The 72,089-nt window shown below is 37.7% G+C and overlaps 1 protein-coding gene across 4 annotated transcripts; it reads left to right on the top strand.

The window, feature by feature from the left end:
* Window positions 1-19,890: 19,890 nt before the first annotated feature.
* Window positions 19,891-70,045, top strand: CNOT6 (CCR4-NOT transcription complex subunit 6; the record flags this gene model as incomplete). 4 transcript variants are annotated; one of them, XM_079703332.1, is made up of 11 exons in its annotated part: window positions 19,891-20,002; window positions 43,912-44,098; window positions 46,073-46,158; window positions 60,251-60,340; window positions 60,438-60,506; window positions 61,494-61,651; window positions 62,439-62,593; window positions 63,335-63,489; window positions 64,403-64,633; window positions 67,637-67,839; window positions 69,833-70,045. In XM_079703332.1, the coding sequence occupies 11 exons, from the start codon at window positions 19,891-19,893 to the stop codon at window positions 70,043-70,045; spliced, it is 1,659 nt and encodes a 552-aa protein (XP_079559458.1). The 4 variants fall into 4 exon arrangements, with proteins under 4 accessions (XP_079559458.1, XP_079559457.1, XP_079559456.1 ...); XM_079703331.1 differs by having other exon boundaries at window positions 61,479-61,651; XM_079703330.1 differs by having other exon boundaries at window positions 60,251-60,355.
* Between the last annotated feature and the right edge of the window lie 2,044 nt (window positions 70,046-72,089).

Below are 72,089 nucleotides of genomic sequence, written 5' to 3'. Positions count from 1 at the left end.
GTGAAAATGATATTTCTAGATATACCTAACATTTTCTTTTAGGATGAAACTGTTTTAGAAATAGAGAGAGGTATGGTTGCACAACATTGTGAATGTAGTAAATATTACTGAATTGTGCACTTTAAAATGGTTAATTTTAAGTTATGTAAATTTTACCTCAATTAAAAAAAGAAAAAATGGGGCTTCCCTGGTGGCACAGTGGTTGAGAGTCCGCCTGCCGATTCAGGGTACGCAGGTTCGTGCCCCAGTCCGGGAAGATCCCACATGCCGCGGAGCGGCTGGGCCCGTGAGCCATGGCCGCTGAGCCTGCGCGTCCGGAGCCTGTGCTCTGCAATGGGAGAGGCCACAACAGTGAGAGGCCCGTGTACCGCAAAAAAAAAAAAAAAAAAAAAGAAGAAGAAAAAATGAAATTGGAAAAGATCTCTATTGTACAACTGTGAGAGGATATGAAAATATCAGGCTGAGGTTTATCATTGGTTATAGTCACATCCTACTGTGGTTTGTTATTTAGACTCAAAATGGCAGGAAAAGCTAAACTTGACCCATCTGGGTTTGCTGCACCCCTCTCTGACTTCTATCCACAGATCTCTTGGGGGTACATGGACCCCAGAATAAGAACCCCTGTCCTAGGGGATGACAGAGCCGTAAGAGGAAAGGGTTTAGGCCCCTGAGTCACTACTAGGAAGAAAAATCACCTGATGAATGGTTACATGAGCAAGAAATTTTGTATCTGTTTATTAGAGAAGCTAGTATTTTCCTGAGCCAATACACTCCTATTTCTGCTTAAATTACTTCAAGTCAGGTTTCCAACACCCCATATCCCATAATAAGCAGCAAAGTAACAAAATGTTTTTTGCCCAGGGCAGTATCAACGATTAATCTGCCTGTAGGCCTTAAATCAAACTACCCTAAAGGCTGCCCGACATTTGGACTTTCAGTGATGGGAGTCAGTAAATATCCTTATTCGGTAAGCATGTTTGAGAAGGTTTTGGTTTGTTTATTTTATTTTGTTATTTAAGGCCAAAGCCTTGTAAACAATTCAAATCTTTGAGGAGTGTGGCTGGAGTCGGGCCAGGGATGAGACCTCGACTTTCTTATTCATGCCTTTCTGTAATTTAGTCTTTTTTTTTTTTAAACCATGACCACAAATTATTTTTATCACAATGAATAAGGTGGTTTAATCTTAGGGAAAAAAACTATATATGGGCAAACTTCAGAGATATTGTGGGTTCAGTTCCAAACCACTGCACTAAAGCAAATATCACGTTAAAGTGAGTCACACAAATTTTTTGGTTTCCCAGTGCATATAAAAGTTATGTTTATACTGTAGTGTATTTAGTGCGCAATAGCATTATGTCTAAAAAAATGTACATACCTTAATTAAGAAATACCTTACTGCTGGGACTTCCCTGGCTGTCCAGCGGTTAAGACTTCACCTTCCAATGAAGAGGGTACGGGTTCAATCCCTGGTCGGGGAGCTAAGATCCCACATGCCTCGCGGCCAAAAAACCAAAACATAAAACAGAAGCAATATTGTAACAAATTCAATAAAGACTTAAAAAAACAAACAAACAAAAGAAATGCCTTACTGCTAAAAATTGCTAACCATCTGAGCCTTCAGCAAGTGATAATCATTTTTAAAAAAAATAATTAATTTATTTTTTATTTTTGGCTGCGTTGGGTCTTTGTTGTGGTGCGTGAGCTTCTCATTGCAGTGGTTTCTCTTGTTGCGGAGCACGGGCTCTAGGCGCATGGGCTTCAGTAGTTGTGGCTTGTGGGCTCTAGAGTGCAGGCTCAGAAGTTGTGGCACACGGGCTTAGTTGCTCCGAGGCATGTGGGATCTTCCCGGACCAGGGCTGGAACCCGTGTCCCCTGCATTGGCAGGTGGATTCTCAACCACTGCGCCACCAAGGAAAGCCCAAGTCATAATCTTCTTGTTGGTGGAGGGTCTTGTCTTGATGTTTATGGCTGCTGACTGATCAGGGTGGTGATTGCTGAAGGCTAGGATGGCTGTGGCAATTTCTTAAAATAAGACAATAATGAAGTTTGCCATATTGATTGACTTCCTTTCATGAATCATTTCTCTGTAGCATGCAATGCCATGTGATAGTGTTTTACCCAAAGAAAAGCTTCTCTCAAAATTGGAGTCAATCCTCTCAAATACTCTTGCTGCCTTATCAACTAAGTTTATGTAATATTCTAAATCCTTTGTTGTCATTTCAAGAATCTTCACCAGGCGTAGATTCCATCTTAAGAAACCAGTTTCTTTGCTCATCCATAAGAAGCAACACCTTATCCATTAAGTTTTATAATGAGATTGCAGCAATTCAGTCACATCTTCAGGTTCTACTTCTATTTCAAGTTCTCTTGCTATTTCCATAACATCTGCAGTTACTTCCTCCACTAAAGTCTTGAACCCCCTTAAAGTTTTCCATGAGTGTTGGAATCAACTTTGTTCAAACTCCCATTAATACTGATATGTTGACCTCTTCTCATGAGTCATGAATGGCATCTAGAATGGTGAAACTTTTCCAGAAGGTTTTTGATTGACTTTGCCTTGATCAGGCGAATCACTATCTATGGCAGTTATAGCTTTACAAAATCTGTTTCTTAAATAAGAAGACTAGAAAGTCAAAATTACTTCTTGATCCATGGGCTTCAGAATAGATGTTGTGTTAGCAGGCAAGAAAACATTAATGTTGTACATCTCCATCAGAGCTCTTGGGTGACCAGGTGCTCATTGTCAATGAGCAGCAGTATTTTGAAAGGAATCTTTTTTTCTGAGCAGTAGGTCTCAACAGTAGTTTTTTTCGGTAAACTGTGATTCAAACAGGTGTGCTGTCATCCAGGCTTTGTTGTTCCATTTATATAGCACAGGCAGAGTAGATTGAGCATAATTCTTAAGGACCCTAGGATTTTTGGAATGGTAAATGAGCAATCACTTCAAGTCACCAGCTACATTAACCCCTAATGAGAGAGTCTGCCTGTCTTTTGAAGCTTTGAAGCCAGGCATTGACTTCTCCTCTCTAACTATGAATGTCCTAGATGACACCTTCTTCCAATATAATGCTGTTTTGTCTACATTGAAAATCTGTTTAGTGTAGCCACCTTCATTCTTATTTTAGCTAAATCTTCTGGACAACTTGCTGCAGCTCCTACATCCGCACTGTTGCCTCATCTTGTACTTTTATGTTAAGGAGATGGCTTCTTTCCTTAAACCTTGTAAACCATCCTCTGCTAGCTTCAAAACTTTTCTTCTGCAGCTTCCTCACCTCTTTCAGTCTCCATAGAATTGAAGAGAGTTAGGACCTTGCTCTGGATTAGGCTTTGGCTTAAGGGAATGTTGTAGCTGGTTTGATCTTCTATCCAGACCATTAAAATGTTCTTCATATCAGCAATAGGGCTGTTACACTTTCTGGTCATTCATCAGTTCACTGAAGTAGCACATTTAATTTCCTTTAAGAACTTTTCCTTTGCATTCACAGCTTGGCTGTTTGGCATAAGATGTCTAGCCTTCAGCCTATCTCAGCTTTTGACATGCCTTCTTCACTAAGCTTAATCATCTCTAGCTTTCGATTTAAAGTGAGAGATATGTGACACTTCCTTTCATTTGAACGCTTAGAGGCCATTGTAGGGTTATTAACTGGCCTAATTTCAATATTGTTGTGTCTCAGGGATTAGGGAGGACTGAAGAGAGGTATAAAGACAGAGGAAAGGCTGGTCAGTGGAGCAGTCAAAATGCACACAACACTTATTAAATTTGTTGTCTTACGTGGGCCCAGTTCATGGTGCTTCAAAACAATTACAAGAGTAACATCAAAGATCATTGATCACACGGGGCTTCCCTGGTGGTGCAGTGGTTGAGAATCTGCCTGCTAATGCAGGGGACGCGGGTTCGAGCCCTGGTCTGGGAGGATCTCACATGCCGCAGAGCGACTGGGCCTGTGAGCCACAGCTACTGAGCCTGCGCGTCTGGAGCCTGTGCTCCGCAACAGGAGAGGCTGCCATAGTGAGAGGCCCGCGCGCCGCGATGAAGAGTGGCCCCTGCTTGCCACAACTAGAGAAAGCCCTCGCACAGAAACGAAGGCGCAACACAGCAAAAATAAATAAATAAATTAATAAAAACTCCTACCCCCAACATCTTCTTAAAAAAAAAATCATTGATCACAGATCACCATAACAAATATAGTAACAATGAAAAAGTTTGAAATATTGTGAGAATTTTCAAGCGTGACATAGAGACATGAAGTGAGCAAATGCTGATGGAAACTGATGCCAATAGACTTGCTTAATGCAGGGTTCCCACAAACTTTCAATTTGTAAAAAATGCACTCTCTGTGAAGCACAATAAAGTGAAGTACAATAAAATGAGGTATGCATTTGCAGCTGGAGCTGTTAGAATCTAAGCCTGTAGATGCTAGTGGCCATCTTTCCTGCCTGGTTGCACAGCCCTTGTGAAGCCAGTGGGGAGGAAAGCTGAGTGGAGGGTGGAAGAGTGAGATTGGATTGATTCTTGTTGATATTTTAAGATGTCTGAACTTTTCAGTTATGTGATACCTGAATACATAAATGACTTCTTTCTGCATCAAGCCTACTTGAGTTTGGGTTTTATAACTTACACAGGGAAGTCTTGCCTAATATGAGGGGCACTTTGATCTGGATCTGGAAAGGCATTTGGTGGGGTTCTCTTCAGATATTCAGAAAGAAGAGGATATGCACAGGCAGGGCCACCATTGGTTCCTTCTCTGTGGTAGCTAGTCTACTGAGATGGCCCCAAATAAGTCTCTCCTTCCCTTTATGTGCATGCAGCTCCTGCACTGCTTATGCCCTCTTCTCTTAAACCTGGACTGGGCTTGTGACCGTTTTGACCAATAGAATACAGGGAAAGTGACATTCTTCAAAGAGTCTTCCACTTCCTCTCTCTTGGAGCCCTGGGTTGCCATGAAAGATGTTCAGGATAACCTGCTAGAGAGAAACCACAAAGAAAAGTGGGAGGATAAAACACTACAAAGGGAGGGCTTGTTGGGGATATGGAGGTGCCAGGATCCAACCCCAGCCACCATCTCAGTAGAGGCTTGAGAGACCCCAAGTGAGACCTGGAGCACTAGAATAATGAGATGTAATAAACTCGTGGTTCTATGCAAGTTTTTTTGTTATGCAACTGGACTTCCCTGCCCCCATACACATGGTACCAATCACAAAAAGTAGCTCCTTCTGGGCAGATGAATTACAAAAATTCACCCCTCTCTCCAGGCTGGAGCACAGGTTGCCAAGGCACAGCATTCACATGGGGGGCAGAGAGTGCCAGTGGCTCCTCCCTCAGTCTGGTGACATTTTGTAGAGCACAGGGACTGCACAACCCCAGTATTCAGAAGCCTGGGGTTGGAGGCTGTGGAGGGATGCCCACATGCAGCCAGTCAGTCTGCACTTGTTCTTGGCAACCCCCTACCCCTCCTGGGCTTTCATGTTGCCCTGCTGTTGTCTAGTGTCCTCTGACACTAGAGGACTGGACCGTTGATGCTGAAAACTCAGACTTCGTGCACTGGTGCTGAATTGAATCTTGGAGTTTTGGGTGAAGAGGAAAAGAATAGCTTTATTGCTTTGCCAGGCAAAGGGGGGACACAGCAGGGTTGTGCCCCTGAAAAACTGTGTGTCCCAACCTGGAAGGATTTGGTGAGGAGTTTTATAGCAATGGTTCAAGGGCAGGGTTGCTGATAAGATTAGGGTGTGTGCAGGGCATTCACTCCTTTAATCTGGTCTCTGGTAATCTCTTGATGAGCTTCTCTGGTCCCTTTAATCTGGCCTCAAGTGGTCTTCTCTGGAATGAAGAACGCTGACATCTTCTATTTGTTGGGGGTTTTAGTTCTGTAAAGAGCTCAAAGATACTGTTATGTGTATCCCTTGAGGTAGTACCAGGACCCTGCCCCAAGGCTGCACTATTATTTCTTGGCTGCTCCTCCCTTGTCTCTGCAACCCCTCCCTTCCCTGACTAGCAACCGTTTGAAAAGCTTCCGTGCCCAGGAGTCCTATGGTCTCAATCTTTTCCTTGCCCTTCTAACTCTCCTCTGCCCCAACAGCAGCCAACCATTTCCCATATCCTCTAGCCCAGTATAGCAAGAGAGGGTGTCTCATTTTGTTGCTATTGTTAGTTCCTGGAACCCGTTTCACTCTCATTTCTTCAGAGTTGATTTTCCAGGAAAGAGCCAGGAGCCCATACTAGTTTGCCATGTAGGTGAGTGGACAGCTATTCCTTTTTCCTCAGGCCATGCCTGTCCTCATGCACTTCTAATGGGTTTTAACAGTCTGTTGAGTGTTTCTCTTGTCCCTAGGCTGTGAGCTTACTCAGGGCAGGCCGGGGCCTGATTCATCTCTTTGCCTTGGTCCCAGCACAGGGCCTTGACCACCAGTCAACTAATGTGCACTCATGCAAGCATCATTAATGCTTTCTCTGCTCATTTTCAATCTCCACCTGAATAGAACATCTTGCTCTTTGAACACATCTGCAGACAGTTACTCCGGGCTAGGATCCCACCAGAATTGTCCCTGAATTTACTGGACTGAATGACCATTAATGGACCGAAACGTGCCATTAATTAGATTTTTCTTCATATCTGAGGCAGGATGAATCAAGCCACTGTTCACGACTCAATGTCTTGTCTTTAGGCAGCTCAGGGTACTGGCTAAGGGTCAAAAGTCTGAGAGCTTGTCCCTGTTTCCATGTAATTGATAGGCGAAACGAAAGGGAGGAAGATCGAGGAAATGGAGGTGAGGAACAAAAATGAACAGCCTGAAACAAAAAAAAAGAGAAAGAAAGAAAAAAAAAGAGCTAGTTGAAAAGCGTAGGAGCGTTAAGAAGATGAGAAAGTAGAAGCAACAAGGCAGGAAACGAGCGAGGAGAGCGGGAAGAGGAGAGGGAGGTCTGACCCTGGAGCGCGCCCAGCCGGCTCACTGCTCCCCATCGTGGGGGTGGGGGAAGAGAGGGACGAGCAGAGAGAGACCTCCCCGGATGCTTAATGGTCGCGCCCGGCGGCGGCGGCCAATGGGCGGCCGGGATGTTGGAGCGGCAGCGTCGGTCGCGGCGCTCGCAGGCTTGGGGTGGAGGGGGGAGGGGGAAGGGGTGGAGGGGGGAGGGGGAAGGGGTGGAGGGGGAGGGGGAAGGGGGAAGGGGTGGGACGGCGGCCGCCGCCATGATGCTTGTTTGCTTTCAATGAAAACGAGGGGGGCGCAGAGGAGGAGGAGGCGGCGGCGTCGGTGGCGGCGGCGTCGGCTGCGCGAAGGGGAAGGCAGCGGTGGGTGCAGCGAGGAGGGTGAGGCCGGAGGCCGAGAGGCCGGGAGGCCGTAGTGGCGGCCCGTCGAGGCGGCTGAAGCGGGCGGCTGACGCGGTGGATCTCGGAGGGAGAACAAAGAGCGGAGGCTGAGGCGGCAGAGGAGCGGCGACGGCGGCGCTGCAGCAGCGGGCGGGATTGGTATGGTGGTTCCACAGGTCAGACTCCGCTGCACTCACAGGGAGGAGGCGGCGGCAGCGGCGGAGGAAGGCGGCGCACCCCAAGAGGTGAGCGAGACCGGCTCGAGGCCCGGCTGGGCGCTGCTCCCCACACTGGCTGCCCACGGGCCCCTCTCGGTCGTGTCCCCGGGACCGTAGCGCGGGGGACTCGAGCAAGAGCACCTTGAGTTTTGCGTGCAGCGGGCCCGAAGACTGGAGGAGATGGTGGCTGTTGGGGGTCCCTAGACGCGCGGCTGTCGCCATCCAGTTGGTCCCCGGACCGCGCCCCCGCGCCGAGTCCGGGGCTGGGGGGTGTTGTTTGGCGGCGGGGGCGGGGCCGCGCAGGGGGCGCCAGGGTTGGGGGATGCCCTGGCTGTCGACCCTGGCTCTGGTCACCGAAGGAGGGGAGTTGGTGTCCAGGACTCTTGGCTGGGATGGGTGGCAACTTTGGAGAAGTGGCGGTGTGGGATTGCGCGGAGTGGAGTGTGGAACTTCGCAGTTACCGCAAAGCGGGAAACCAACTGTTTACCTCCTCCCCCAAATGTATTTAAAATTAAGTTTAACACAAATGTTTTGAGGGGTGGGGGGATGGGAATGACATGGTTAAAGAAGCCCTTAGCACCAGATGAAGAGATTTATATTGCTGAGGACTCAGAGATAGTTCTAATTACTTGAAGTTTTGTGTAATAACCTGAATCGTATCTCTTTTCTTTTTTCTAAACACCAATCATTATTTTCTTTGGAAAATTTTTTTGACTCTTTTTCTCCTACAGCTTCCCCTAAGAGCCTGCTAATGAACACCTGTAACCTCTTCTTGAACTGTTACTGCAGATGACAGCATTGTGAATGGTCATCTTGCTTGTCCTTTTTGGATTTGTTATTGTGTTAAGCTGACGTTTAAATAATCTCCTTGAACATGAGTTCCCGTACTTACCTGTTTTCCAGGTGGATTGCCCCGTTAGTGGTAGTGTGGAATCTTGCCTCTTTGTGTCTGGGGATTTTAATTTTGGAGAGGAAGTGAGTGAATATGAACAAGTGAAAAATAAAATGGCATATAATAGCACTTGGTGTTTTTCACAGTGCACTAGAATTTATCATCCCAAAACAGTTTTGTAGGTTTTAGGAGCTGTGTCCATTGATCAAAAGGTTTTGAAGACTTGTTTTGTAATTGCTATCAGAGCAATTACCGCAGTCTTTAGAATGTGATGACTTTTAGAATAAAAATTGCTTAATATTTTTAGACCAGTGATCTAGTCCAGTCAACTTGCTTTAAACAAAATATTTGAATAGCTGCTGTTGAGGAAACAGGCCTAGAAAGGTTAAAGTGACTTGCCCAAAATATTACAGTTAAGAGAGAAAGGACCAGGTTTTGTGTAAATGTGAGAGCACATGAGAGTGAGGTACTTGATGGAGATTAGTTTTTTGGGGAGGGCGGAGTGCGTTTTAATGGCTGGAAGTTATTTGAGGTAGTTGGGTCTGGTCAGTTCTCAGTAGGTGAATAAGATACTTAATGAAATGGTCAAAAAACAAGGATGTGACAAAAGACAACGTTTCCTGTGAGACTCAGAAGATTTTGCATAGTTTCAGAAGTGTTTTGATCGTTGGTAACGTAGATGAGGAAGCTCTTTTGAATGCCTGTTTGATTTGTAGGTATTTTCAGGTTTCTTAAACCTTGGTGGCAAAGTAAAACTTTTCAGGCTCTTGAACAGATATGAGTTGGTTACAGAACTTGTTCCTGGCTACAAATAAAGGCATTTGCTTCTGTACTTATGGTTTATAAATAATGCATTTATTTTGGTTAATGTGTAGGCTTTCCACCACGTTCATATTAGCCTTTTTTATATTTAAAGCATAAACCTTTTTCATATCATAGTGAAACAGAAAGGGATAATATATGTAAGGCATACTGGAATAAATGGTCAAGGCTGCTCACAGCTGTAGCCTTTGGGCCATGAGAGGTGAGGGCCGTCTTCAGCACACTTGTAACTTTCCCATATGGAAGGTATACTGGTTGGGAAACTGCTTTTAAAGTGTTTATTTGCATGTAAGATGGGGACTAATTTAGACTGCCTTAATCTTACCCTTCTCTGGGCTTTACCTCTCCCTCATCCATTTTTATTTTCTTGATAAGTTGTGTGCAAGGAATAGTATATGCTGGACATAGTGTTGGACCCTGGGAATTAAAAAGTGAATGACACTCATTTGCTGTCTTCTTGTTGCTGTAGTCTTAGTAGGTGCACAGAGTGCTGTGGGGAGAACAGGAGAGAACGATGAAATTTGTAGAATGTGTGGGAGCAGTTTACAGAAATTAGCACGGAATAGGTGTTTGTCAAACTGGAGAGATGGGGTCATTTCAGACAAAAGGAACTGTGGGTGCACTGAGGTGCCAAGTGTTGGGGTAAGGCCAATATCGATGTGTTACTGAAACAAGGATAGTGACTGAAGATGAGCCTGCAAAGGTGTGTCCATCCTAGATTTTGAAGAACCATATTACTAAGCTAAAAGTGAGGTTTATATCTTTATCCTATAGGAAAGGAGAGAGCCAAAATATTTCTCATAGGGGAACAAGGTGATTTAGAGATCATTTGGGCATCAGTGCAGAGAATTAAGTGGAGCCATACGTATAAAAAAGTCACATTTGAGATACTATGGAGTTAGTGACTCTGAATCTATTTTAAACTTGGATATAAGGTCTTTTGTGTCTTATCCATTTTATAGTGGGCTTGAGGGCTCGGTTCAATTGCTCTATAATACAGGGTAATTTAAAATCAAAATGTTTTGGAAAAAAGTTAAGAGCAATAAAAAAAAAATGAAACCCATATAATGGTATATGTGAAAGTTCAGGCATTCAGAACTTGTCTTCTGAGTTAGGCTTAGGCAGACTGTAGAGCTTAAGCTGGAAACATCAACTCTGCTCACCAGAAGTGAGAGCCACCAAGCTTAACGGTTATGGCTGTCCTGATGGTCTGTAAGGATATGGACTGTAAACATTTTGTGAATTGGGGAGAGGGCAGAGTTTTCTCTCCTGTATGTTATTGGAATTGAAATATTGAAAATTTCTTAAAACCTAAGAACTCCTCATACAGCTGTTAATTTATATAGTCAGTTCTGCTGTAAAGCAACATATAAGTTCCTAAAAATTACCATGATGTGGAAAATTGTGCAGTAAAAACTACAGGCCTTTTGGGAAAAGTGGAACTAAGGCATAACACTCAAAACTCTGTCAGTGACTTATTTTAATAAAAAGGAACCTGGTAAAAATGGTAGCATAGTTTTACACATGTTAAATGGTTATGGTATACATAAATACTACAATAAATGTGTCACTTTACCTTGAAAAAGACCTGGTCTGCTTGTGTTAATGGGCATCAGAAAGGTTGCTGCTTGTGAGTTACTGTACAGTGGTGGAAGGAGGGTTACCTGAAATCGAATGGAATGTTACAATAACACCAGAGGTGGGTGGGTGTGGCTCAGCTCATGTGCACACACACAGAGTGAACTGATGTAGCTGGTAGGTGTTTTAAGGTGTGTGTATTTTGTGTATTTCTATGCAGCTCAGTTCAGCCGGGGGCAGGTTTCTACCTTCATCTAGTTTTTTTCACAGACAAAATCACACGTAAGCAAATGGGAATTTTGTGTTAAGCTCAAATTTTCTAATATATCGGTTATGTTGGAACAGATTATTTTCAGAATAAGTGATACAGCAGAACTGATTATACCTGAATACAGCATTTTAAAATAGGGCTAAAACTCAGTTCCAAAAATACTGGAAACACCCATGTGTCAGGCACCATAATAGACTTGCTCCTCTAATAGGGCTTATGCTCTTATTCTAAATGGGTTTATAATGGTATGGAGATAAAAACAAATGAACCAATAAAGTGCTCATCAGGTTATATAGTAATGAGGAATACACAAAGCATTTGGGGCATGCTAAAGAAGGAGCAACTAATTCTGCTTGGGAAACTTGAGGGAGTCATCTCAGAGGTCTTTGGGCTGAGCTTTGAAGGTTGAATAGAGGTTTGTTAGACTGAGTAGGACCTTTTAGTGAGAAGAAAGAACACGTGCAAAGTCAAGTTACATACAACTTGGGCTGTGAAACATAGGATGCAAAGATGAAAGGGACAGGAGGAGTGGCCAGAAACAGTCTGTGAATAGTCTTAGGCTTTTTCTTAAAGTGTTGAGACTTTCGTCTGTATATAATAGGGATTCATTGAAGGTTTAGGTGGATAGGGGTGGGGAAATTCTGTGTGTGACATACTTTTTCAGGAGATATAGTAAAAATGTGAAGGCTGGATGGAGGGGGCGGGGCCAAGAAACTGGGGTCAGAGAGTTCATTTAAACCCTTGTGAGAGAAATATTCTAGAGTTGTTAAAGGCTTCTTGATGATTTATAAGGTCAGCATTTCATGAATAATTTTCTTTCTTAGTTTTTAGGGGAAAAAAAGACTAGTGGGTCAAAACTGATTGCTACTATATTAGGACTTCCCAAAATGATTGTATACATGAATTAGCAGCTAGAATAAATGTTGACTGCCTCAAAAGGCCAAAATTCCAACTAGATAGGGGTAGCTAGAATACTGTGATTGTAAGAGTGGGAGGAGCAAATAGATTATGGAAACTGGAAGAAGATAAGAAAGAAATGAAAATATTTCTGTTGGCAGCCATCATTGCTGAAGGTGTAAACTAGACGGTTGTTGCTTGTCTCATACTAAGAGAACAGACTTAATATCGATGGCTCCCTCTCCTTTCCTTTTTGATCTCGGTGATGTTTCATCACACAGATCATGGTTTGACTTAATGTTAGTGGGCCCTCAGCTTTGCTGGCTAGATCATAAATCTAAGTTGTCCTAATATGTTCTTTTGTTCTATACTTTATATTTGACTTAAAATATAGAAATTAAAAATTTTAAGCTAAGAAGTGTTTGTGTTTTAAATTGAAATTTGTGGATGACCTATACTTAGTGTATCTTTATAGTTCTGTTTTGAGTTAATTTATTGAGTTGAATGACATTGCTAGTATTTGACCATTTTTGACCTTCAAAATTGGTAGTTTCCTGTGGTGTTGTAGTACACTCGGGCTTCTCTCTGACTGTATTTTATATTCACTTGTGTTATTAGACACAGGCACATGATTAGAATTGCATTTTAACAGCAGTCTAGTAAACTCTTAGAGGCTGTTGGTTATTGGCTGGGCACTGCGGATGCAGATGGGTATGCCGGTCTTCTTTTAGAGCTTAGACTAACTACTACATCTGCTGTTTGACTCTGTTTTGGAGGAATATTTTATCATAATTTAAAAATCTTTTTTCGCAGAGGTCTTATTGATTGGAAATTTTAGTTAAACCAGTATGGACTTAAATTTATTCTTATTCTACTTGAGAAAAGGATTTAAGGAATTGAGATTTTGTGAGGCAGGAGGAGGTGGCTACAGAAACCTTAAGTTCTTAGAAATATTACTAAGATTATTTGCCTTTTTCATTCTCTTCCTCTTATGGGTATACAGTGGAGTTTTCCAGAGACTGACAAAATGATATGTAATATCTGATCAGTTGAATTCAGAGCAGATAGGTGAATCCAGCTGTCTTCTAGCATGTCAGACCTTAAAGATTTGCAAAAATGTAAGACAGTGTCACTCTTCTCACAAAATTTTACTTTGTTTTTGAAAGTAGTTACTTTTCATAAAAATGTTAACATGTGATAGGTTTATTATATTTAATGAGTTAATACATATTTTAAAATTCCTTATTTCTAATTTCTAGTATGGTAAATATTGATAGATATAACCCACACAATTGAAAGGTCTTTGAGGTACTTGAGTATAAGGGTCCTGAGATGATAGCATTTTGAGGTCTGCTGTGTTAAGTATTAGGCAGAGTTTGGGAGTAGAGAATACAGGTGAAGAGTAGTTTGGAAAGATGATACATCTGAGAAGGAAACTCAGGGGCTCATGGTCTTAGCAACATAATATTTGGAGAATGAACACAAGATCTTGGTTTCATCAGTGACAGAATTCTAGACTTGTGTGAGGCATTGGTGTTATAGAGCTAGATTGGCAGCTAGATTGTCCCAGGTTCAAATCCTAGCTCTACTACTTACTAAGTGTGTGCAACCTCGGGCAAGTTATTTAAACTCAGAGTCTCAGTTTCCTCATCTAAAATAAAATGAGGATGGTGTCTACTTCATGGGTTGCTATGAGAATTAAATCGAGGTAATTACCAGTAAATTATTGCATAGTGGTTGAAAGCATAGACTTTTGGATCAGACTTGGGTTAAAATCACAGTTGTGCCAGTAGGATCTCTGTGATCTCAGGTAAATGACTCATTTTCTGGACCGTTCTTTATGTATGGAGAATAATACAATAGTATTTACTCATAAGAGTCCTGAGGGTTAAATGAGATACTGCATGTGAAGGGCCTGCCAGTTGCTGAGTGCTCAAAACATGTTAGCTGTTATGTGCCTAGTTTAGAGTGTGGCAGATAGGCACTCCAACACAGTTTTGCCATTACCCCCACCTGTCTGAGGTTTGCTCTTATTTTGCCATAGCATGTCACTAAGATTCTGTTTATACAGTTTTACCTTTAAGTTTGTCCCTTTGCTTCATATCCCAGCCTATCCTAGAACGAATATTCTCAGCCTTTGGTCACTTAGGTCCTTTCTGTCTGGTTTCTCTAGATTTTGCCTTCAAGATTAGAGGCCTATGTTAGTTTTTCTTACTCCTGGTAACATGGGCACTGCTTCTGTTAGCATACTTGTCCCTTACACAATGTTTGCTTTTTTACTTTCCCAGCTTATCCCCTTGAATTCTTATAAGTATTCACCAGACACTATTTGCCAGGCTCTGAAAATATAAAAATATTTAAAATGTAAGTGCAAAGACCCTGTGTTAGAGTAGGTGAATGAGACATGTCAAAAAAAAATTAAGGTGGGATTAAATAATATAACATTAGAAATATTTTCAAGGTTCAGAATAGCTCAAAGCAGGGAATGATAAACTCCTGTGTCTGTGAGGGGTAGGGAAGACGTCCTAAATTAGAGTGATGTTTGTAAAAAGGGTTGTAGTGTGATTACATCGTCGTAAGATTTTTGTTTGCACTCCCCAGTAGATTAAGATCCAAGATCATGTATGTATTTCCTATTTATTCTTTATTCCCAGAACCTGGCAGAGTGCTTGGCACATAGAGGCAGAAGGTGCTTAGTAAATATTTGTTGAATGAATGACTCCGTAAAGAAAGCTCCCTTAAGGAAGCATGGTTTGGATGTATTGAATTGCTTTTTTTGGATTTTTCTTTGAAGACCTGATTTTGAGTCATGAAGGAAAGAATGTTTAGGCCAGTTTATTAGTACAACGTGCTAGGTCTTACACAAGACACTGGGAGATACAAACTGGGGTGATAGATGCTGTAGTAAATGTATGGTGTGCAGAGGAAAGAGTTGTGAACTTGTGCCTTTGTTGGGAAGGGCTTACAGGGACTCTGACATCTAACCTGAGTTGCCGTGAAGGGGGTGAGTAGGAGTTTAGGGTGAAGGTTCCCTTTGGTGAAGGGATTAGCATGTGTTATTGAAAGACTATGCCTTAGAAGTAGGTTTACTTTGATTAATTTAGGACTTTATAGGGTGACTTGCGTGTCAGTGGCTGAAGATGAGTGAGAAAATAGTTGCCTAAATCCAGATTGTAAAGGACTTTGAAGTTAGGGCTTTAGCTATGTAGGCAGAAAAGGCCATCTTAGATTTTTAAGCAGGAGAGTGACATGAGCAGGCATCTATCAGGAAGGTATAGAGAAGGTTGTTTAAAAGTTGTAGCTGAGAAATGAGGGTGTAAATTAACTTCAGTAGCTGTGAAAATGGAGAAGACAGGTTTAGAAGTCCTGAAGAGGTAAAAATCAGTGGGATTTAGTGAAAAATTGGATAAGACGTAGTGAAAATTTGGATAGGAAGAAGTAACTTGGCACCAAGGCTAGTGGCACTGCCTTTTCATGTATTCCATAGCTTGTGGCTCTGTGAGGCTCCTGGTCATCAAATAAAAGGATTTTTCTGCACATGGGTTTATTTCCTCCTTCTCCCCTCCCTGCTTTTCCTCTGCGCTTTTCCTTTTTTTCTCCTTTGTGTATGTGAAAGAAGTAAAGCACCAAGAATGGAGGAGAAAATGTAACGAGCAAGGAAAGGAAAAGAGGAATTTAGCATTTTATCTTGTCAGTTAAGATTGGCTATAACTCAGCCTCATTTCCCTTGGCAAAAAATCTGGCCAATACAGTTTAAAATAAATTATTTAACTTCAGAGTGCCTTTTAACAAGAAATGCATTTTTGTACATTGCCAAAATAACATGATCTCATAATAATTCATTAATATTTCAAAATATGAACCAGGTATTAAATGTTTCTCGAACAGTCCGCAGAATGTCCTTTGTTGCAGATTTGTGGATCCTATATAGGGACCATTCATTGCATCTCATTCTATATATCCCTTAATTCTCTTTAAGTCTAGAATAGTCCTGACACCAGCTTGTTAAAGGTAGCAGACCATTTACCCTGCAGAAAGTCCTGCATTCCAATTGCTTCTTTGGTGTCATCTGGCTAGTTCCTCTAGTTCTTAATCAAGGTAAACACTGTTGGTGTGTATTTCATATTCTGTCAGATCCAAAGACCCACAGTATCTGGTTCTACCCCCATTAATGTTGGGAAGATTGATGAAGGGGGTAACAGTTTATTCCTCTTTTGAACATTTTCTACCTTATAATCAAAAAACAATCTGGGTGGTGGTGTTACCTTAGCATTATGCCAGTGCCAATGATTCATCTAATGATTTTAACCCAGTTTATAAATCCTTGTTTTAAAAAGGCTCATTAGGAATTATGAAATGATGTTGTTTTTGTTTTTTATTAATTCTTTCATTCTTCATTTATTCTTTTGTAAAATAGGACACGTTTTCACCTGGGGCTATTTGATGACTCTATTTACAGTACCCACTGAAAGGATAAAGACTTACATCTTTCTCTTTAGTACCAATTTTCTTAGTTTAAAAGCTGCCTCAAATGGTGGCTGACTTGCACTCATGGTCTCTCCCCCACCCTGCGCCCCCCTGCGTCTTCCCTCTTAGCTCCCTCCCGTGTGTATTTTTTAAGCCATTTCATGAAATGTTTAATAATGAGAGCATACCTTTCTATGCTGGTAAATAATGTCCTGTATTTCTTTAAGGTAAATAATTATTCTAAGATACTGAAAAACCGTTTCTCTGAGATCTAGATCAGGGACAGATTTTATGCTGCCAGGATCAGTAGTGATGTTTGGCACTGGATTGGAGGAATTAGTGATTGACTAGTCAGGGGCTGTATACCTGCTGACTCTGGCCTAGCTATTTTTTAAAAGTCTTTTAATTCTACTTGACAGTTTTCAAGCCTGTTTTGGAAACGTTTTATTCTTTTTAGATAGTAATCTGCAGTGACATACTGTTTTTTTTTTTTTTTTCTGCGGTACGCGGGCCTCTCGCTGTCGTGGCCTCTCCCGTTGCGGAGCACAGGCTCCGGACGCGCAGGCTCAGCGGCCATGGCTCACGGGCCCAGCCGCTCCACGGCATGTGGGATCTTCCCAGACCGGGGCACGAACCCGTATCCCCTGCATCGGCAGGCGGACTCTCAACCACTGTGCCACCAGGGAAGCCCCATACTGTATTTTTTAGAGAGTAAGATCTGCTTGTTGATTTCAAGCCTTGGGAAAAATCCTAAATTGTTTGTATTCTTATACCCTTTTCTCTACCTAGTTTCTAATACTATGTTCGGTTGGACTCCAAGAAAAATGGGTGGGGTTGCTCACTGGGCAGATAGGCTCCTCAGAAGGGCTTGATTGTCCAATTTGCTGCCGTTTCTTTTATTCTGTCATATTCTTTTTTCCCCCCACTTCCTAATCTGCACTGTCAGGGATTTGGAAAATAAAGAAGATCTCCTCACTGCTTTCAAGTAATGAGCTGTCTCTTAAATTTTAAGGCAACACATTGTATGTCATGAAAACCAAGAAAGGGAGTGAGTGGTTGGCCGCTTAGGCAGAAATCATGACTCTTTGATGGAATGACCCCAGGTCTAGGGCTTGGATTTCAGATTTCAGTTCAGTAATACTTATATTTATTCTCTGAAGCGTGATCAAACTCTGGACATTGATTCACACTAAATAAGCTCACATGAGAGTGGTAAATCAGACTTCTGAACTTTCACTAAGTCGTCAAATGATTAATAATTAATAGTAACTCAAAATACTGACCTCAGCTGGAGAGAGCAGCTTACCATTATTAAATTCTATTTGGAAAAGACAGTGAAGATCACACGGTTGTAAGTAAAATCTAGTCAGAATAGTGGCATTTGGGTGTTCTTAAGGAATCTTAAGGGATGTTGTCATCAAGCTCTGGTAACCTTACACAGCATTTTGTTATCACTGGTATATTCATATGATTCAGAATGGGCACTTGCTTCACCAAATTGTCCTCTAGATGGAACAGGAACAGTTCTTGACTGTATAGCTTTCTCTGTTAGGTATTTTTTGTATTAGTCTAAAAACTTCAGGCACTGTATTTCTGTTTTGGAGAAATTAACGTGTAGGAGAAAAGTTTTATTAACAATATTTGACAAAACAAAAAAATGTGCTGTTTCTTGTGCAGATGATTAGTCTCACCATTTATATTTTTACTTTCTTCAAAAAGCTTTTTAGGATTACTTATCTCCTGTGTTTTGACTACATGGTCAAAACCATTTCTATGTTTGAAAGATAGCTCTAATTCTCATCATTAGAGGAGCAGCATAGCATAATGAAAGTTGCTTTAACTTTTTTCCATTTTTTTTTTTTACTGTAGAAAATATACATAACATAAAATTTACCATCTTATAAGTGTAACATTCAGTGGTATTAAATACATTCATAATGTTGTGTAGCCTTCGCCATCATCCATCTCCATAACTCTTTTCTTCTTGTAAAACTAAAACCTCGAACACGTTCAACAGTAAGTCCATTTGACGTAAGTGATTGCCGACTGGCTTACTTTAAATTCACATGATGGTAGGTTTTTCTCCAGCTTTGTTTAGCTGTGTAGGTATCCAGAGTAGGTAGAGACTTGGTTAAAGCAGATGATGGCTCATCCAGACACATAAGGTGAAGTGAGACCGGGGCAAGGAGTTTGGGAGAATATGCAAGGAAGTGAGATTTCATTTCACCTGAATATTTCAGAATGTTTTTATAAGAATAAGAATTTTAAAAATAACCACAAGCAAAATGAACAGTAGTCCCAATATCAACTTAGGTTTAGTTCTTCTTCAAATTTGTCCAGTTCTCAAAAATGTTTTTTACACTTGATTTGGTCAGATCAGACCCAAACAAGGTCTGTACATTGCATTTGATTGTTGTGCCTCTTAAGTCATTTAATATCAACTTCCTGTTACTCCCCCTTTTTCATGTCATTCATTTGTTGAAGAAACTGGGTCTTCTGTCATGTTGAACTTTCCATGGTCTGTGTCTGGCTGGCTGTATTCTTGTGGCATTATTTTAAAATAAAGAAAAATTTTTTTTAATCATGGTAAAATTATAACAAAATTTACTATCTTACTAATCATTTTAAGTGGACAGTTCAGTAGTGTTAAGTATATTCACATTGTTGTGTCTCGTGTTATTTTTAACATGTGCCTCTGTCTCCCTTACTTAGTGTAAACTGGTACTAGATCTAGAGAGGCTGATTTGATTCAGGTTCAATTTTACTTTTAATTTTTTGGATGAAGGGGCAAGGGTATACTTAGTGTTGGCATGTAAGTCTAGTTGTCCTAATACTGAGATTGATCCTTGGGTTGAGGTCTTGCAGCCTGATCTAGTTAAAATTGTTTCATTGGACTTTTTTTTACCTAATGCTTTTATTAACCATTGATGGTCATCCATTTTTTCATTAGAGATTGTGAAATAGTGTTTTTTCTAATTATCTAACTCTTTTTACATTTATTAGCTAGAATTCTGTTAAGAACATTTCCTCATCTAGTTTCTGCCAGAAATGCAGGATAAATGCTTGATTCTTTCCCTTTATTTTCCAATTTTCAGGTGACTGCATTTTTTTTTTCCTGTTAAAGTTTTGGATTCGTGCAGTTTGAAATGTAGTCTTTCTTTTGATGTTCAGATTGTCATATCTGTGGCCAGTGGGACCTCTTCAAGCTGGCTCCTGTGTCCTTCACAGCCACAGCATCTTTCTTAGTGTCCAGGCTCGTTTGTATTTTTCTGATCCCAGACCTGAAATCCTCCATTTCTCCAAGGAGCTCCTAGTTCCTTTTAGTGGGAAATTGTGTTTAGAGATATAATATGGGTGTCTACTTTTAAAAAAAGATGTTATTTTCAGTTATTTGATTCTTCTGGGTATTGATTGGTTTCTTTTCTTAATTCAACAGGCATGCCCAAAGAAAAATATGAGCCCCCTGACCCTCGGAGGATGTACACAATTATGTCCTCTGAGGAAGCAGCAAATGGAAAGAAATCACACTGGGTGGAGCTTGAAATAAGTGGTAAGACACGCAAGCAAAAATTTATGGTATGGAAGTTAAGATATGGTAGAAAATTGTTTTCTAATGCTAATACACAAGGAAAGCAATGTTGTGTTTTACCAGTGCTCATTTATCTTAGAAGCTGGAAGGTTCAGTAGGAAGAACATGGTTTGCGTCAAAGTTCAAAACCCATTCATTGCTTATTCTCTCACTATCAGTGTCCTTTTATAAAATGGGGATAATAATATCAAGGATGGAATGAAAATAACACATGTGAAATGCCTAGTGTACAAAAGTTTGTTCTGGTACTTAATTCTCTAATAAAGTAGGATAGAGCTTTTATATTATCAAATTACAGGTTTCCAATGAGGTGGGAAATGCCGGTTCTAGTATAGGTTCTGGGATAGATTTGTTTCTCCTTATTTTCTTCATTTGCTTTTCAGTCTTAGTCTCTGGGGACAGCCTTATTCAGAAACAAAATCTTAAAAGCGATTGGATCAGCTCTCAAAGTTCCCTTCTACCTTTAATGCAGTCTTCAAAAGTGGCAAAGGGACATTATTACTTCTCAAGGCAACCAGTGCTAAAGAAAGTTTGTGTTCATGTTGGCCTCCCCATACTTTCCTTCTAGTTTGTCTTGGTTTTTGCCTTCTGCAATAATACAGAGCAAGTTTTCTCTTCTTTCACCTGACTGCCCTTGATTTTTCTTTTTTAATTTAATGCAGCAGACATACTGAGTATATGCTATGTGTAAAACATTTTGCCAGGTGCTATACTAGGCATATGGAAAATATATAGATGAAAAAAACATATTCTCTTTCATTCTGAAGCTTATGGCATATTAGGGAGTGAGAAGAAGGGAATATACCAGTGTAAATAACTAATAGACAAAATATAAGTGCCAAGTCTAAGCAGAAGCGTGCTATACAGAAAGCAAAAAGGAAGTAATGATGATAGTATTTCTCCCTTGTCAGCTCGAGTTCTGATTAATCTATTGAGTAAACCTAAACACCCTCCTCTGCAGCCATAGTAGAGGTCGGTGCCACATGGGTCTCTCCTTTTCTCCCTCTTCGATTTTTGGAGAGCTGGTGTGGTGTGATGGAGAGTGAAATTTCTCTCTTCTTTTGCCTCTCCTGTCAAATTTGATTTTCTGTGTCGGGGGAGCCTCTGAAGCACAGGCAGTCACCACTCCAACTTCCCCTTTGAATTTCTGCCGCATTGGTATTTAACTATATATATATATTTTTCAGTCTGTATTAGCAGTTTTTGAATTACAAGTCCTTTGCTTCTAGAAAGTTTAGGCAATCTAGAAAGTGCTCACTTGGGTCAGTGAGATTGTATATCTGAGGTTAAGGGGATTCTTCGCTCTCTCCTCCCTCTACCTCATGTTGGGAACTCCTTGGCAATTTTGAGTCACTGTTCTCTGCTCACTGTAAACTTTGGGAAGAAATCTGTGTACAAGATAGGAAGGAAGAGGAGAGATTCTTCTAAAGTAACATTCTTAACAAAGTCTTATCTTTACCAAGTATCATGGAGGATAAACTATTGATTGAATAGGTCTGTGGAACAAGACCTTATAATTAACAAAGCCACTATCAGGAAGGTCACTTTATTGTCTTAGTCAGTCCCTAATACATAAACTCCTGTGTGTAGAAATTTTCAAGGCTGGATTCATTTCATGCTAAGACAGTTATTTCATGAATATGCTCTAGCATCAGTTCCTTAAGATCCTGTGATATAAAGTTCCAGGGATCTGAGGTCATTGAATCCTGGACCTGCCGTAATCTAATATACTCTTCTGGTTCTAGGGAGATGGGTGGTTAGATCCTTGTGCCATTTGGAGATAACCAGATAAGCCAAATGACTATTAATCATTTACTTTTTAAAGAAAGCCTTGTTTACTGTAAAATGAAACAGATAAAGAAAACCGGGAATTCCCTGGCTGTCCAGTGGTTAGGACTCTGAGCTCTAACTGCCGAGGGCCTGGGTTCAGTCCCTGGTTGGGGAATGAAGATTCCCCCCTGCAAGAGCTGCGTGCTGCAGTCAAAAAAAAAAAAAAAAAAATCCTCAAGAAAACCACACAGATATATTAGTGAATTATTATAAGGCCAGAAGCCTTATAATATGCAGGTCAAGAATTAGAAGTTTTTCACTTATCCCAGAACCCCTTCCACACCACAGCCAATCACAAGCCCTTCCCTGCTCCCCAAAAGTAACTGTTACCCTGACTTTTATAGTAATCACTTCTTTTGTTTCCTTATAGTTTTAACACCAAGTTATGTACACCTAAGCATTTTAGTTTAGTCCCCCCCTTTTTTATTTGATGTCTTAATTCATGTTCCCCCTCCATCCTTTTCTTTACAATTTATCTGTTGAACCTGAGCAGTTTGACCTGTTGTTACCCCACAGTCTATATTTTGCTGCATGCATGTCAACATCCATATGGGCAGCAGGATGCAGAGGCTTGATCAGACTCAGAATTTAAGACCCTTGACAGGACTGAAGGTTGTGTTGTGTATGTGGTATTGTCCTTTTACTTCAGGAGGCAGATGAGGTAGAAAGGCCTTCTTTCCTACTGGTGTTCAGTGCAGTGCCTAGAGCCATTAATTCTTTGAGGGTTGCAAAATAGTGATATTCTGTCTTTTTTTTAATTAGGTGAGCTGCATCTGTAAAGAGATAATTTCCTTCATTTTTTTAAAATTTAATTTTTATTTTATATTGCAGTATAGTTGATTTACTCCCTCATTTACTAATTGATTACTCAAGGTACAATTTGTATAGGAAAGGCAGAAAAGAATGCTTATTTCTTTCCTTTTATTTACTAGTTTTCACGATAAACTATTGTCCTTTGAGGGTGACCAATTAGATTTTTAAAGTATCATTATTAACTAGTATATTTTGGTTTCAAACACATGCCACGAGTTGTCATGATTACTCTTACTTTGTTGCTTAAAATTGTCCTGTTGTTGGCAAATGGGAGAGATTCTTTAAATGACTTCTGGGTTCTTTGACATAACCTTAGTTGTCTTTGGTAGTTTCCTTGCTATCTGGAAAGATTAAATGGCAAGATCTTCTTGCCTTATCTTGTATTTCTTGTCTCAAACATGAAGTATGTCATTTTTTCCCAAGGAAGAATTGGTTGTTTTACTTGGAAATGCTATTTCAAGACCATAATATCTATTGCTAGGAGTGCTCATTGCTACTGGGTTGGTCGTTGTAGGTCTTTTCACTGGACTGTGCTAGGAAATTTGACATGTATGTATGTGGTTATATACATTTATGATGAAAGATGTGCTAAAAATATATATACGTACTTTTATGATAAAATATCTTTAAAGCTATAAAATATATTTGTATATTTAAAATTAAAATATCTTAAGAAAAGATACTATTTTTGACTCAGATTCAGAATAACAGGAGTTTTAATTAACCTTTTTTATAATCACATCTATATCTTCTTTCATACTGAGAGTCCTAGTTCTCAGGGTCATGGGATGCTGGAGTTTGAGTATCCCATAATTACTTAATTGCTTTATCCCATATTACGCAATAATCTTACAATAACAGAACTAAAAATACCGCCAGTAATATGAGTTTTACCCCCCCATTTAAATAGCTGTACTCAATCTACATGGTCGTAGTATGTAGCCATTACATACTATCAGCTTTCCCATTTAACTTGCATAAACCCTCCCATTTAGAATTAGTTTTGCAAGTAACTATATATTCAGTACCTCCTACCAGTTCATTTGTTTCCTAATCATTTTGGTTTTCTGGAAGCTTGTTCTGTAGATGTTTCCTTAGAAAGGGCTCATGGGAACAATATTCTGAGTTTCTTGCAAGTTGATAACAACTTGCAAAAAACTCATTTGAGAGTTTGTCTTTGAGAGTCAGTTTGGTTTAATGAAATTCCTTGGGGTTAAGGAAATGTGAATTCTTTCCTTAAGTGTCTTAAATATGTTACTCCAGTTTTGCTGTAGGCTTGGTGACAGTCTGATTTTTTTTCATTGTTAGTTATTTGCCCAAAGGATTTTTTCCCCTTAAAATCAGTAATTTTACTTGAATCTATTTTGGTATAGGTTGTTCTGCCTTGATATTCTCAGGTATAATATGCTCTTTCAATGTGTAGTTTGAATTTTTTCTCTTTTAATTTCAGGAAAGTTTCCTTGGATTATAATTTTAGTATTTGTTCTGATCCCTTGCTTTAATTTTTCTTTCAGAGAGATTTATTCTCTGAATTTGAGTATTTGCATATTTGTCTCAGAATCGCTTTTAAAAATAAAGTACAGTAAGTTCAGTCCCTTACTGTTGTACCGTTCTTTTACAAGTACAGACAGACAGTCGTGTAACCACCATCACAATTACAATATAGAATGGTTTCATTCCCCCCAGAAAACTTCCCCCTGCTCCATTGTAGGCAGACCCTCCCCCCAATTTCAGCCCCTGGCAACTGCTGATTTTTAATTTTTTTTTTTTTTTACTAGACTTTTTTAGAGCAGTTTTCGGTTCACAGGCACCTTTGACATAAAGTACAGTGTATGACCCCTCCACTGTCAACATCCCCCACCAGAGTGGTGCATCTGTTACAATCCATGAACCTACATTGACACGTCATTATCACCCAAAGTTCATAGTTTACATTAGGGTTCGCTCTTGGTGTTGTACATTTTGGGGTTTAGACAAATGTATAATGACACGTATCTACCATTGTCATATCATACAGAGTAGTTTCACTGCCCTGAAAATCCTCTGTGCTCTGCCTGTTCTTTCCTACTTTGCTCCCCCTGAACCCCTGGCAACCACTGATCTTTTTACTGTCTCCATAGTTTTGCCTTTTCCAGAATGCCACATCCTTGGAATCAAACAGTATGTAGACTTTTTAGATTGGGTTCTTTGACTTAGTGATGTGCGTTTAAGTTCCTCCATGTCTTTTCATGGCTTGATAGGTCATTTCTTTTTAGTGCTAAGTAATATTCCATTGTCTAGATGTATTGCAGTTTATCCATTCACCTACTGAAGGATACCTTGTTTACTTCCAAGTTTCAGCAGTTATGAATAAAGCTGCTATAAATGTCCACATGCAGGTTTTTGTGTGGATGTAAGTTTTCAACTCCTGGGTAAATGCCAAGGAGCATGATTGCTGGATCATAGGGTGAGAATGTGTTTAATTTTGTAAAAAAAAAAACCCTGCCAAACTGTCTTCCAAAATGGCTGTATCGTTTTGCATTTCCACTAGCAATGAATGAGAGTTCCTATTGCTGTACATCCTCTCCAGCATTTGACATTGTTATTGTTCTGGATTTTGCCCATTCTAATGGGTATGTGTAGTGGTATCTCATGTTATTTTAATTTTTACTTCCCTGATGACATATGATTAAGAGCATCTTTTCATATGCTTATTTACTGTGTACATATCTTCTTTGGTGAAGTGTCTGTTCAGGGCTTTTGCCCACTTTTTAATTGGGTTGTTTGTTTTCTTGTTGTAAGAGTTTTTTGTATAAATTAGATAACAGTTCCTTATCAGGTATGTCTTTGCAAGTGTTTTCTCCCAGCCTGTGGCTTGTCTTCTCATTCTCTTAACAGTGTCTTTCATAGAGCAGAAGTTATTAATTTTAATAAAGTCCAGTTTATTAATTATTTCTTTCACAGACTGTGCTTTTGGTGGTGTTTGTAAAGTCATTGCAAACTCAAATCATGTAGATTTTCTCTTGTGTTATCTTCTAGGAGTTTTATGGTTTTGTGTTTTATGTTTAGTTATATGATCTATTTTGAGTTAATTTTTATGAAGAGTGTAAGGTTAGATTATTTTTTTTTTGGCTTGTGGATGTCTGGTTGTTCCAGCACCATTTGTTGAAATGAGTTTTCTCCATGGTATTGCCTTTGCTCCTTTGTCAAAGATCAGTTGATTGTATTTATGTGGGTCTATTTCTGGGCTCTGTTTCATGGATCTATTTATGTGTTCTTTTGCCAATACCACAGTCTTGATTACTGTAACTTTATGGTAAGTCTTGAAGTCAGATAGCATCCAAATTCTGTTCTCTCCTTCAATTTTGTGTTGACTATTCTGTATCTTTTTCCTTTCTATATAAACTTTAGAATTAGTTTGTCAGTACCCACAAAATAATTTGCTGGGCGTTTAGTTGACATGGCATTGAATCTATAGATAAATTGAGAAGAGCTGACATTTGGACAAAGTTGAGTCTTCCTATTCAGGAACATGGAATATCTTTACATTTATTTAGTTCTTTGATAGCTTTCATCAGAGTTTTATAGTTTTCCTCATATAGAGCATGTGCATATTTTGTTAGATTTATAACTAAATATTTCATTTTGGGAGGTGCTAACAGTATTGTGTTTTTAATGTCAAATTCCATTTGTTTATCTCTGGTATATAAGAAAGTGATTGGTTTTTTAATCCTTTTTTATTTTTTCCTTTGTGATTAATTTTTTTTCTCTTTTCTAAAAGTGTTCTCTTGTGTGGTTATGCATTATTAAGTTCTTTGTAGTTTAGTTTTCCTTTACTGAGTTTTTCTAAATCTGATTTATGTTCTTTGATTGCTTTATCATTTCTTAATACCTTTCAGCTCATTTTGAAATTGTAGGTGATAGTTTTTGGGATGTGTTTGTGTTACGTTTTTGTTGTCTATAGGGAGTTATTCTAGTCCTTACACTCTTTTTTCTACTATCTTTTAAAAATATGTAACTACTTTTATGGGATTTGACCTTAAAACTTTTCTGTTGTTCATTTTCATTTAAATTTAGTTTTTCTGAACTTCTAGTTGTGATTCAGGATACTTTTTCTAACTTCCGAGCTCCCTCTTCTGTGTTTTGTTTGTTTGTTTGCAGAGTGTTCACAATGTGGGAAATTGTTTTCTGAAACTTTCTGGTTCTGTTCCCTTCTCTCATTTTTTTTTTTTTTTTTTAATGGTACGCGGGCCTCTCACTGTTGTGGCCTCTCCCGTTGTGGAGCACAGGCTCCGGACGCGCAGGCTTAGCGGCCATGGCTCACGGGCCCAGCCGCTCCGTGGCATGTGGGATCTTCCCGGACCGGGGCACGAACCCGCGTCCCCTGCATCGGCAGGCGGACTCTCAACCACTGCACCACCAGGGAAGCCCCCCTTCTCTCATTTTTATCTGAACCTTTTTTCCCCTTCATCTCTTTTTACACCTGTCCTGTTTAATTTTATTTCCATTTTTGGAGCTTTGTTTTTCTCAGTGTGGGGCCTTGGCTGGTCAGTTTGGAGAATCTCTGGGGCCCAGGCTACTTTCAGACTTACTGTGGACACTTTGCACTTGTTACTGAATTGCACTAATTTCCTCCCAGTTGTGATAATGTGGCTGGGTGGGTGGGAGTATTCTCTTCAGATCTCCAGAGCTTTCTATCTGTTTAGTCTCTCCTTTCTGGCCCTCTGCCCTGTGAACTATAGCCACCTTGGCATCTTTGGACTCCCAGCTTTATCTCCTCAACTTACATAATATCGCCAGACTCCACCTGGTTTCTGTCTCCCTTCATTACTTTCTGGAAACTGTAGCAGTAAACTGGAACAGTCTTAAGGGCTCACCTTGTTTGTTCCCCATCTATCAACGATCACTGTCCTGTGCTGCCTGGTGTCCAGTGTCCTGAAACTCAATTTTGCATATATTTGTCCGGTTTTTTCGTTGTTTTAGGTGGGAGGGTAAATCCAGTCCATATTACTCTATCTGGCTGAAAATGTAAGTCTATCAATTAAAAAAAAATTGTGTTTGGTAACTCCAGTATCTGAATCTCCTGGGGGTTCTGTTTCGTTGTTTCTCTTTTTCTTCTGTTTTTCACTCCCTTGGTCTGGTAATTTTTAGTAAATACTAGCAATTATATATGAATTGGTAGAATAATTTGATGGTCTGGATGGTATTCTCTTTCTTAGGAGTGAATTTGCTTCTGTGTTTGTCAGGCAGTTGTGATAGGAATGGGTGGGTGACCTTAATCTAATCAGGGATTCATTCATCTCATTTAAGCCTGGTGTTCAGTGGTTGTAAAAGTTGACTTACTGCAGGGTTACCCCTATTCCATTTATAGATGCCAACTGGAATCTTGATGGTTAACAGAGTCTAATTCCTTGGTGGTTCTTCAGTTCCCATTTTGTCTTCCCAAATGTGTAAGAGGACTTAAAGTTGTGCTCAACAACTCAGCCTTTCAGCCCCAGCTTTCACTTCATCTCCTTGCTTCTTCTGCTTGTGATTCAACATATTCTTCCAGAAGTAATGTGGTGGGATGTGTCTTGCTCGTTACTGCTTGTGATTTAACATATTCTTCCAGAAGTAATGTGGTGGGATGTGTCTCGCTCATTACTTCTGTTTGCTTCTCTTTCCTCCAGGTTCTTTGTCTCTCACATCTTTGCTGCCTCTGTAGTCTTCCATTGCTTTTGAGCTCATTTGGGGGGGGTTCTTCTATTTTTACCTAGTTTTTCTTTCCCCCAGTGGGATGATTGGTCAACAACAAATTACTCTCTTGTTATAGGAAACTGAAATCCAGATGTGCACAGATTTGAAAATTCTGCTTAAAGAATCTGCAGATACCAAACAACTCTCAGGTTCCTCATTTGGTGGTGGTCTTACTGCTTTTTCATTGTATGGGGGCAACACTGGTTACCTGGTTTTGAGATACATCTATATCCCAGAAAAACTACTTGTTTCAGGCTCTTGAAGTAGCAGTGTAGGGCAAGGAGAATGTACTAACCAGAGCCACATCCAGGAACCTTCCAGGAAATAGGGGCTTGGGTCTGGACTCCTTGGTCATTAAATGATCTTTGAATCCAGTGCCCTGGCTGTAGGCTGCATATTAGTCTTTTCTACTTTGTGACATTTTCCAACATTTTGAAAGCTTGAGTTTATCATGAAAGTCATCTGTATTCACACTTACTGTTTTTCCATAGGAGAGTGATAGACCATGTCTCTCAAATTCTGGATCAAATATTTCTGATTTTTAAAAAAATTTAAATATTATATTTGGCTCTGTTTTGGTAATGTGAGAAGTGTAGCTCCAGAGTCAGGTAGCTTTAGTTATGTTATCAGCTTGTGCATCTGCTCACCCCCTGGACAACCCTGGTGTCTGCTATATGGAAGTTCATAGTGGGGGTGGGTAAACAGGGGAGGAGGGAAACCCAGGTAGAGGCAACAGATACTGAATGGTGGCTCTGAGGCCATCATGAACTCATTGGAATCACTTACATGTCACTCATTTATTCATTTATTCTGAAACTTCTGATGGGACATGAGATTTCAGGAATCCAGCAGGCTATAGGAGGAAATTCCCACAATAAGGTAATTATCAAACCATGATAAATAACAGGGGAGAAAGCTTGAACCATTTATCGTCTTTAAGATTGTCTTAACCAGGGGGAATCATGGAAAGCATCCTTAGAATAGCTGACTCCTGAGTTAATGATATTAGTCAGGGGAAAACAGAGTTAACCACATCTCAGGAAGAGGAGACATGTGAGAATATAAAAAAGTATATAGTGGAAGTCTCTCATCCCCCTGTTACACCTCCTAGCATGCACAGGCATGTGGCCATTCACATACAGCTTTATTAATTTCTTTTGCATCCCTTTGGAGTCCTGTGCATATACAAAATAGATTCTTATTCCATACCTTATTTTTAATTCAAAAGGTCATATATTATACACATATTTCTGCACTGTGCTCTTTTTTTTTAATGTAACATGTTTTAGAGCGATTTCTAAATAAGTATATAGATAGCTTTCCTATATGTTTTTAGCTCCATAATATTCTATCACATGTGTACTGTAATTTATTTCAGTGGTACAGTACTGATGGTCAGTCTGTGACAAACAGTGTTGTAGTGAATAACCTTGTAGGTTATTTTGTATTTCTGCTGATATATTTGTAGGTCAAATGGTATATGCGTTTGTAATTTTGACAGAAGTAATGTAATGACTCGTTGGGAAGAAATGTAAAATGATGATCTCTTTCTGTTTTATTATAGGGAGTCAAGTTTAAAAGTGAAGCATGCAGTTAAAACTATAAAGACTCTAACCTTTAATGTTTTTTAGAACTTCTCTTAACCTTAGAGGGGTTTTAGAAAATCTTTTGTAGCAAAAAAAGAAAAAAAAGTTTGAAGGTCTATAGTTCCATTAGTTTTTCATTTTTTCTTTTATTAAATCAAATTAAAGAAGCATGTATAGTTCAGTCCATTTTGATTCCTATTTATTTTTTATATTAACAATATGAATGATATAATGGTAGTTATGCTGGGTGATAGAATTTTTTTTTAATGGTGCTGTATTATTTAATAAGCATGTTCATCTAAAAAATGTTATGTTTTTGAGAAAAGTGTAAGGAGATTAACTAGTTTAGATGTTAGTGACTCAGCTTTGCAAAAAACATCCTCTTTTCTTAAGGGCAGTTATTAAGTGGTAGAGCTACTTAGTGGTAGAGCTCAGAACTGTAAAATGTAAGTCCCCTGACTTTGAATGCATCATTCTTTTCTATATCACACTGTGGTGGTCATTTTATTTTGAACTAACATTCTCCCCTTTCTCTCACTTTTTGTCTTCTTCCTAATATTTGGCCTTAGTCTTTCTATTCTCAGGTTCTAGGCTTATTACCTTCAGGTATAATCTTCTTTTACTTAAATTAGATCTGTTTAATTTGAACAGGCTGCATCTCTGTGTTGCTCTGAGGACATGAATTCCTTCCCACCACAGTTCAACAATGTGTATGTACCTTTGCAATTGTGTTTTCCTTTATGGATCGAAACTTCCATTTATTAACTCATACGATTAACACTTGGTGCATTAAGTTCATTTCCTCCCATGTCAACGCTGCTATTTTTTTTTTTTTTTTTTTTTTTTTGCGGTACGCGGGCCTCTCACTGCTGTGGCCTCTTCCGTTGCGGAGCGCAGGCTCAGCGGCCATGGCTCACGGGCCCAGCCGCTCCGTGGCACGTGGGATCCTCCCGGACCAGGTCACGAACCCGTGTCCCCCACATTGGCAGGCGGACTCTCAACCACTGCGCCACCAGGGAAGCCCAACGCTGCTAGTTTTAAACTAAGCATTATTGCTGAATTTAATCTGCCAAATGTTTTCCTTAGCACCCTTTGTGTAATTTAATCTAGTTTCTTTCCAAATCTTACAACAGAGTCTTCCTTTTGTGAGGTTGCAGTTTCCCTTGCTAGGAGCCTGAAATCCTAGTCTTGAACTTCATCAGGAGTTGTGACTGGAGAAAAATTCAAATTACCACCTTTTCCAATTATAGTTGATTCTCATTATTCGCTGTAGTTATGTTCTATATAACTACCTGAGTTAGCAAATACTGAATCATTACTCCCAGAGGAAATAAAGAGTTAGGTTCCTATGAACCTCTGGTGGTAACATTTTTGTCAGCTGATCAGTACTTAAGCTGTTTTGTGTGTTTCTATTTAAAGACACCTTGTTTAATGTATATTGTCACTCATTAAAATTAAACTCATGGCCAGCAGCCCTGTAACTTGTGCCTGAAGGAAGCTTTATCTAAGGCACATTACACAGCCTTGCATTCAGCACTACACTTGAGGGCCATTTTATACATCAGAATCACTTAGAAAGCACAAAAATGCAAAAACGGTGGCACTAAACAGTGAAAAAGATACTTGTTTACATTGTGAGAGCTGCAACAAGAAGAAAGAATGTTGCCTTGTTGGACCTCAGCTGGAAACTTGAGCAACTCCAATTTTTATTACTCTGCATATTTGTGAATGACTGTGAAATCGTTGTAAGAATTGATTTGGGAATTACACATAAATTTGAGGGAGTGGGCAAATTGCAAATACGGAATCCAGGAGTAATGAAGATCAACTGTAATTCTTATTTCTTCTACAATGTCAGAGTTTTAGAGATTTAGTCAAGATTTCGGGTTTTTTTCTGAACCTGCAAATGCGGAGGTAGTGATCTCTCTGTAGGTAACCGTGATTACACCTAATCTCTTTAGTGTTTGCTAATCACCCCTCTCATTTCAGGGAGCACTAATTAGATTCTTTCTGTCTCCTGATATTTAGCAATAAAGGATTCTGGGCACTTTAGAATGAAATTACTTATCAAAACAGGGCTCTTGGGCTTCCCTGGTGGCGCAGTGATTGAGAGTCCGCCTGCCGATGCAGGGGACACGGGTTCGTGCCCTGCTCCAGGAAGATCCCACGTGCCGCGGAGCGGCTGGGCCCGTGAGCCATGGCCGCTGAGCCTGCACGTCCAGAGCCTGTGCTCCGCAACGGTAGAGGCCACGGCAGTGAGTGGCCCGCGTACCGTAAAAAACAAAACAAAACAAAACAGGGCTCTTAACCTGGACCAGGATAATCCCAGCTTTTCTCAAGTCACTAAACTGCTTAAAATTGAATGCAAATTTTTGAGTGCTCCATGAATATGTTCAATTTATGGAGTAAATAGATGTCATCAGAACCTCAAAAGTTGTCTTCCTTGTTCATTGCCCTCTACCAGAAAATTAGGAACCTTAATTTCTTGGATTACCTAGTTCTACCAGTAGAGATTTATTACAGTATGTTACAGTCTTTTGCTTCTATAACCTTTGATCTTTTAAAGCAAAATTTTTTCAAAAATGGAGTACTATAATATAATGCTTTGAAATTTGCTTTTTTCCTACTTTCTTTTTTTTAAAAAAACATCTTTCCGTATCAATGTATATAGCTCTACTGCATCCTCTTTAATGGCTGCAGAATTGCATTGTATATGTGATCCAAAATTTAAGTATGCCCTATTAATGATCATTTATGTTATTTCAAATTTTTCCCTACTACTAACAGTATATATCTTGGCATACTTGAATAGCATTTTCATAAGGTAAACCTCTAATTGTGGAATTGTGGTGGGGCAAAGAATATTCAGATTTAAAATTTTAGTAGCTATTACTACAGGATTAAAATATGGTTTAAAATATGGTTGTATTTTTTCCATAATGCATGAGTGCATCTGTTTCCCCCTTAGCCTTGTCATTACTGGGTATTAATCTTCTTATTTTGCTATTTGCGTAGGTAGAAGTGTTTTATTTAAATTTGCATCTCTTTCATTACTGAAATGAACTTTTTAAAATTACTGATCCTTTGTTTTTTATTGATTGATTTACCTGTTCTTATCTGTTGTTCGTTTTCCTATTGCTGATTGCTTTATTTTTTGTTTTATGTTTTATTGTTTAAAAATTTATTTCATTTATTTATTTTTGGCTGCGTTGGGTCTTTGTTGCTTCGTGCTGCTTTCTCTAGCTGTGACGAGCAAGGGCTACTCTTCGTTGTGGTGCGCAGGCTTCTCATTTGTGGTGGCTTCTCTTGTTGCAGAGCAGGGGCTCTAGGCGCATGGGCTCAGTAGTTGTGGCTCTCAGGCTCTAGAGCACAGGCTCAGTAGTTGTGGCGCACAGGCTTAGTTGCTCCACAGCATGTGGGATCTTCCCAGACCAGGGGTCAAACCCATGTCCCCTGCATTGGCAGACGGATTCTTAACCACTGTGCTACCAGGGAAGCCCATATTTTTGTTTTATTCTTTATTATGGAGCTCACATAAAAAATCCTGAGGGTAGGAACTTTGTCTTATTCTGTCCCCACACCAGCATACTAGTCACTGAAAGTTGGCTGAATTAATGGATGTTATCTCTTTGGCTGCTGAACATGTTGACATCTCCACTATATACAGTTGACCCTTGAAATTACCGGTTTGAACTGCATAGGCCCTCTTATATGCAGGTATTTTTCAGTAAATGCACACTGCAGTACTACACGATCCAAGGTTGGTTGGATCCGAGGATGCAGAACTGCAGATACAGAGGACTTACTGCAGGTTATGTATGGAGCCTCCACATTGTTCAAAGGTGAACTGTAGAGGTTTTAAATTTTAATGAATTCAAACCTGACAGTGCTTTCATTGTTGGATTCTAGGATATGAGTTATGCTTAGATATATTCTCTTCCATTTATTTTCTGGGTTTTGGTGTTTATAAATTTATTCCAGAATTTTTCTTTTTGGCGTATGGTAGAGATCTGAGTCTTCCCTTCCCTTTTCTCTCCAACCCCTATATGATTTATGTATTTATACATGATTCCTTATACTTGACTTTTTTCCCCCTTCCCTTCTTTACAGACTTTCTGGTTTTCTTTTTGGCTACCTTATTGTTTGAGAATTTTATATGCTTCCAATTAAGTTGAAGTATAAAAATATATTTCTCAAGTCCTTTTACCTTTTTTTCTTAAGTAGTACCTTGAATGTAGGGGGCTGAAACACGTGGTAGGCTCTCAGTAAATAGTTTATTATATTTTAAGTGCTTTATTCATATTGAATATTAGCTGTGTGTTTCAGTTTTATGACCTGAAAATTAAGTAAATCAAATTGGGTTTACAAATAGTCTGTGTCACAGATTCTGCTCTTAATTATTATACAGTAAGGAAAAACACCTTCTTAGATCAAGATAGATTTTATTACACAACTTTATTGAGGTATAGTTGACATGAAATAATTGAGTAATGTGATTATTTTGATCTACGTGTACATCTTTGAAACCATCACCACATTCAAGAATGAACATACCCATCATTCCCCTAAATTTGTAATCCATCCTTCCCTGCCACCCTCATTTCTTCATCCCCCCTCCCATACGCAGGCAACCACTGTTCTGATTTCTATAACCATAGATTACTTTACATTTTGTAGAATTTTTACGTAAGTGAAGTCATAAGGTATGTACTCTTTTTTGTCTACTTATTTTGAGATTTATCCATTTTTGTTGGTCAGTAGTTCATTCTTTTTATTATTGAGTATTATTCCATTATTTGGGTATGCCAACATTTGTTTATCATTCACTTGTTGATGAACATATTTGGATGATTTCTAGTATTTGGCTATTACAAATTAAGCTACTGTGAACATTTTATGTGTAAGTCTTTGTGTGGGCATAGCTTTGTTTCTCTTGGGCAAATACCTAAGAATGGAACTGGTCTTATGATAGGTGTATGTCTCACTTTTAAAAATACTGACAGACTGTTTTGCAAAGAGGTTGTCTCATTTTACATTCCTGTTACATGTCTTTGATCCATACCCTCACCAGCACTTGGCAAGGCAAGTCTTTTTAATTTCAGCCATTCTTCTGGGTGTGCAGTGGTATCTCATTGTGGTTTTAATTTGAATTTTCCTAATGACTACTCACGTTGAGCATCTTTTCATGTGATTATTTGCCATCTCTATGTCGTCTTTGGTGAAGTGTCTGTTCACATCATTTACCTGTTTTAGGTTGTTTTCTTTTTATTGAGTTTTGAGAGTTCTTTATATAATTAGTCCTGAAATCAGGTAGTGTTAGTCTTTTAGCTTTGTTCTTTTTCAGAGTTGCTTTGGCTTTTCTAAGTCCTTTGAATTTTCATATGAATTTTAAAATCAGCATGCCAGTTTCAGACTTGTTTATATTTTCATTGGGATTGTGTTGACTCTGTAAACCACTTTGGGGAGATCTAACATCTTAACAATATTGAATCTTCGGATCTGTGAACACTATCTCTCTTCACTTACTTTGGACTTCTTTCATTTCTCTCAGCATTGTTTTGTAGTTCTTAGTACACACGGGTTCTGCACATTTTTTTGGTCAAATTTACCCCTAAATGTTTCATAATTTTGATACATAATACAGTAAATAATTGTAAATGTTATGATTTTTAAATTTCAATTTCTGATTGTTCATTGCTAGCATACAGAAATACGGTATTTTGGTATATCGATCTTTCGTTCTATGACTTTGCTAAACTCACATATTGGTAGCATTTTTATAGATTCCATAGGATTTTTAAATAGATGATTTGGTATTTGCAAATAAAGAGCTTTACTTCCCCCTTTTCAGTTTTTAATTTTTCTTGTCTTCTTGCAATGGCTAGGACTTCTGGTGTAATGTTGAATGGTAGTGGTGAGAGTAGATACTCTTGCTTCGTTTCTGACCTTAGGGAAAGGATTTATCCCTTAAGCACTAAACTTTTTGTAGATGCTCTTTATCAAGATTGAGGAAGCTCTCTATTCTTAGCTTACTGAGAGTTAAAAAATTGTTTTTTAGTGTACAAGAGGATTCATTTTATTTTATTTTTATTAAAAATTTTTTTCAAATTTCTTATACAATCTTTAGAGGTTACACTCCATTTACAGTTATTATAGAATATTGGCTATATTCTCCGTGTTCTACAATACATCCTTGTGGCCTGTCTTTCACACAGTAGTTTGTACCTCCCACCCGTATATCGCCCCCGCCCTCCCACCACTGGTAACTACTAGTCTGTTCTCTATATCTATGAGTGTGTACCTCCTTTCTGTTATATTCACTAGTTATATTTTTTAGATTCCACATATAAATGATATCATACAACATTTGTCTTTCTCTTTCTGGCTTACTCACTTAGCATAATGCCTTCCAAGTCCGTCCATGTTGTTGCAAATGGCAAAATTTCATTCCTTTTTATGGCTGAGTAGTATTTCATTGTATCTCTATACCACATGTTTATCCATTCATCTGTTGATGGACACTTAGGTTGCTTCCATGTCTTAGCAATTGCAAATAATGCTGCTTTAATAAACATTGAGAAGCATGTATCTTTTGGAATTAGTGTTTAAAGAGTGGAATTGCTGGGTCGTATGTTAATTCTATTTTTAGTTTTTTCAGAAACCGTATACTGTTCTCCACAGTGGCTGCACCAGTTTACATTCCCACCAACAGTGCAGGAGGGTTCCCTTTCCTCCACATCTTCACCAACATTTGTTATTAGTGTTCTTTTTGGTGACAGCCATTCTGACAGGGGTGAGGGGTATCTCATTGTGGTTTTGATTTGCATTTTCCAATGATAAGAGATGTTGAGCATCGTTTCATCTGCCTGTTGGCCATCTACATTTCCTCTTTGGAAAACTAATCAGTTCTGCCCATTTTTTAATCGGGTTGGTTGTTTTTGATACTGAGTTGTATGAGCTTTTTGTATATGTTGGATATTAATCCCTTATAGGTCATATCATTAGCAAATATTTACTCCCATTGAGTAGGTTATCTTTGTGTTTTGTTGATGGTTTCCCTTGCTGTGCAAAAGCTTTTAAGTTTAATTAGGTTGCATTTGTTTATTTTTGCTTTTATTTCCTTTACTTTAGGAGACAGATCCCAAAAAAATATTGCTGCAATTTATGTCAAAGATTGTTCTGCCTATGTTTTCCTATAGGAGTTTTTTAGTATCTGGTCTTACATTTAGGTCTTAAATCCATTTCGCGTTTATTTTTGTACATGGTGTTAGAGAACGTTCTAATTTCACTCATTTACATATAGCTGTCCAGTTTGCCCAACACCACTTTTTGAAGAGATTGTCTTTTCTCTGTTGTATAGTCTTACCTCCTTTGTCATAGATTAATTGATCATAAGTGTGTAGGTTTATTTCTGGGCTTTCTATCCTGTTCCACTGATCTATGTGTCTGTTTTTGTGCCAGTACCATACTGTTTTGAGTACTGTAGCTTGTAGTATAGTCTGAAGTCAGGGGGTATAATTCCTCCCACTCTGTTTTTCTTTCTCAAGATTGTTTTGGCTGTTCAGGGTCTTTTCTGTTTTGATACAAACTTAAAATTTGTTGTTCTAGTTCTGTGAAAAATGCCATTGGTAATTTGATAGGGATTGCATTGAATCTGTAGATTGCCTTGGATAGTACGGTCATTTTAACATTATTGATTCTTCCAATCCAAGAACATGATATATCTTTCCATCTGTGTTTGTTGTCTTTAGTTTCTTTCATCAGGGTCTAATAGTTGTTTGGAGTACAGGTCTTTAGGTAGGTTTATTCCTAGGTATTTTATTCTTTTTGATGTGATGCAAAATGATGTTGTTTCTTTCATTTCTTTCTGGTAGTTTGTTGTTAGTGTATAGAAATGCAACAGATATCTGTATATTAATTTTGTATCCTGCAACTTTACCAAATTCATTGATGAGCTCTAGTAGTTTTCTGGTGGCATCGTTAGAATTTTCTATGTATAGTATCATGTCATCTGCAAGCAGTGACAGTTTTACTTCTTCCTTTCTAATTTGATTCCTTTTATTTCTCATCTGATTGCTGTGGCTAAGACTTCCAAACTATGTTGAATAAAAGTGGCAAGAGTGGGCATCCTTGTCTTGTTCCTGATCTTAGAGGGAATGCTTTCAGCTTTTCACCATTGAGTGTGATGCTAGCTGTGGGTTTGTCATATATGACCTTTATTGTGTTGAGGTAAGTTCCCTCTGTATCCACAATCTCTGGAGAGTTTTTTTATCATAAATGTATGTTGGTTTTTTTCAGAAGTGTTTTCTGTATCTATTGAGATGATCCTATGGTTTTTATTCTTCAATCTGTTAATGTGGTATATCCCATTGATTGGTTTGTGGATATTGAAAAATCCTTGCATCCCTGGGATAAATCCCACTTGATCATGGTGTATGATCCTTTTAATGTGTTGTTGGATTCAATTTGCTATTATTATTATTATTATTATTATTTTTGTGGTACGCAGGCCTCTCACTGTTGTGGCCTCTCCCGTTGCAGAGCACAGGCTCCAGACGCGCAGGCTCAGTGGCCATGGCTCACCGGACTGGGGCACGAACCCGTGTCCCCTGCATTGGCAGGCGGACTCTCAACCACTGCGCCACCAGGGAAGCCCCAATTTGCTATTATTTTATTGAGGATTTTTGCATCTGTGCTCATCAGTGATATTGGCCTGTAATTTTCTTTTTTTTTTGTTATATCTTTGTCTGATTTTGGTATCAGGGTGATGCTGGCCTGATAGAACGAGATTAGAAATGTTCCTTCCTCTATAATTTTTTGGAATAGTTTTAGAAGGTTAGATGTTAACTCTTCTCTAAAAATTTAGTAGAATTCACCAGTGAAGCCATTTGGTCCTGGACTTTTGTTTCTTGGGAGTTTTAAAATTATTGATTCAAAATCAATACTGGTAATTGGTCTGTTCATGTTTTCTATTTCTTCCTGGTTCATTCTTGGGAGATTATACCTTTCTTAGAATTTGTCCGTTTCTTATAGATTGTCCATTTTATTGGCATATAGTTGTTCATAGTAGTCTCTTATGATCCTTTGTATTTCTGTGGTATCGGTTGTAACTTCTCCTTTTTTCATTTCTGTTTTTATTGATTTGAGTCCTCTCCCCTTTTTTCTTGATGAGTCTGGCTAATGGTTTATCAATTTTGTTTATCTTCTCAAAGAACCAGCTTTTAGTTTTATTGATCTTTGCTATCGTTTCCTTCATTTCTTTTTCATTTATTTCTGATCTGATTTTTATGATTTCTTTCCTTCTGCTAACTTTGGGATGTTTTTGTTCTTCTTTCTCTAATTGCTTTAGGTGCAAGGTTAGGTTGTTTATTTGAGATTTTTCTTGTTTCCTGAGGTTAGCTTGTATCACTATAAATTTCCCTCTTAGAACTGCTTTTGCTGTGTCCCATAGGTTTTGGATCATTGTGTTTTCAGTTTCATTTTCATTTTCACTTGTCTCTAGGTATTTTTTATTTCCTCTTTGATTTCTTCAGTGGTACATTGACTGTTTAATAGCATATTGTTTGTGTTTTTTGCATTTTTTTCCCTTGTAGTTGATTTCTGGTCTCATAGCATTGTGGTCAGAAAAGATGCTCGATATGATTTCAATATTCTTAAATTTACCAAGGCTTGTTTTGTGGCCTAGCATGTGATCTCTCCTGGAGAATGTTCCATGTGCACTTGACAAGAATGTTTATTCTGCTGCTTTTGGATGGAATGCTCTATATATTTATCAGTTAAGTCTATTTTGTCTAATGTGTCATTTAAGGTCTCTGTTTCCTTATTGATTTTCTCTCTGATGACTTGTCCGTTGATGTAAGTGGGGTGTTAAGTCCCCTACTATTATTGTGTTATTGTTGATTTCTCCTTTTATGTATGTTAATATTTGCCTTATATATTTAAGTGCTTCTATGTTGGGTGCATATATATTTAGAGTTGTTATATCTTCTTCCTGGATTGATCCTTTGGTCATTATGTAGTCTCCTTCTTGGTCTTCTGTAACAATGTTTATTTAAAGTCTGTTTTGTCTGATATAAGTATTGCTACTCTGGCTTTCTTTTGGTTTCCATTTCGGTAGAATTCCTTTTTTCCATTCACTCACTTTGTGTGTGTCTTTAGTTCTGAAGTGAGTGTTTTGTAGGTAGCATATATAGGGTATTGTTTTTGCATCCATTCATCCACTCTGTGTCTTTTGGTTGGAGCATTTAGTCTATTTACATTTAAGGTAATTATTGATATGTATATTCTGTTTGCCATTTTGTTAATTGTTTTAGATTTGGTTTTTTTGGTCTTTTTTCCCTTTTCTTCTTTTATTGTGATTTGATGACTGTCTTTAGTGTTATGTTTAAACTCCTTTTCCTTTTTTGTGTGTATATCTATTATAGATACCTGGTTTGTGGTTACCATGAGGTTTGTATAGCAGTGTATATGCATTCTAAAAACCCTGCATTTGTACTCTCCTCCCCTTAGAATTACTGTTTTTGATATCACATTTTATGTCCTATTTTTTTGCGTATCTCTTAACTGCTTATTGTGGATGTAGTGATTTTACTACTTTTTGGTTTTTAGCCTCCCTACTAGGATTGTGTGTGTGTATGATTTCCTACTTTTACTGTATGCTTGCCTTTACTGGTGAGCTTTTTCATAACTTTCATTCTAGTTGTGGCCTTTTATTTTTCACCTAGAGAAGTTCCTTTAACATTTGTTGTAAAACTGGTTTGTTGTAAAGCTTAGCTTTTGCTTGTCTGTAAAGCTTTTGATTTCTCCAGATCTGAATGCTGGGTAGAATTCTACCCAGCCTTGCTGGGTAGAATATTCTTGGTTGTAGGTTTTTCCCTTTCATTACTTTAAATATATTGTGCCACTCCCCTCTGGCCTGTAGAGTTTCTGCTGAAAAATCCGCTGGTATGAGAGATTTTTAAAAATCAGGAAAGGATGCTGATTTTGTCAAATGCTCTTCCTGCATTTATTTAGATGATTTTCTTTTCTGAGAAAACATTTTTTACATTATATTTTTTGAATGTTCAACAAACCTAGCATTTTCTGGCACAAATCTTACTTGGTCATTATCCTTTTAATATATTGTTGGATCTGTTTTGTCAGTTTACATTTATGTTTTGTAGTTTTCTTGTACTAGTTTTGTCTGGTTTTGGTGTCAGGATGATGATGACCTTATAGAATGAGTTGGGAAGTGTCCTCTTCAGTTTTCTGGATGAATTTGTGTAGAATTGATATTAATTCTTCCTTAAATGTCTGGTAGTATTCGCCAATGAACTCTTCTGGTTCTAGAATATTCTTTGTGGGAAGGTTTTTTTATCAGATACATTCATAATGTTGTGCATCCATCACTGCCATCCATCTCCATAGCTCTTTTCATCTTGCAATTTGCAATCACTCTTGAAAGTTTTTTTCTGGGTTGCTAGGTCGATAGGACTTTTTTCCTTCCGTGCATTAATGTGGAAATTTTTCTGCCTCTGTGTGTGGTGTCTGTTTGCCTCTCTTTTGGTGACAGCTGTAATTGGTAACAGTATAATTCACACAATTCACCCACTTAAGGTGCAAATTCAGTAGTTTTTATATATTTACAGAGTTGTGCACCCATTACCGTAGTCAATTTGAGAACATTTTCTCTGTCCCCAAAAGCAACCCTCAACACATTAGCAGTCATTCCCCATTTCCTCTTAACCATGGTGTTCAACTTTAGAAATTCAATTTGAGTGTGCTATCTTGTATCACTAGTTACTATGTTTAGCCTTCTAGCTTCTGACCATATGGAATATAATTAAAGTAACTTCTAATGTTTGTCTACTAATTTTGTCATCATTGTCTTTTCTGGACTGGTCTTAATTGACTGACTTTTCATTATGGATGATATTTTCCTGTTTCTTTGCATACCTAGTAATTTTTAATTGGGTGCCAGATCTTGTGAATTTTACCTTATTGAGTGATGTGTGAACCTGGGTGATGTGTGAACCTAGGGGTTGTTACCTTTACTCCTTTTGGGTGTTTTTTTCCTCTGGCTCAGGCAATTTCTCACATGCATATGGTGATCAGTACTCAGTTGACAACTTGAGGGGAACCTCAAATCTCCAGACCTTTCTGTTCATCTGTCTCCTCTCTGGTACTCTGCCTTTGTAAATTCTAGTCATCCTGGCTTCCCTGGACATTTGCTTTGTGTCCTGAACTTGTGGGAGATCAGTGTTCTTTCCCTGGAATCCCCTCCCTGTGCTGCTGTTGGCCTGTCTTGTTTGTTTTTCATCCTTCAGGGATCACTCTCCTGTGCTGATTGGTGTCTGATCTCTGATATTTGTTGATGCATGTATATTGTCTGGTTTTATAATTGTTCAGGTGGGATAGTAATTTTGGTCCCTGTTATTCCATTTTGATTAGAAGTTTCTAGACTGCTTTTTCAGCCAATAGAAAATTAGTTTTCAAAGACTTATATTTTCATTACATCCATTTGTTTCATTCTCTCTCAGACTATAACCTGCACTATTAAAGATATTATGGGGAAAATCTTAGGTGAATTTAGAAACAATTGTCATACCAAGAACTGCCAAAGTACAGATTTAATATTGCATTGAAAGAAATTATTCTGTTTCTAGTCACTACTCTTGACTCTTGAATCCTACGTCTGTTACTGTTTGATTTATATAGTTATGACTTAATATCTGAAATGCTTCTGGGCAGGTATTTTTCCTTTTAATTATACAGTACAGATTTGTCTAATTACATGATTGTTGATGAAATTATTACCTTGGTACTCTTGGTTTTAAAAGTTTGCTAAGCTGAGAATATCTCATGTACCTTCTGTTTTTAGGCAAAATTCTTGTTTTCTGGAGTACAGATATGAATAGCCTCTGAGATACTAGATTTGATTTTCTTTTTTTTGCATGAGTCCAAATCATTCATGTTGAAATATTGGACTTATCATTACTATAAATTATTCATGCTTTTTCTTGTCATAGCTGAGGCTAATTTAAAGGATAAAGTCTTAACTATTGTATTCTTAAAAATAACAATGGAATCTAAATATTGATATATTGCCTTAAATGGGTTTTTTTTTTTTTTAGTCTGCCAAGTGGAGAGTTTATAACTTAATCATAGCAGTGAATTGTTCTAGAATCGGTAAGGTTTCTACTATTGACCCCTTTCTCACAATTTTTTGTGTGATAAATTATTACTCAATATGGGACTTCCCTGGTGACGCAGTGGTTAAGAATCCACCTGCAAATGCAGGGGATACGGGTTAAGCCCTGGTCCAGGAAGATCCCACATGCCACGGAGCAACTAAGCCTGTGTGCCACAACTACTGAGCCTGTGCTCTAGAGCCCACAAACCACAACTACTGAAGCCCCCTCTCCACAAATACTGAAGCCTGCACGCCTAGAGCCCGTGCTCTGCAAGAGAAGCCACCACAATGAGAAGCCCGCACAGCACAATGAAGAGTAGCCCCCACTCGCCACAACTAGAGAAAGCCCATGTGCAGCAATGAAGACCCAACACAGCCAAAAATAAATAAATAAATTTATTTAAAAAATTATTACTCAGTAAAATATCTAAAATGTTACTTAATCCAGGGATCAAACTGTAGAGAACACTATATAATTCTTTTTTTTTTAACATCTTTATTGGAGTATAATTGCTTTACAATGGTGTGTTAGTTTCTGCTGTTTAACAAAGTGAATCAGCTATACATATACATATATCCCCATATCTCCTCCCTCTTGTGTCTCCCTCCCATCCTCCCTATCCCACCCCTCTAGGTGGATGCAAAGCACCAAGCTGATCTCCCTGTGCTATGCAGCTTCTTCCCACTAGCTATCTATTTTACATTTGGTATAGAACACTATATAATTCTTACCCCATTTTTTTCTTCTTTTACAGGAAAAGTAAGAAGCTTAAGCTCATCTTTGTGGTCACTAACTCACTTGACAGCTTTGTATCTAAGTGACAATTCCCTGTCCCGCATTCCTTCAGACATTGCCAAGCTTCACAATCTGGTGTATCTGGACCTGTCCTCTAATAAAATCCGGAGTTTACCGGCAGAACTCGGAAACATGGTATCACTCAGGTATACAGATTCAACTTAGTACATAGCTATATCCCCCCTAAAAGAATATATTATTATATTGTTAGGAAACACCACTTTGTTGGGAAACGACATTGTCAATTTAATGGTATTTGAATACAGTTAAACATGACTGTGTTCTTCAGGTAAAGTTTTCTGGGAAAATTGAATGTCAGCTAATAAATAAGTCATTTAGATCCATTGCCTAAAATTTATTTTATTGCTGTTTTGTGTAATATATTTTATTTTTGAAACAAAATTTTTGGACAAAGCGGGGCAAACAAATAGAAGGCACTTGTGTTATCCCATATATGTACTCACCTGTGACAGACAGTTGAGATGCTTTTCCCCCACTAAATTCTGGGGCCCTATACCATCCTTAATATGGGATCCAGGAAGCCATTGACAATTAATGATCCCATTTTGGCCATCCCAGGGCTTGTATGCATGATAGTAACAAAGCCAGGACTTGAAAGAAGCTAGAATTAGTGATTGAATATGGGGGTCTATAGTGTGGACTATAGGAGGTGGATACTATGTGGAGTCGCACAGAGTTCAGGTTAGAAACCTGACTCAGTCGTTTACAAGTTGTGTGATTTTGGGCAAGCTTCTTACAACCTTATGGAGTGTTTCTTCATCCGTGAAGTTGCTATGATAATGACCCAACTAAGGCTGAGATTAGAAATATTTGAGATAATGACTAAGAAACTACTAGCAACATTGCTTGGTACATATTGTATTAGTAAATGGTAATTGCTGTAACCTCTGTTTTATAAGATAGATGAGATCTACCCAGGCTGAATATAAAGCCAATTTCCAGCTATTATGTTAATCCCAATAGAAAATCTTGCTCCATTTCATATTACCTCCCCCCACTTTTTAAAAAAAATTCCACTGGCTTTTCTGCTGCCTTCTATCATTTGCTGCATAGTAAAAAGGAATAAGGACCTTGTGAGAGTTTCTTTACCTCTATTGCTTCCATTCCAGCCCTTTGACATTTTTTAGGCTTAATTATTGAGTATATACCATGACTATTTTTAATCCCCTGAACCAAATTTACTTAAAGGACCTCCTTTCCTGTGTGATATATTTGGAAATAAACAGGAACCAAGTATTCAGAGTGAGTTTTTCTTATTCAGTTTATGGCCTCACCAGCCTCTGGTTTACTCAGTGGTAACCAAGCTTCATTTAAATTCCAAGAACCAAGGGCTATAGAAGTATCAGTAGTTCTCATTCACATGTAAAAATTGACAAAACTTATCATAGGACATTGCCAATATCTTAATATTGGGTCTTTCTTTTTTTCCTGCTGAAGATTCCTTTCATAGTTATATTTTCTATACAAAACAAATCATTAAAATAATCAGTAGTTATTAATATAGCTGCCATTATTTCTAAAGTGAAACTTCAGTATTATTAATCATAAACATTGTGCAGCTACCATAAACTCTTTTGATTTGGTACTATATGATCATTTAAATTTTCTTTTAACAATTCACATGTTAGGCTGTTTTATCATTTCCACTTTCTTAAACATGTGTATTAGACCTCCATGTATGCTAGACCAGTTCTGCTCTCAGGGTGGTATCTGGACTGTGCCATTTTCAAACGTGTCACCAGCCTGCAGTGAGATACACAGCAAGTGTCTTTTGAATCCAATACCCTTAAAAAAATTGGGGTTTATATTTTGTTGGTCTTTTTTTTCTCATCACATTTTTATAGTAATTGATTTTTTTCCTTTGTTTTACAAATGTATTGGTCTGTGGCAGTTTGGGGTTTTCTTTTGTGTCTTTTTTCTTGTTTGTTTTTTTAACCACATATGATTTAAGAAGCACTATACTAGACATTGGTATATAATACTAAATTTTGTATTCTTAGGAACTTATATCTTATATTCCTAGAAATTATATTGTTGATTTTAGCTGTTAGCTAAAGGTTAATATATCTTCTGACTTCCTGGAATTTTTACATCAACAGGGAACTCCATTTAAATAACAACCTGTTACGAGTTCTACCTTTTGAGCTGGGAAAACTGTTTCAGTTGCAGACTTTAGGCCTGAAAGGTATGACTTCCCATACTTGTGCTTCTTGTGGTTTGTATGTATGTCTTTGAGTCTAAAGAAGCCATAGAAGGGAATCCTTTTGCCAGGGATTTGCAGGCTCACTCTTCCCCAGAGTTCATCATTTTGTTAGATACAGTCCAGTGGTTTTCTTTCCTTTTCACCTGTAGATTGTCTGCTAGTCTTATTATTTTTTGCTCCTAGCCCAGCCTTGCTTTTCTAGCCTTTCTTTTAGTCACCTCTATGTTTTGGTGATACATTCCTGACGTCAGACTTTATTTCATCATGCTGTAAAACAGCTTTTTTGTTTGTTTGTTTTATGTTCAAATCTCAAAAAATGGAGATTCTCACAAAATGCAGAAAGCAAGTAGAAAATTTTGATCTGTTTGGATCCTCTAATAAAGACCAGTATTTAAGCATTTCTTTAAAAATCAAAAATAAAATTGATTTATAAGGACTTTACTAATATTTTAGAACTCGGGGACATAATTAACCTGGTAAGAACTATTGGGAAATATTTTTTTAAACCAGCAAGGTTAAAAGTCCCATTTTAATAATATGTCAAAACTTATAAATTTTTTTTTTATCACATTGTGGTTCTTCACCAGCCTTGTAGATGTATCCAGCTTACTCTATAATTGATTCCTTAAAAAAGATCACAGGGGGACTTCCCTGGCAGTCCAGTGGTTATGACTCTGCCCTTCGCTGCAGGGGGCATGGGTTTGATCCCTGGTGGGGGAACTAAGATCCCACATGCTATGTGGTGTGGCCCCCCCAAAAAATCACATGATGAAGTCTTCAAGAAGTGTACTTCTATTTCTTAAAAATATAGTTATAAAGTGAGGTTTTATTTCTGTAAATCCATTTCATATTATAAAAGTAATGGTATTGTTCACAAAAACATGGAAAAATGTAAATAATACATTTACAAATATATGTAAAACCATGTTCAACAAACATCAGCTTTATAAATCATTCTTTGGAAAGTTTTTGTCTGTGTGGGCTACACTGGCTGAGACCTCTTAAAATGGAAGTGAGGGAAATGTGGGCTGCAAATGCCTTTTCTGTTGTATCTCCCTATGATAAGTCTAATTTATTCTTATTTTCCTATTTTTAAATTTGAAAAACAAAAATATAAAATGTAGCAAAGTGTAATTCATATACAGACTACCAGAATTAACAATATTTTGTCACTTTTATGTCCGTTTTTTAATGCAAAAGAAATAGAACATTACACAACATCAAGGCCCTCTTTGTTCCTCTTCTAGTCTCTTTCTCGTCCCAGAGGCAGCTACTGTTGTACATCCTTCTGGTTCAAGGTTTTGTAATCTTACAGTATATATTTTACAAACCTTAATCTGTATTCATTTCTCTAAGGATTTACAAACTTTATTTGAAGTTAGGGTCGTTGCTCACAGATTTTCACACTGATTTAAGTAAACGCTGGGGCCAGGTAGGGAAGTCTTTATGGCACATTTGTTTTTGATTAGTCCTTGGTCTTCCACTTCAGAAAGATCCTTTACTGTTTGACATTTATGCCTTTATGTTTCTTTCTTGGAAGTATAGTTTCACCGAGATAACTCGTTTATCTCAGCTATTCTGTTGGACATTGTTACACGTCTGTCTGCAATAGCAGTCTTTTCACTTGATTTCACCTTTTTAAGACAAATCCTATTTTATTTTCCTGACTTTGCAACTTACACTTTAATGCTGTGCTAGCTACTTCTTAAAACAGTTGCATTTTCCTTGCTCTCTGAAAACTTCTTTAATGATTTCTCATGGCACCTGTTAATTATTTGGAAGAGAAAATGTATTGCTTAGTTCAAAAATCATGCCTATTTGCTATATTATCCATTCATACAGAGCCGAAGTATTTCTGCCTCATGAATCAGTTCATATCATTTTCTTTAAAGTTGATTGCATAGGGCTAGCATGCGTCACTTTTTTTTGTTTTTTTACATTTTTCCATGTTCTTCAAAATTGTTCTACTGTGAAAGATAGGACTAGAACCTTAGATAGTGTATTCTTTTTTTTTACTTTGAGATAAGAGATTTATGTGAACCTGTAAGAAATAATGCAGGGAACAATCCATTTGCCTTTTACCAATTTCCCCCCAGTGATAACATTTTTCAAAACTATAGTACATAGACTTGCCTGGTGGCACAGTGGTTAAGAATCCGCCTGCCAATGCAGGACACACAGGTTCAAGCCCTGGTTCAGGAAGATCCCACATGCTGAGGAGCGACTAAACCTGTGCGCCACAACTACTGAGCCTGCGCTCTAGAGCCTGCGAGCCACAACTACTGAGCCCACGCACCTAGAGCCTGTGTTCCGCAACAAGAGAAGCAACCGCAATGAAAAGCCCGCGCAACACAGCAAAGAGTAGCCCCCGCTCGCTGCAACTAGAGAAAGCCCGTGCGCAGTAACGAAGACCCACTGCAGCCAGAAAACACAAAACAAAAACAAAACAAAACAAAACAAATACTGTAGTACAGCATCACAACCAGGATATTGACATTGATACAGTCAAGGTACAGAACAGTTCGATCACCAAAGGATCCCTCATGTTGCCCTTTGATAGGCACACTTGCTTTCCTCTTGCCCCAGTTGACTCCTTAACTTCTGACAACCACTGATATGTTATCTATTTCTATAATTTTGTTATTTCAAAAATAATATATAAATAGAATCATGCTGTGTGTAACCTTTTGAGATTGAGTTCCCCTCCCCCCACCCAAGGTTAATTCTTTGGAGATTCACCCAGGTTGTTGGGTGTTTGCCCCTAGGTTCTTCAGAACCATTTTTTCTTTTTTTAGATTCCATATATATGTGTTAGCATACGGTATTTATTTTTCTCTTTCTGACTTACTTCACTCTGTGTGACGGTCTCTAGGTCCATCCACCTCACCACAAATAACTCAGTTTTGTTTCTTTTTATGGCTGAATAATATTCCATTGTATATATGTGCCACATTTTTATCCGTTCATCTGTTGATGGACACTTAGGTTGCTTCCATGTCCTGGCTATTGTAAAGAGAGATGCAATGAACATTGTGGTACATGACTCTTTGAATTATGGTTTTCTCAGGGTATATGCCTGGTAGTGGGATTGCTGGGTCGTATGGTAGTTCTATTTTTAGTTTTGTAAGGAACCTCCATACTGTTCTCCATAGTGGCTGTATCAATTTACATTCCTACCAACAGTGCAAGAGGGTTCCCTTTTCTCCACACCCTCTCCAGCATTTACTGTTTGTAGACTTTTTTTTTTTTTTTTTTTTTTTTTTGCAGTACGCGGGCCTCTCACTGTTGTGGCCTCTCCCGTTGCGGAGCACAGGCTCCGGACACACAGGCTCAGCGGCCATGGCTCATGGGCCCAGCCGCTCCGCGGCATGTGGGACCTTCCCGGACCAGGGCACGAACCCATGTCCCCTGCATCGGCAGGCGGACTATCAACCACTGTGCCACCAGGGAAGCCCTGTTTGTAGACTTTTTGATGATGGCCATTCTGACAGGTGTGAGGTGATACCTCACTGTAGTTTTGATTTGTGTTTCTCTAATGATTAGTGATGTTGAGCATCCTTTCATGTGTTTGTTGGCAATCTGTATATCTTCTTTGGAGAAATATCTATTTAGGTCTTCTGCCCATTTTTGGATTGGGTTGTTTGTTTTTTTGATATTGAGCTGCATGAGCTGCTTGTATGTTTTGGAGATTAATCCTCTGTCAGTTGCTTCATTTGCAAATACTTTCTCCCATTCTGAGGGTTGTCTTTTCTTCTTGTTTATGGTTTCCTTTGCTGTGCAAAAGCTGTTAAGTTTCATTAGGTTCCATTTGCTTATTTTTGTTTTTATTTCCATTTCTCTAGGAGGTGGGCCAAAAAGGATCTTGCTGTGATTTATGTCATAGAGTGTTCTGCCTATGTTTTCCTCTAAGAATTTTATAGTGTCTGGCCTTACATTTAGGTCTTTAATCCATTTTGAGTTTATTTTTGTGTATAGTGTTAGGGAGTGTTCTAATTTCATTCTTTTACAAGTAGCTGTCCATTTTTCCCAGCACCACTTATTGAAGAGGCTGCCTTTTCTCCATTGTATATTCTTGCCTCCTTTATCAAAGATAAGGTGACCATATGTGCATGGGTTTCTATCTGGTTCCACTGATCGAAATTTCTATTTTTGTGCCAGTACCATACTGTCTTGATTACTGTAGCTTTGTTAGTATAGTCTGAAGTCAGGGAGCCTGATTCCTCCACCCGTTTTTCATTCTCAAGATTGCTTTGGCTATTCGTGGTCTTTTGTGTTTCCATACAAATTTTGAAATTTTTTGTTCTGGTTCTGTGAAAAATGCCATTGGTCATTTGATAGGGATTGCATTGAATCTGTAGATTGCTTTGGGTAGTATAGTCATTTTCACAGTGTTGATTCTTCCAATCCAAGAACATGGTATATCTCTCCATCTGCTTGTATCGTCTTTAATTTGTTTCATCAGTGTCTTACAGTTTTCTGCGTACAGGTCTTTTGCCTCCTTAGGTAGGTTTATTCCTAGGTATTTTATTCTTTTTGTTGCAATGGTAAATGGGAGTGTTTCCTTAATTTCTCTTTCAGATTTTTCATCATTAGTGTATAGGAATGCAAGAGATTTCTGTGCATTAATTTTGTATCCTGCTTCTTTATCAGATTCATTGCTTAGCTCTAGTAGTTGTCTGGTAGCATCTTTAGGATTCTGTATGTATAGTATCATGTCATCTGCAAACAGTGACAATTTTACTTCCTCTTTTCCGATTTGGATTCCTTTTATTTCTTTTTCTTCTCTGATTGCTGTGGCTAAAATTTCCAAAACTATGTTGAATAAGAGTGGTGAGAGTGGGCAACTTTGTCTTGTTCCTGATCTTAGAGGAAATGGTTTCAGTTTTTCACCATTGAGAACGATGTTGGCTGTGGGTTTGTCATATATGGCCTTTATTACGTTGAAGTAAGTTCCCTCTATGCTTACTTTCTGGACTGTTTTTATCATAAATGAGTATTGAATTTTGTCGAAAGCTTTTTCTGCATCTATTGAGATGATCATGTGGTTTTTCTCGTTCAGTTTGTTAATATGGTTTATCACATTGATTGATGTGTGTATATTGAGGAATCCTTGCATTCCTGGAATAAACCCCACTTGATCATGGTGTATGATCCTTTTAATGTGCTGTTGGATTCTGTTTGCTAGTATTTTGTTGAGGATTTTTGCATCTATATTCATCCGTGATATTGGGCTGTAGTTTTCTTTTTTTTGTGACAACTTTATCTGGTTTTGGTATCAGGGTGATAGTGGCCTTGTAGAATGAGTTTGGGGTTGTTCCTCCCTCTGCTATATTTTGGAAGAGTTTGAGAAGTATAGGTGTTAGCTCTTCTCTAAATGTTTGATAGAATTTGCCTGTGAAGCCATCTGGTCCTGGGCTTTTGTTTGTTGGAAGGTTTTTAATCACAGTTTCAATTTCAGTGCTTGTGATTGTTCTGTTTATATTTTCAGTTTCCTAGTTCAGTGTCAGAAGGTTGTGCATTTCTAAGAATTTGTCCATTTCTTCCAGGTTTTCCATTTTATTGGCATATAGTTGCTTGTAGTAATCTCTCATGATCCTTTGTATTTCTGCAGTGTCAGTTGTTACTTCTCCGTTTTCATTTCTAAGTCTGTTGATTTGAGTCTTCCTTTTTTTCTTGATGAGTCTGGCTAAAGGTTTGTCAATTTTGTTTATTGTCTCAAAGAACCAGCTTTTAGTTCTATTGATCTTTGCTATTGTTTCCTTCATTTCTTTTTCATTTATTTCTGATCTGATCTTTATGATTTCTTTCCTTCTGCTAACTTTGGGGGTTTTTTGTTCTTCTCTCTAATGCTTTAGGTGTAGGGTTAGTTTGTTTATTTGAGACGTTTGTTGTTCCTTGAGGTAGGATTGTATTGCTGTGAACTTCCCTCTTAGAACTGCTTTTGCTGCATCCCATAGGTTTTGGGTCGTCGTGTTTTCATTGTCATTTGTTTCTAGGTATTTGTTGATTTCCTCTTTGATTTCTTCAGTGTTCTCTTGGTAATTTAGTAGTGTATTGTTTAGCCTCATGTGTTTGTAGTTTTTACCGACTTTTTTCCTGTAATTGATATCTAGTCTCATAGCATTGTAGTCGGAACAGATACTTGATACTATTTCAGTTTTCTTAAATTTACCAAGGCTTGGTTTTGTCACTATTTTTATTTTAGCGTTTCTGATAGCTGTATAGTGATACCTCACTGTAGTTGTAATTTGCATTTCCCCAACAGTTAAAGGTGCTGAACATCTTTGCATGTGCTTATTTGTCATCTGTATGGCATCGTATGTGAAATATCTCTTATTCCTTTGCCCATGCACTAATTGGATTGTTTACTTTTTTACTGTTGAAGTTTGGGAGTCCTTTATATATTTTCGATACTATGGTTTTGTCAAATATGCAATTTGCAGATAATTTCTCCCAGTATATAGCTTGTCTTTTCATCCACTTATTAGGGTGGGAGGGTGGGTGGGTGATTTCCCCCAACACCAACAAGCAATTCTAGGACACTGGCTGGGTGTCCTACAATTCAACTCAGTTCTGACACTACTTACCCAGAGACAGCACCAGTTTCCATAGGTAAAGAAGGGCTCAGTCCTACAAGACTGCCCCTTTCCCCTTTCCTTCCAACTTCAGATGCCGGTCACAACCCAGGTTGTCATTTGTGCTTGTGCTTCTGACCAACCAGCTACAGATTGGAGGTTCCCATCACTCCCTCCTTGGGTTTGATTAACTTGCTAGAGTGGCTCACAGAACTCAGGTAACCCATTTCCTCACTAGCTTACCTGTTTATTGTGAAAGGATATAACTCAGGAATAGCCAAATTGGAGAAATGCATAGGCCAAGTTATGGGGAAAGGACACAGAGCTTCCATGCCATCTTCCAGGCACACCACTCTCCCTGAATCTCCACATGTTCACCAACCCAGAGGTCTCTGAGCCCCATCCTTTCAGGTTTTTATAGAGGCTCCATTACGAAGGCATAATTGATGAGATCATTGGCCTTTGATGGTGATTAACTAACCTACAGCCTCTCTCCCCTTAGCAGGGTGGGACTGAAAGTTCCAACTCTAATCACATAGTGGGTTCTCTTGGCAACCAGCCCCGTCTTTCAGATAAGGCCAAAAGTCACCTCATTAACATAATGAGTCATCTTAGGAAATATCACTTAGGAAATATCAGAGATTTTAGGATATGTGTGCCAGGAACAGTGGATGAAAAGCAAATATATATTTCTTAATATAAATCACAATACCACACAGGGCCTTTTATGTAGGAAAAGTTTTTAATTTTGATAAAATCCAATTTTTCAGTTTTTCCTTTTATGGCTCTTGCTTTTGATGTCAAGTTTAAGAACTCTTTGAAATAGCCCTAGATCCCAAAGATTTTCTCCAGTGTTTTGTACTAAAGGATTTATGGTTTTGTTTTACATTTAAGTCTGTAATCCATTTTGAGTGAAAAGACATGAGGATTAATTCAAGGTTTGTTTTTTGCTTGTTATGTCCAATTGCTCCAGCAAGATTTGTTGAAAAGTCTGTCCTCCATTGAATTGCTTTTTCACTGGACAATTGGACATATCTGTGTGGATTCTCTATTCTTTTCATTGATCTGTGCGTCTGTGCCAATATCACGTAGTTTTTGGAACTTTAAATAGGGTAATAATTTTTGAAATAGATAGACTGATTCCTCCTCTATAGTCTACTTCCTCAGAATGGTTTTAGCTATTCTAATTCTTTGGCCTTTCCATATACATTTTAGAATAATCTTATCTATAGTTACAAACAATATTACTGGGGTTTTGATAACCTGTATATCAAATTGGGGAGAACTGACGTCTTTAGTATGTAGAGTCTTCGAATCAATGAACGTGTTATGTCTCTCCATCTATTTAGATTTTGATTTTTTCATCACTGTTGTGTAGTTTTTGGTATAAAAGTCCTGTAAATGTTTTGTTAGATTTATACTTGATAAGGTATTTTAAATTTTGCTGTCCATGTTTTCATTCCCGGTATACAGAAATATAATGGATTTTTGTATTTTTATTTTGTATCCTTCTACTTTGTTGAACCCAGTTCTAGTTCTAGGAGTTGGTTTTTCTATTTTTTGTAGGTTTTTTGGTAATTAAAAAAATTTTTTTATATATAGAAAATTAGTCACTTGCAAATAGGGAGAAGTTTATTTCTTTCCAATATGTATGCTTTTCTTTCCTTTTTCTTGCCTTATGGCACTGACCAGAACTTGCAGCACTATGTTGAATAAGAGTTGTGAGAGCAGACATCCCCCCTTTTCCCCGACCTTAGAAAGTATTCTGTCTTCATTATTGAGTATAATGTTAGCATGGGTATTTTGTAGATACCCTATCAATTTGAGGATTTTTCCTTCTGTCCTTCTTTTTCTGAGAGTTTTAAATCATGAACAGGTATTTAATTTTGTCAAATGTTTGTTCTCCATCAGTTGATATGATGTGATATATAATTTTTCTTCTTTAGCCTGGTAATTAATTTTTGAATATTGAACCAGGCTTGCATTCCTGGAATAAAATCCGCTTGATCATGGTGTATAATTTGTTTATTGCTGATAAGTGTATGCTAATATTTTAATGATTTTTGACTGTATTCATGAGAGATATTTGTCTGTCATTTTGTTTTTTGTTTGTTTTATACTCACTTTGCCTGATTTTGGTATCAAGGTGATATTAGCTTTATGAAATGGATTTGAAAGTGTTCCCTCATCTTCTGTTTTCCAGAAAAGATTCTGTAGAATTAGAGTTAATCCTTTTTTAGATGTTTAGTAGAATTTTTTAGTGCAACAGTCTGGGTTGGAGATTTCTTTTCTGGTAGTTTTAAAATTATGAATTCATTTCCTTTACTAGGTGTAGTGCTATTAAATTATCTACTGGGTGAGTTGTGATGGTTTGTGTTTTTCAGGGAAGTGGCCCATATCATCTGTGTTGTTAAATTTATGTATGTAGAGTTGTTTATAGTATTCCCTTATCCTTCTGATTTCTGTAGGGTCTGTAGTCATACCCTATCCCCTTTCGTTGTTGATACTGGTAATTTTTGTCTCTCTTTTTCTTTATCAGTCTTGGTTAAAGGTTCGTCAGTTTTATTGATCTTGTCAAAGAAACAGCTTTAAAATTTTTTTCCTCCATTTTTCTGTTTTCAGTTTCACTGATTTCTGCTCTTTAGTATTTCTGTGCTGCTTTTTCTTTGGGTTTATTTTACTCTTTTTCTCTTGGTTCTTAGGGTAGAAGCTTAGATTATTGAATTGGGACTTTTTTCTTCTGATGTATGCATTTAGTGCTGTAACTCTCCCTCTTGACCCTGCTTTAGCTGTGTCCAGCAACAAATTTTATTTTCACTAGCTCAGTGCATTTTGAAATTTCCCTTCAGACTTCCTCTTTGACCCATGGATCATTCAGAATTTTCCAAGTGTTTGCACATTTTCCTATTGTCTTTCAGTTATTGATTTTTAGTGTCATTCCATTGTGGTTGAAGAGTACATTCTACATAATTTCAGTTCTTTTAAATTTGTGGACGTTTGGTTTTATGGCCCAGGATATGATCTGTCCTAGTATTTGTCCCTTGGGCATTGGACAAGAGTCTTGTGTTCTGCTGTTATTGTGTAGATGATGTATAAATAGCAGTTAGATCCAATATATTTGTCTAATGTCTATTAGATTGATGGTTTGTGGACTTTTGTCTGGTTCTTTCAATTTTTGAGAGAGGGGTGTTGACGTCTTCAACTGTAATTGTAGATTTCTCTATTGTCCTTTCAGTTCCATCAGTTTTTGGATGGAACTGTTTTTGCTTAAAATATTTTGCAGTTTTGTTGTTTGATAGATACACGTTTAGAATTGCTAATTCTTCTTGGGGGATTGGCCCTTTATTGTTACATAAGGCCACTTGCAGTGTGGTGATTTTCTCTGAAATCTACTTGATCTGATATTAATATAGTCACTCCTGCTTTCCTCTGACTAATGTTTGCATGATTTTTTTTCCATCCTTTTCCTTTCAGCCTGCTTATATTGTTATATTCGAAGTGAGTTTCTTGTTGATAGCATATAGTTGGGTCATGTTTTTAAATCCTCTCTGCCAATTTTCTGTCTTTTAATTGGTCTATTTAGACCATTTACATTTACTATAATTATTGATTTATTGGGGCTTACATCTGCCACTTTATTTTTTGTTTCTGTTTGTTCTCCTTCCTTTTGTTTTTCTGTTTTCTTTTTCTTGCTTTCCTATGGGTTACTTGAGCATCTTTTTACATTTCCATTTTAACTTGTCTGTGATGTGTTTGAATTATCTTTTTCAGTGGTTGCTCTAGGTATTTCAGTATATAAACTTAATTTATCATAGTCTTCTGGTGTTAACTACTTTACCAGTTTGAGTGACATATAAAAACCATAGCTCTTTTTAGGACCTTTTATTTGCCTGTTCCCCCAATTAACTGCCAAACATGATTTAGAAAACTTGAGAAGGAAAGCCTATTATATTTGCCCTCCCTTTTATTAAACCATAATCTTTTTTTTTTTCTTTCCTGATATTCCAGGGTTCCTTCTATTATCATTTCCTTTGCATTTAGAGAACTTTCATTAATGGTTCTCTTAGGGGAGGGTTTTCTGGCAACAGAGTCTCTTAGTCCTCTGTCATCTGAAAATGTCTTTGTTTCTCCTTCATTCCCAAAGGATATTTTCGCTGGATATAGGATTCTGGGTTGACAGTTCTTTTCTTTCAGCGCTTGAAAAATACCATGCCACTTTCTACTGGTTTGTGATGAGAAATCTTTGGTTCTTCATATTGTTTTTCCCCGACAGATAAGGTGGTTTTTCTCTGGTTGCCTTCAAGATTTTTTTCTTTGTCTTTAGTTTTCAGCAGTTTAATTACGATGTTGCTTGGGTTTGTCCTGTTTGAATTTTTTGAATCTATAGGTTTAGGTTTCTTGCCAAATTGGGGGAGCTTTCACCATTTCTTTAGTACTTCTTCAGCCCTGTGCTCTTCCGCTTCCATTGCTCTGAGGACATGAATGTTAAGTTTTTTGTTGTAGTTCCACTGGTCCCTGAGGCTCTCTGTTCATTTATATTTTTCAATCTGTTTCCTTTCTGTTGTTCAGATTGCATAATTCTAGTGTTATATCTTCCAGTTCACTGATTCTTTCCTTTGACCCTCCATTCTGCTATTGAACCCATCCAACTGAGTTTTTTTATTTCATTTATCCTATTTGACAGTTTTAATATTTCCATTTGGTTTTTTACATTTCATTTGTTTACCCAAACTTTCTTTTTGTTTACTGAGTCTTCTTGTTTTTTTGTCTTTTTATTTCAGGCATGTTTGTAATTTTTCATGGAAGCATTTTTATCATGCCTTCTCTGTTTTGCTCAGATCATTCTAATGTTTCTCTCATCTCAGAGTTGGAATCTGTTATCTTTTTCATTCAGTTTGAAATTTTCCTGGTTCTTGGTATTATTAGTGATTTTCACTTGAAGCTGGATATATTCACATTATGGTATAAGACTCTGGATCTTATTTAAACCTTTTTGCTGGCTTTCTCTAACACTGCTGTGGCAGGGAAAATGGAGAACACCATCTCCTTACCGCCAGGGGAGGTAGGACTTAAGATTCCACTTAGCCTTTGTTGACACCTGAGGGTCAGCTGGGTACAGGTGGCAGTTTTGGCTCCTTATGTGGTCTCCATAGTCGCTGCATTGGGGTGACCTCATTACCAGCGGGAGATGGTAAAAATCTTGACTCTCCTCAGCCTCCTCTGACGTCATCCCCAGAAGGTAGGTGGAAGAGCACCTCATTACTGCGGGTGGGGGTGGAAGTCCAGGCTTCCCTTAGGGCGGAGGAGGAGGTGCTTGTTACTGCCTGGAGGGGATAAAAGTCCCAGCTACCTTCTTGGCCTTCTCTGACCCTACCCTGCGAGGGGTGTTGGGGTACCTCCTTACTTCCTCATAAGGGTGTAAGTCTAAGCTCCCTGCTTGATCTTTGCTGGCATGAGTAGAGAGGATGCCATGTATGTTTCTTCGGTGTTTAGCTGTAGTAGAGCTGTTACTATCTAAAAGTTTTGTTTTGTTAGGCTGCCCTTTCCTGGCCCTTTGGCTTTCATTGGAATTTTTTTTTCTGTACCCATAGGTGTTTCTCTGTTGCTGGCTTCTTAGCTCTGTGTCTGGGATATATGAGACAAATAGTAAACCCAAGGAATTCACCACTGTGTTGTTCCTCAGGTCCTGAGGTCTCTGAACATTCTGCCTTCTTACCACATTTCAGAGTCTTACATTTCTTTACACATAATTAATGGGATTTTAGTTGTATTCAGCAGGAGAAATAGGGAAAAGTATGTTTACTTCATCTTTCCAGAAACGACTCCTCTCATTCACTTTTGTTCCTTAGTTCTGAGACTCAATATCATGTTTTAATTCCAGAATTGTACTTGCTAAGTTCACCCTATGTGTATTATTTTTTCCAGGCAATGAAGAGTAGATTAAATTTAAAGGAATTCCAAAGAACAAGCAGATGTTGGGGGAAATATACCATTTGGCTTCATGCATTTATTAGAAAGTCAAAAATAGATATTTGGGTTTGGGGATGGTTTTTAATTTTATAGAAAGATCTTAGACGGGAGGATCACATAGTTATAAGTACTCAGCATTGCCTTTAAATATTTTTTGCACTAGAAAGTAGTAAAAATAATAGCAGTAATGTAGGTCTAGTTAGAATGGGATGCTTACCTGGTACTGAGAAGTTTTTTGGTTGACTTCATTTTCTCGAGATATCCTTAACCAGGGTCCTGGTAACTTTCAGGTTATAGCTACCTGTCTCATAGGATTGTGACTAAATGAAAATTTCAGGACTCTGGTAGCTGTAAAGAACTGTACACATATGGGGAATGATACTATTGTTACTTGTCTTCCTACAAATATATACCTTGCGCTTATAGGAGCATGTTTTTACCTTTACAGTTCTTAAAATCCTAACTTAGGATTCTTCCCATCCGTGTAATCCAGCTTTTAATGAAGGATACGCCACTACCTCACAGGTCAGGGCATTTCATCTTAAATAATTCTAATGTTTAACAAACACTTCTATTCTGAGCTTGGTCCTCATTCTGCCTTTTGAGTCTACTCTTTCACAAGAGAAAAGGAAGAAAACGCTTTTTTCTCTGTGCGGTGATCATTCTTATAGTCCATACCTTTTTGTTTTTTTTTTTTAATTTGGAATGGCTAAGATCTCTCATCATTTTACCTATCTTCCATCTATAGAATTTATTAGTCTTTCTTAAAATGGAGCATGGATAGGAACTTTGCTTTTGAAACAGTGTACTGTGCTGTTACTTGTACATAAGAAGTCCTTCTGAGAGAATTTGAGACTATTAACAATACATGTAAATCATTGCATTTGCTTTCATTTTTGGCCCTTATGAAACAGTGATTGAATTGACTGTTGGATCACTGCCCTGGGGTTTTCCCCTTCACTAGTGGCTTAATCTTAAACCAAGTCTGTCCCATCCTGTTACTTTATTCATTAGAATTTTAAAAAATCTAAGTGTTAGACTGCATTTGTCATTAGGATGTTTTCTTATTAACTTTGTAGCGTTCTTAAATTTTGACTCTGTGATTCATTATATTGGCTCTCACCTTTCCTTTGCCTAGTCCTTCTTCCAACTCTTCCCCAATCCAGTTTTACTCTCTTTTGATCATTATGAAAGTGTTGATGAGGCAGGGTCAGATGCAGAGATATACTGTTAGATATCTTCTAGATTGACACATCAGTCCATTAATAATCATTTTTTGGATACTTCTATAGAATGTGGTATGAATCATTTTTATTCTTCACATCAAAAGCTGAAAAAAATAATATTCTAGTTTGGTATGTTGAGTTAATATATAGTTTTTTATATACAGTTATATATGTGGTTTATATAGTTAATATAGTTAATATACATTGTTATAGATGATCTGATAATTTTGGTACATTTTTCAGTTTTGAAATATTTTAGTACTTGTCTTGGTTTCATTTTACCTATTTAAAAAACATTTCCAGGAAATCCACTTACCCAGGATATATTGAACCTCTATCTGGAACCAGATGGAACAAGAAGGCTACTGAACTATTTGCTTGATAATTTGGCAGGTACTGCAAAAAGAAGTAAGTGGTCATTTGATTAAACCATTTTTTTTAGAAAGACATGTAAGAATATTGTTTAATTTTGTGTTTTATTTTCAACTAGTTTCAACAGAACAACCACCTCCAAGATCTTGGATTATGTTACAAGAACCAGACAGAACACGGCCAACTGGTTGGTAGCCTAATTTTTTAAATCTTATTTTTACTTTTTCTTGTAAACCTAATAGTATTGTTGGTATGCTTTAGATTTTGGGCAGTGTTACAGTAGAATGCTTAAGGTTGATTTGGTTTTGGAGATAGTAACGAAGACTTGTTTACCTGGCCTCTATACTATGCTATGGAAAGTTTGGTATAAAGCAGTACTTCTCAACCAGAGGCGATTTTATGCCCCAGAAGACATTTGGCAATGCCTGGAGATATTTTTTGATTGTTAACAACTGGTAGAAGTGCTCTTGGCATCTTGTGGCTGGAGATCAGAGGTGCTGCTGTTGAGGAACTCTGCTCTAAAGTATTGATCAATTTCAGTTACAATAAATACACCAAAATCTTTCTATACTGTAAGTTTCCAAACCGTACTGTGTTCCAGATGCATTTGATAATACAAAAGTTTAAGATAGCCAAAACACCTATTTGAAAGAGAAATCGAACTAATGACCTCTAATTTCCTTTTAAAATTGTATGAAAATAGTTTGAGCACTTCTGTGATGTGTGCAACAGGATTTGGTCTATTCTTTCACGTGAATTAATAGTAGTTGCTCTGTAGAAGAAAAGTAGAGATGCCTGTTAAGCAAACTACCTGTCAGATTTCCACATTCTACATTAACAATTGTTGAAGTGGTGGAGGGAACATAGAAATGAGGGAGCCCTGGTCTTAGAGGCTGAAGGACTTAAGATTGTATTCTGTTAGTTTTTGAACCTTCCTGTGTGTACCTCTGTAGCAGGAAACACATTATTTATTTATATTATAATTTGTTCACATATCAGTCCTTCATTTATTTTCTAACATTATTTATGCCATGTCTGGCATATAGTAGCTTTTCAGTGAATATATATTGAATGAATAAAGTCAAACTTAGCATTTAAGTGAAAATTATTGAAATTAATTATGTTTTTTTTTTTCTGCCACGTGTGTGAATAAGTAAAGTTATCTTTCCTACAGCCTTGTTTTCTGTCATGTGCTATAATGTTCTTTGTGATAAATATGCGACCCGGCAGTTATATGGCTACTGTCCATCATGGGCACTAAATTGGGACTACAGGAAAAAGGCCATTATTCAAGAAATCTTGAGTTGCAATGCTGATGTCATAAGTCTTCAGGTAAGTTATCAGAAGAGCACTTATTTCAATTGCAGAAATGCCCCAACATTGATCAAGCAAGGAACAGCTTGGGAACGCATTACACTGACACATTTGAAGTCCTAGCTTTAGCAGTTCTTAAAATATGGACTTTTTCTGTATTTAGTGAATTCTGGGAGCATTCACTGCCTGCTGTGCTTTGTAGCAGTGTGCTGCCAAATTAAGCAGATGGGTTAAGCTGGGTTTTAAGTGTTTGCTATGACAGCTAAATGTTTACTTTTTCCTCCCTGATGCCCCTGTACACTATTTTTTAATTGGGTGGCAGTGTTACTGAAATTGTGGCACTATCAAGGTATAATTTTGCTTTACTACCAGTGGTAATTGAATAGTTAGGTCAAAGTGGAAAGGGCATTGAAACTTCTCAGTCCAACTCTCATAATAACTTACATGACCTTGGGCAAATCACTCTCCTTGTGGTGTGAAATTTGATCTGTGGAGTTCCTGTTACCTCTCTGATTTTTGTTCTATGCCAATTCTAAAATATAAGGAAATATATACGCATAGGGGTGTATGTCTTTCTCTTCTTTACTCCTAAACAACAAAGAATTGACCTTATCAACTGGTACCTGTAAAATGACAAGTAGGTGTTCTGATTGGTTTCAGATAAATTACATCGAAAAAATGTAATTCTTCATTCTGCAGATCAGTCCTTTGAAATTCTTTTAAGTTCTTAAACTGTACATATAAAGGTAATGCATAGGACTGATTTTTGTCTTAGGAAATAACTCTGCTATTTACAATTTTTCAGGAGGTTGAAACAGAACAGTATTACAGTTTTTTTCTGGTAGAACTGAAAGAACGTGGCTATAATGGATTCTTTAGTCCTAAATCTAGAGCTAGGACAATGTCAGAACAAGAAAGAAAACATGTTGATGGCTGTGCAATATTCTTTAAGACAGAAAAGTAAGTCATCTTCTTTCTTTCTTTCTTTTCTTTTTTTTTTTTTGTCTGAGCCACATGGCACGCAGGATCTTAGTTCCCAGACCAGGCATCGAACCTTGCCTCCTGCAGTGGAAGTGCAGAGTCCTAACTACTGGACCGCCAGGGAATTCCCAGTCATCTTATTTCTTAAAAAGAAAACTTTCTCTGTTTGCAGGATGGGGCCAAGGGAATGGAAATTAGTTGGCAAATAAGAGAATGAGGCGTTATGTTATTACTCAAGAAAACAGTACTGTAGACTTAGAGGGGTTTGTTTTGACTCATCAGAAATAGTGTTTTGGAGGACATGTTGAAAGTGCTGCTGTTTCTTCAGGTGTTTGCTAGGGTTTAACTCCAGTTGTTACTTGAAACACCTTGTAATTGCATTCCCTCTGGGATGGTGGAGAGATTCTTAAGCGTGTACTTAGGAAGAGAATTATTTTAAAATTATAAGATGGAATTTTCCAATGTGAAACCTAAACAGAAGATGACTACATTTTCTTAAGTTGTAAAAGTTTATCAAAGTGTTATTTGTATCCGTAACAGACTGAGAACAACTTAAATGGACATGGGAAGCTTGGTGTTACGTGGGGAGGATTTTCCATAATGTAATTTACATGCCATCATATCTGTTAAGGAAGTTCGGGAAAATTGCATTTTCCACAAAGCTAATGTCTTGGTATTCTCAATTTTATATTTGTGTGTGTGTTTTTGTTTTTGTTTTAGATTTACTTTGGTTCAGAAACACACTGTTGAATTTAATCAGCTAGCAATGGCAAATTCAGAAGGGTCTGAAGCTATGTTGAACAGAGTCATGACAAAAGATAACATTGGAGTTGCTGTACTGCTAGAACTGCGAAAGGAATTGATTGAAATGTCATGTGAGTGACCTTTCCACTTCCTATGAAATTGACCTCCAAAATTTAATAGAAAACAGAAAATTTGTTACATATTAATAGTTTTGTCTAACACCTGAAGAAACTCAGAATTTAAATCTTAGATTCTAAAACCTTATATCCATTTATCTCTACCGCAAAGCTCAAGATGAGGAAGCATTGCCCAGAAAAGTATTTCAATTCTTAAAAGGCATAAAACCAAAGGAAAAAAACAGCTCTCTTTTCTCCTCAAGAATTTTTCACATAAAATGCTGAAGGAAATATTAGTTAAAATGACTGCTCAGAGAGAAGAACTCCATACACTTATATAATTTCTTGGCAACAAGGGTATTCTGTATGCTTACTGCTCTTCCTGACCTTTTTAGTCATTATTTTAAAGGTCTTGAGTTTTGGAGAAACGGACCACTTATTTCAAATTAAATGTATGTTTAGAGTGACCATCATGCTAAGAACTGAAACTTCTGTCACCTGAGGAACAGTTGGAAATGGGGATATTTAATCTGAGGGATAGAAAAGATGAAAGATGGAACTTAGTGACTATCTTAAATATATCTTAAGAAAAAGGGTGTCAATTTAATTTTATGATGCTCAATTTAGGACATCTAGAAGACCAGAATTTTTAAGGAGATGGAACTATTTAAAAATCCCAAATAGAATGGGCTGTCTCTGTTCAAGTAGTGAATACCCTATGCTGGAAGTACTCAACCGAGAGGTTAGATGTCTATTTCTCAGGTTTGTTGTAGGGTAGATTCAGTCATCAGGTGGGAGATTGTTAACTAAATTTTAGGCTTCTTTATTATTCCCAAGATTCTGAGATATTACTTGCTTTCAGACCCTGTGAGCATATATGGGGTTATGGACAGGTTTTGTTTGTTTGTTTTCTTTTTATCTAATATAGCTGGAAAGCCACATCTTGGAACAGAAAAACAACTTATTCTCGTGGCTAATGCTCATATGCACTGGGACCCTGAATACTCTGATGTGAAGTTGGTTCAAACAATGATGTTCCTCTCAGAAGTGAAGAACATCATTGATAAAGCCTCGAGAAGCCTCCAGTCCAGTGCATTTGGAGAATTTGGAACTATTCCACTGGTGTTGTGTGCAGATCTTAATTCTTTGCCGGACTCTGGTAAAAACAAAACCAAACAAAACAATGCTATTTTAAATAGAATACTTACTGACTTAAAATGTTTTTGTAATGTGTTGTTTCTGATAATTCCAAATTTAGTCAAAATGAAAATTCAATTTATAGTGGCAGCTATGAATCAGGTTAAAAAAATATGTTGTATAGTAGGGGAACCTTTTGAAAATGAAATGGTATTATGAAAAACCTCAGGAGGAAGGATGTTAATCATCTTCATTAAACACGTAGGTGATAATTTGAAGTAACTTATTAAAGAACATATAATTGTATTTCATTATCCCCAGGTTATATGTAATGCACACTCTGAAAAGGTTATTAAGACAGACTCTTTGGGATTCCAGCATGTGGTAATAAAATCTAGTTTAAATTTGACCATATATTAAAGGATCTCCAGTTTTGGTGGGCTTGATTAGAAAAATACACCTCAGGTGGAAATTGAGATTTTTTTATTTACACAGATCATGCAAGTGATTTTAACAAACAAAGATCAAGAATCTTGATTTTTAATCACAAAGTAGAATACAGAAAGCCTTATTCTTAAATATACTTTTCCATAGATAGTACAGTGAGTAAAAACCATAGTCCTTGTAATATCAAACTAAGTATTTCTTTTTATCTTTTAGCTCCTTGTTTATACTTTCTCACATACACAAGAATACTTTTCCTTGGACTTACATGCATGCAAGAATGTGCACATTCACACGCTCGGAGTGTTTAAATTCAGTAGCACATCACTGCTCTCACAATAGATGAGAGAATAGATAATAAGTTAGAAACTATGTTAAAATTAGTTTTTAGGGCTTCCCTGGTGGCACAGTGGTTGAGAGTCTCCCTGCTGATGCAGGGGACACGGGTTCATGCCGCGGAGCGGCTTGGCCCATGAGCCATGGCTGCTGAGCCTGTGCGTCCGGAGCCTGTGCTCCGCAACGGGAGAGGCTACAACAGTGAGAGGCCCGTGTACTGCAAAAGAAAAAAATTCGTTTTCCGGGGAAATAAAGGTGTCTAAGATCCATAATTCTTCTTTCAAAGCCATCTGGGGATTACCGGCAATTTCTCTACATGCTTTGCATCCCCTTTTTAGCTACAAAGTATCTGAGGGGCCAAGAGAGACTCTTGTCAAATAATGCAGATCTTAGGACCTATTTCCATGTTGCAAAATGTAGTATTTTAATAGCAAACACATGGGAAAATGTCCAGTCTTGTTAACTAATTAAATGAAAGTTAAATATTTGCAGAACCCATCTTACGCTTCGCATATTGGAAAAATAGTGTCCAGGGATGATGAAGTTTGCTCTGGAACTCTTTCAGAGTAGGCTGTGTGTGTGTGTATACATTTTTCATTTTCACCAAGAACTTTATTGAACAGCGTATTCACCGTTTTGTTCTACTACCTTCTGCCATTTTTCAGGCAACTTCATAATTCCATCTTCCCAAAACTTTTTATCTTTTTGAGCAAAGAACTGTTCCAGGTGCCTTTTACAGTCTTCCAGGGAATTGAAATTTTTTCCATTAAGAGAATTTTGTAAAGATTGAAATCAATGGAAATCCGAAGGCGCAGTGCCTAGTGAATATGGCCGATGAATCAGAACTTCCCAGCCAAGCTGAAACAGTTTTTGCCTGGTCATCAGAGAAACATGCGGGTCTTGCATTATCCTGATGGAAGATAATGCGTTTTCTGTTGACTAATTCCAGACGCTTTTTGTCGAGTGCTGCTTTCAGTTGGTCTAATTGGGAGCAGTACTTGTTGGGATTTAATCCTTTGGTTTTCCGGAAGGAGCTTATAATAGAGGACTCCCTTCCAATCCCACCATATATACAATATCATCTTCTTTGAATGAAGACCGGCCTTTGGTGTGCTTGGTGATGGTTCATTTTGCTTGCCCCACGATCTTTTCCATTCCACATGGTTGTACAGTATCCACTTTTCATTAGCCATCACAATTTGTTTTAAAAACGGAACATTTTCATTATATTTCGGTAGAGAATCGCACACGGGAATTGGTCAAGAAGGTTTTTTTCACTTATGTGGAACCCAAAAATCAAAGCAATTAACATAACCAAGCTGGTGCAGATGATTTTCAACGCTTGATTTGGATATTTTGAGTATATCGGCTATCTCCCTCGTGATACAACGTTGATTGTTCTCAATTAGTGTCTCTATTTGATCGCTATCAACTTCAACTGATCTACCTGACTGTGGAGCATTATCCAGTGAGAAATCTGCAGCATGAAACTTTGCAAACCACTTTTGACACGTTCAGTCAGTCACAGCACCTTCTCCATACAGTGCACAAATCTTTTTTTTTGCGTTTCAGTTGCATTTTTAACTTTGTTGAAATAATAAGGCATAATATGCTGAAAATGTTGCTTTTTTTCTTCCATCTTCAATATTGAAATGGCTACACAAAAATTCACCATTTTTGAGAAGTTTTTTTTTAAATGCACGCTGATATAACTGCTGTCACATACAATCTAACAGAATTGTTTCGAATGAAGTTAAGTGCTACTGGAGCCATCTTACGGAAAACACTGAAAGAACTTTTTGGCCAACCCAATGTATATTTAGGCACAATTAATCCTAATCTTGGTATTTTATACTAAGCATAGCAGAAACCTACATACTAAGATGTTGATTATAGTATTCATTTTTTAAGGTAGAAATAACATGAATTTAAAAAAATAAAGAACTAGCTTAACAAATACTATACATCAGCCCAGTTGTATTATGCAATCATTAAAAAAAATAACTGAGAAGACATATGAGCATAAGTTCATGTGATACAGTATAGAATATTCAGTATACTATGATTAAAACCATGTAAAAATGGGCTTATACAAGTTTTGGCAAATGTGAAAAACAATGAAACATTTTAGAAAGTGGGAATACGTGTGATTTAAAACTTTACTACTGAATTATGTTTTTAGTTATGTATTGTACACTGTGTATTATACTTGACAGTGCAAAAAGTACATTTATTTTCATTATAGGTGTTGTGGAATATTTGAGCACTGGTGGAGTAGAAACAAATCATAAAGACTTTAAGGAACTGAGATATAATGAAAGTCTTACAAACTTCAGCTGTAATGGGAAAAATGGGACAACCAATGGAAGGATCACTCATGGTTTCAAGTTAAAGAGTGCCTATGAGAGTGGCCTGATGCCTTACACCAATTACACGTTTGATTTTAAGGTGAGTTTTGAGATAATAAACTTTTAAAGCCTTCATTTTTTTAAAGTGTCTTATAACTTTATGATGGCTTTAAATGTTAATGCCCAGAATGGAATTAAGCCATCTCAAACTAGTTGACAGCAGCATTCTTTTATTACTCTTAATGTAGAATTCCATGTGATTAGAGTCCCATCCCTACTTTATAGATACCTATGAGAATCATTTCCAAGGTAAGAAATAAGATGAAATAATGATAATAAATCCTGAGTTAACTGTCACCTTTTTGGGGCAATTATTTTTTTTTTATAGGCTCATTACTAACAGCTGGATATGCAGGGCCATCGCATTTAATTTGCTGTCAGTTGAGATGAGGTGTTCCATCTCTATTTCAGTTTAACTGAAACTGTAATACTTGAGAACCAAAATGTCTTTTATTATTAGCCATTTTTAAATTTCTAATATATATATTATTTATATGCCTTGTTACACAATTAATGGATTACAATATGGAGCCTTTTCCTTAGTAATTCTCCTCATTTTTATTATCTGTGGTTGTTTAGGACTTGTGTTCAACTGTCCTTTTTAGCTACCTTTTGCATTTATGCTCTCTAAAATCCTAATTTTCCATTTCTAACCTGCTGAGAAAATAATCATTCAGGTTAGATTGTCTATTAGAATAGTGTAAATACTTGTGGTAACTGGTTCTTAATTTTAGAGTGGAGGTTGTTTAGACTCCTTTGAGAAACTGTTGCAAACTGACAATTTTTTTTTATTTGGCTTTGGAGGATCCACAGTACTGTAGATAATGATTTAACCCTGGGAACAGATGAGTGTGTAGAGTTGAAGAGAGACTGGAGTAGACTGGGGAAAACTGACATGTAAATGACAGTAACCAGAGAGGTGGAAAACCAGGACAGTATAGGGACTTAAATGCCAAGGAAAGAAAGCCTTTCTAGGGAAAGAGGTGTGTGTGTTAAGCTTCAGAAAGATATTGATAAGAGTTGTTTCACTGGAGAGCTAGTCAGAGAAACTAGAATATGATGAGTTGGAGAATAACTGAGCAATGAGGTAGGAAAAACCAACTTCTAGATTCTTATTTCAAGCAGGTTGATTGAAGAAGAGGTGAGGGTGATAACTAAAAGGTGGGAGAGATTAGGGATTTTTTTTTTCCTCTTGTTGCTGTTCCTGATAGAAAGTTAGGAAGAAGACTCTTGAACATGCTTAAATGCTCTTGGCCAGGAGCATGTAAAGGAGAGTCTGAAGTTACAGGGAGGAAGTTACAGGGAGGAAAGGAGCAAACCAAGAGTAACCTAGCTGTGTGCCAGATGCTGTGCCTCGGTACTGTTGAGGGTGTTGAGAGCAGAGACAGTCTGGCCCTCGTGGAATCATGATCTGGTGGGAGAGATAGGTCTCAACCACACAAATGAGTATATAGTTACACCTTGAGGAGTGCGTTAGCAAGGGAAAAGAATCAGAGGTGATAGGAGCTATTAAGTGGGTGAGTCAGGATTTAGGAAGGCCTTGGGAAAGTGATTAAACTTGGCACTTGAAGGTTGAGAAGGAGTTAGCCAGTTGACAGGTAGAAGAAAGTGTTCCAGACATGTGTGGAGGCCCTGGGGCAGGACAGAGCTTGGCGCCTACAAGGAATGTACCCCACTTCACACCGCACCTCCCTACTCCCCAAAGAGGGCTAGTATGACAATGGAGTAGTGAGCAAGGAAAAGTGTCACAAATTAAGTTAGGAAAGAGAAGCAGAGGCCCTATCATGAGGGATTCTTTAGGTCTTGTTAAAGATTTTGAACAGATCCAGATAGGAGGAAGAATGATTATCATGCCTAAGCTTTCTTCATTCTCACATTCGGGGATGCCATTTGGTTTATGTAGTATTGCATTTTCCTACAGGCTTGTAAGTTTTTTGTTTGACTCTAAGGATATGTCTTGAAAGCTCTCAGTATTCAAGTGTTATCTTATGTGGGGCCTTGTCTTTTTTTTCTTTTTGCCTTCTGTTTTTCAGGGTATAATTGACTACATCTTCTATTCTAAACCTCAGCTGAACACTTTAGGCATCCTGGGACCTCTGGACCACCATTGGCTAGTTGAGAACAATATCAGCGGCTGCCCACACCCACTCATCCCCTCTGACCACTTCTCACTTTTTGCACAACTGGAGCTCTTACTGCCTTTCCTGCCCCAAGTTAACGGCATTCACCTTCCTGGCAGGAGGTAGTCAAGTACCTTCAGAGGATGACCTCAGTTTCACTCGTAAACTCGTAAAAAATCTGAATATAGGGGAGTGAGGTATGGCCACTAGGGATTTTTTTTTTCTTAATGATGATTTGAGTTTTCAATCTGATTATTTGTTAAGGATATAGTATGAAAGCCAGGTGCTAGCAAACAGACAAATTCTGAGCCCGATATGCTTTATATACTGTTAGACAGGGACTGGTGTGTTTGCACCTATCTTTAATTTGTTACAAGTAATTTTCCTGTTTCTTCTATCCAATATAATATTTTCATGCCTTGAAATAGGAAAATGTTTGAACAGCATATTCTCTTTGCACAGAAATCTGTAGCACTACTTTTTTGAGGCCAGTAATAACATCCAGAGATCATTCTTCCATACTTTACTCCCTCCTTTTTCAGACTTGTTTGTAAAATATAGAATTTAAATTTAGCCTTTATGATTGTATATGATCCACAGAAGACCTGATTTATGAAATTTTGTACTAAAAAAATCAGATTTGGAAATGATTGTATTGTAATCTAAGGCTAAGTTTTTTTTACCTGTTTCATGTGTTATAAAGGCCAGCTTGTAAAAGAAGTTGCAACAGACTTTCTCTGCTGATGATTTGCACTGTTAGGGTTTTGTTAGCCCTTTTGTACTACTTTGTTTTTAAATTGAGAACATTGCTCTTTAAATCTAAATCTGTTTAAAGTTTAGGACATTTTCTTGGACCAGAGGCAACTTACCCATGAATTCCTGGGTTTTTACAAAAAACTATCTACCAGGACAGATAAGCTGAGCAGTGAATGATCTGTAGGCATTATGGACTGAATGTAATGGTTGATATATGTACATTCTGATATTTTTAAATCCTCAGCTTTTTTAAGTTACAAAATTACAGCTGCTTAGGGACAGCTTCTTAACTCCTTTTTGAGACACTTCCTGTCCTCTCCACCGTGCCTGCCTGAATTTGTTCTCACCAAGCACTGCCTGTGCATGCAGAGAAAATCTGTGCATCCTCTTTTATATTTTTAAATACTGTTTAACATTTGTCAGAGTTTTATGAAAATGCTTTTGTATGGGCTGTGGCTTTTTTTCCATTGTGAAGCATTGAATATCACATTTTGGAACATGTTCATAGGGTGGGTCCCTGGGTCTTTACTCACCAGACCCAAGCACTGCTTCTTGGTGTCATTGCACAGTGCTGTTCGTCACCCAGAGTACTACTATCATGTGAATTCTTTTTGTTTTCTATGTATTCCTTAGTTTCCATGTTTTTTAGAAATCATGCCTTTAAAAAAAAAAAGTAATTTTCCGTTTATGAAGCAGTATAAAATAAATGAGATGTATTTTCAAAACAGGTCCCTAAGACAATACTTCAGATCATTTTAAAAGTGACTAAGTCATTTTAACATGTCAACCAAGATAAAAGTTATATTATACCTTGTATTTTGCCCATAGTGCTGTTAGTAGAGATTAAAGCCAGCTTTAACTTTGCAAAGTTAACTCCTATATGTTCTGTTCTCATTCATTCATTCTCTCAAAAAAATCAAATGAATTCACAGGGAACTTGGTCTAACTGCTTTTGTTTCAACTGCAGGCAGGGGAGCAAAAGGGCACCATGTATGTGAGCATTAAGAAAAGAAATTGTTGAATGTTAATAACAGTTTTTATACAGAGAGTCATTTTGGATAATGACTTAAAATTTTATGAAAAATGTTTAGCACTTAAATGTGCTTATTCTGTTTTTAAGAGAAAATAAAATCACATACTGTTTAAGTAAATGATTCTTTTTTTTTTTTTTTTTTTCTTTTTCTTTAAAAAAAAGAAAAAATTCTCCAAAAGGTTTTGATCTTGAATCTTTGTCTGGGACCTGGTTTTTCCTTTGAAGGTTTGTTTTGTTTTGTTTTGTTTTTTTTAACATTTTGTTGTGATGGTATTTTATTTTTTGCTTTTTGTTTTAAGTTGTGCTGGCACCGAACACATCCAGTTTATAGTCAGTATATTGGAAAGCTGGTATTACTGATATAGAACCAATGCATAACTT

This window comes from Hyperoodon ampullatus, assembly GCF_949752795.1.
Source record: "Hyperoodon ampullatus genome assembly, chromosome: 4".
Taxonomy (NCBI): Eukaryota; Metazoa; Chordata; class Mammalia; order Artiodactyla; family Ziphiidae; genus Hyperoodon; species Hyperoodon ampullatus.
This window is presented reverse-complemented; position numbering and strand designations above follow the sequence as displayed.